Raw genomic sequence first — 72,089 nt, 5'->3', positions numbered from 1 at the left:
TGTGGTTAGCACTGTTGCTTCACAGCTCCAGGGTCCCAGGTTCGATTACCGGCTTGGGTCGCTGTCTGTGCGGAGTCTGCACGCTCTCCCTGTGGCTGCGTGGGTTTCCTCTGGTTTCCTCCCACAAGATCCGAAAGTCGTGCTTGTTAGGTGGATTGGACATTCTGCATTCTCCCTCAGTGTACTCAAACAGGCGGCGGAGTGTGGCGATTAGGGGCAACTTCATTGCAGCGTTAATGTAAGCCTACTTGGGACAATAATAACGATTATTATTATTATTATTCTTATTAATGAGGGGTTCAGGAGTTATGAAAAATGAAATGAAATGAAAATGATAATCGCTTATTGTCACAAGTAAGCTTCAAATGAAATTACTGTGAAAAGCTCCCAGTCGCCACATTCCGACGCCTGTTCGGGGAGGCTGGTACGGGTTATGGGGAGAATGGGGATGAGAAAAATATCAGCCATGATTGAATGGCGGAGCAGACTCGATGGGCCGAGTGGCCTAATTTTGCCCCCATACGTTATGGTCTTATGGTCTAAATCTCCTCTCAGTCTTCTCCACTCCACAGAGAACAACCCCAGCTTCTCCAATCCATCATCTTAACTGATCTCCACCCAGCCCTGGAACCATTGCCGTAAAACCTTTCCGCACCCTCTCGCCAGCTTCCACACCCTTCCTGAAGAATTGGAAACAACACTGCAGCTATGGCCTAACCAGTGTTCCACCGTTTTATAAAGCTTCACTCTAACTTCCTCATTCTTGCACCCTATGCCTCTATTCATAAAACACAGGGGCCCACATGTCTTATTAACCAGTTCCCTTTTGTTGGAGATGGTCATTACCTGGCAGTTGTATGGCGCGAGTGTTACTTGCCGCTTATCAACCCAATCATGTTGTCTTTTTGCATTTGGGGACAGACTGCTTCAGCATCTGAGGAATTGTGAATGGTGATCAACATTGCTCAGTGATTCTCAAACATCCCCACTTCTGACCTTATGATGGAGGGAAAGTATTTATTCATTCAACCAACTTAACTATGTCCTCTCGAAGTCTATCACTATCCTTCTCCCAGTTCACAATAATCCCAAGTTTTGTGTCATCTACAAATTTTGAAATTGTGTTATGTGATAGATGTACCACGCGGTTTTAGGAGCACTTTGCGATTATTAGAACTTAGTAGAAATTTAAGTTCAAACTTCTCAGTTGCAAATAAGAATTGTTTTATTTGTCTTCTATTGATTACAATTGAAAGTCATTTAAAAGTCTCATTCTTTAATAAGTCCAGTTATCATCGGACTCACAGAGAGGCAATCTGTAGACAATTGAAACTTTCAAACAATCACAGAAATGATTTTCTTTCTTAGGCAAACAGCTCACAATAACTTCAAAAGTCAAAGTCAGAAAGTGAAATATGAAAGACAGCGAATAGTTAAGTCAAAATATAGATTGATTCCGGATCATTCTACACTCTCTCTGGATCATTCTCTCTCATTCACAGAATACAATCCATTTATCATCTCCGCCCATTTGATGGAGTACAAATTCTGACGATCATGTTCGGCACTCGTGTAATTTCAACTCTTAGAAGAGAGGTAGTTATTGCCCTTGGAAATGATTTGCAAAATTTAGAAGCTGGTTGGTTAGCAGTCAAGAATTGGCTATTAAAATTTCGCCCCCCGAGGACTGATTGGTCTAAGATCACATCTTGCATTCAAAATATAATGAAGATATTCAGGATTTCGAGGAAAGATTTTTACATACTTGGATGGAATATTCAGGAATGACACTCGAACAGGAAACTGACACGTGGGACGTTTAGTAGAAGAAGAGCTACTACAGAACCCAGATTTAATCCTATTCACTGATGGTTCCTCTTTTATTGACAAGGGGATCAGAAAAGCTGGGTGGGCAGTCACAAGCCCTTACGAAGTATTAGCTGAAGGAAGTTTGCCCCCCAGGTACACCAGCTCAGCAGGCCGAATTAAAGGCACTAACAGAAGTATGTCATGTGGCAAGAGATAGAGCTGCTAACATCTATACTGACTCCAGATATGGTTTTGGAGTAGCACATGATTTTGGCCATCTGTGGAGAAAAAGAGGATTTTTCACAACAGCAGGTGCACACCTATCCGAAATGGAAAGGAAGTACAAGATCTTCTAGAAGCTATAGCCTTGCCAAAAGAAGTATCAGTTCTAAAATGTAAAGCCCATACTCATGGGGACTCTATGGAAGCACGAGGAAATGCTCTTGCGGACCAAGCAGCAAGGGAAGCTGCCTCCCTTTGTGCCTCTCAGTGGCATCAGGAATCCAGTCACATTTACAAATTGGGAGTAACAACCTTCTTACATGATTTACGTGAAATGCAGAATAAGTGTACAAAGGAAGAAAAATGGACACGGTTAGAATCAGGTATTCAACCGTCTGATGATGACATTTGGAGAGAAGTTCAAATTTGTAAACCAGTCGCATCACAATCACTAATGCCCTTTTTAGCTCAACAAATTCATTCATGGGGACACATATCACCTCAACAAATGATGGATCGATTCCATAGACGTTGGTGTGGTAAAGGATTCAAAAAACATGCACAATTGGTAGCAAACCGTTGTGTAACCTGTCAAAAGAATAACTTGGGTCCTATAACATCAATGCCTCATTTAAGAGCTCGTGCTCCCGCAGATCCATTCCAGGATATACAGGTAGATTACATCACCCTTCCTAAATGTCAACAATACAATGACGTCTTGTAATAGTGGATAAATTCTCCAGATGGGTGGAGGCTGCTCCAGCTAGAAGAGGGACAGCTTTTTGTTTTAAAAAAAAAACAACTTTATTCATAAAATCTATACTAAACATTACAGAACATTTTGAATTGTCTTGACTGTACATTTCCATCAGAGTTACACATTCCCTTGACTTTCTTCCATTCAATTTTGATAATATTACACACATATCGCTCTTTATGTTACAATTCCTTCTTAAACATTTACATTGTCATATTTCTTTTATACATTGGCGTGTTAATGACCCAGACCGAGGGGGGTTTACACTGTTACCCGCCCCTCGGTGTACATTTGCTGGTAAGACCTTACACACAGTGGTCTTTCCCCATTGCGCCTTGGCGGCAGCTGCCCCAAGCTTGAGTTTGCACTGAGTGCTGAATTTGGTGCATTTTGAGTGCTATAGTAGGAGTTTGGTGACCGAGGGAGTGCTTAATTTGGTGCATTTTGAGTGCTATAGTAAGAGTTTGGTGACTGAGGGAGTTAGGTGAGGAGGGAGTAAGGTGCTCCTTTCATTTTGTTTCCGACATTTCCGCAAAGAGTGAGAAGAGAGCCAGGAGTTTACAGAAAGTGTAGTTGACTGGGAGCAGAGTCGGAGGGCGGAGATCTAGTTAGTCCACAGGGCAGCTATATTCTGTAAGGTAAGAGGGGATGGAGGCTAGGCCAGTTGCATGCTCCTCCTGTAGGATGTGGGTGGTGAGGGATACCACCGGTGTCCCCGCTGACTATACCTGCGGGAAGTGCACCCAACTTCAGCTCCTCAAAGACCGTGTTAGGGAACTGGAGCTGAAGATGGATGAACTTCGGATCATCTGGGAGGCAGAGGGGGTGATTGAGAAGAGTTACAGGGAGGTAACCACACCCAAGGTACAGGACAAGAATAGCTGGGTTACAGTCAGGGGGAAAAAAACAAACAGGCAGACAGTGCAGGGATCCTCGTGGCCGTTCCCCTTCAAAACAAGTATACCGTTTTGGATGCTGTTGGGGGGGATGACCTACCGGGGGAAGGCCCTAGCGGCCAGGTCTCTGGCACTGAGTCTGGCTCTGGGGCTCAGAAGGGAAGGGGGGAGAAGAGAAAAGCAATAGTTGTAGGAGATTCAATGGTTAGGGGAATAGATAGGAGATTCTGTGGTCGCGAGCAAGACTCCCGGAAGGTATGTTGCCTCCCGGGTGCCAGGGTCATCCATCAGGGATGTCTCGGATCGTGTCTTCAGGATCCTTAAGGGGGAGGGTGAGCAGCCAGAAGTTGTGGTGCACATTGGTACCAACGACATAGGTAGGAAAAGGGGTGTGGAGGTAATAAACAAGTTGAGGGAGTTAGGCTGGAAGTTAAAAGCCAGGACAGACAGAGTTGTCATCTCTGGTTTGTTGCCGGTGCCACGTGATAGCGAGGCTAGGAATAGGGAGAGAATGCAGCTGAACACGTGGCTGCAGGAATGGTGTAGGAGGGAGGGCTTCAGGTATTTGGATAATTGGAGCAGATTCTGGGGAAGGTGGGACCTGTACAAGCAGGATGGGTTGCATCTGAACCATAGGGGCACCAATATCCTGGGAGGGAGGTTTTCTAGTACTCTTCGGGAGGGTTTAAACTAATTTGGCAGGGGAATGGGAACCGGATTTGTAGTCCAGCAACTAAGGTAGCCGATATTCAGGACGCCAAAGCGTGTAATGAGGCAGTGGGGAAGGGAACACTGACAAAGGAGAGTACTTGCAGGCACGGAGATGGGTTGAAGTGTGTATTTCAACGCAAGAAGCATCAGGAATAAGGTGGGTGAACTTATGGCATGGATCGGTACTTGAGACTACGATGTGGTGGCCATCACGGAAACTTGGATAGAAGAGGGGCAGAAATGGTTGTTGGAGGTCCCTGGTTATAGATGTTTCAATAAGATTAGGGAGGGTGGTAAAAGAGGTGGGGGGGTGGCATTGTTAATTAGAGATAGTATAACAGCTGCAGAAAGGCAGTTCGAGGAGTATCACCCTAATGAGGTAGTATGGGTTGAAGTCAGAAATAGGAAGGGAGCAGTCACCTTGTTAGGAGTTTTCTATAGGCCCCCCAATAGTAGCAGAGATGTGGAGGAACAGATTGGGAAACCGATTTTGGAAAGGTGCAGAAGTCACAGGGTAGTAGTCATGGGTGACTTTAACTTCCCAAATATTGACTGGAAACTCTTTAGATCAAATAGTTTGGATGGGGTGGTGTTTGTGCAGTGTGTCCAGGAAGCTTTTCTAACACAGTATGCAGATTGCCCGACCAGAGGAGGAGCAATATTGGATTTAGTACTTGGTAATGAACCAGGGCAAGTGATAGATTTGTTAGTGGGGGAGCATTTTGGAGATAGTGACCACAATTCTGTGACTTTCACTTTAGTAATGGAGAGGGATAGGTGCGTGCAACAGGGCAAGGTTTACAATTGGGGGAAGGGTAAATACGATGTTGTCAGACAAGAATTGAAGTGCATAAGTTGGGAACATAGGCTGTCAGGGAAGGACACAAGTGAAATGTGGAACTTGTTCAAGGAACAGGTACTACGTGTCCTTGATATGTATGTCCCTGTCAGGCAGGGAAGAGATGGTCGAGTGAGGGAACCATGGTTGACAAGAGAGGTTGAATGTCTTGTTAAGAGGAAAAAGGAGACTTATGTAAGGCTGAGGAAACAAGGTTCAGACAGGGCATTGGAGGGGTACAAGATAGCCAGGAGGGAACTGAAGAAAGGGATTAGGCGAGCTAAGAGAGGGCATGAAAAATCTTTGGCGGGTAGGATCAAGGAAAACCCCAAGGCCTTTTACACATGTGTGAGAAATATGAGAATGACTAGAGCGAGGGTAGGTCCGATCAAGGGCAGTAGCGGGAGATTGTGTATTGAGTCTGAAGAGATAGGAGAGGTCTTGAACGAATACTTTTCTTCAGTATTTACGAATGAGAGGGGCCATATTGTTGGAGAGGACAGTGTGAAACAGACTGGTAAGCTCGAGGAAATACTTGTTAGGAAGGAAGATGTGTTGGGCATTTTGAAAAACTTGAGGATAGACAAGTCCCCCGGGCCTGACGGGATATATCCAAGGATTCTATGGGAAGCAAGAGATGAAATTGCAGAGCCGTTGGCAATGATCTTTTCGTCCTCACTGTCAACAGGGGTGGTACCAGGGGATTGGAGAGTGGCAAATGTCGTGCCCCTGTTCAAAAAAGGGACTAGGGATAACCCTGGGAATTACAGGCCAGTTAGTCTTACTTCGGTGGTAGGCAAAGTAATGGAAAGGGAACTGAAGGATAGGATTTCTGAGCATCTGGAAAGACACTGCTTGATTAGGGATAGTCAGCACGGATTTGTGAGGGGTAGGTCTTGCCTTGCAAATCTTATTGAATTCTTTGAGGAGGTGACCAAGCATGTGGATGAAGGTAAAGCAGTGGATGTAGTGTACATGGATTTTAGTAAGGCATTTGATAAGGTTCCCCATGGTAGGCTTCTGCAGAAAGTAAGGAGGCATGGGATAGTGGGAAATTTGGCCAGTTGGATAACGAACTGGCTAACCTATAGAAGTCAGAGAGTGGTGGTGGATGGCAAATATTCAGCCTGGATCCCAGTTACCAGGGGCGTACCGCAGGGATCAGTTCTGGGTCCTCTGCTGTTTGTGATTTTCATTAATGACTTGGATGATGGAGTTGAAGGGTGGGTCAGTAAATTTGCAGACGATACGAAGATTGGTGGAGTTGTGGATAGTGAGGAGGGCTGTTGTCGGCTGCAAAGAGACATAGATAGGATGCAGAGCTGGGCTGAGAAGTGGCAGATGGAGTTTAACCCTGAAAAGTGTGAGGTTGTCCATTTTGGAAGGACAAATATGAATGCGGAATACAGGGTTAACGGTAGAGTTCTTGGCAATGTGGAGGAGCAGAGAGATCTTGGGGTCTATGTTCATAGATCTTTGAAAGTTGCCACTCAAGTGGATAGAGCTGTGAAGAAGGCCTATGGTGTGCTCGCATTAATTAACAGAGGGATTGAATTTAAGAGCCGTGAGGTGATGATGCAGCTGTACAAAACTTTGGTAAGGCCACATTTGGAGTACTGTGTACAGTTCTGGTCACCTCATTTAAGGAAGGATGTGGAAGCTTTGGAACAGGTGCAAAGAAGATTTACCAGGATGTTACCTGGAATGGAGAGTAGGTCTTACGAGGAAAGGTTGAGGGTGCTAGGCCTTTTCTCATTAGAACGGAGAAGGATGAGGGGCGACTTGATAGAGGTTTATAAGATGATCAAGGGAATAGATCGAGTAGACAGTCAGAGACTTTTTCCCCGGGTGGAACAAACCATTACAAGGGGACATAAATTTAAGGTGAAAAGTGGAAGATATAGGAGGGATATCAGAGGTATGTTCTTTACCCAGAGAGTTGTGGGGGCATGGAATGCACTGCCTGTGGAAGTAGTTGAGTCGGAAACATTAGGGACCTTCAAGCAGCTATTGGATAGGTACATGGATTACGGTAAAATGATATAGTGTAGATTTATTTGTTCTCAAGGGCAGCACGGTAGCATTGTGGATAGCACAATTGCTTCACATCTCCAGGGTCCCAGGTTCAAATCCGGCTTGGGTCACTGTCTGTGCGGAGTCTGCACGTCCTCCCCGTGTCTGCGTGGGTTTCCTCCGGGTGCTCCGGTTTCCTCCCACAGTCCAAAGATGTGCAGGGTAGGTGGATTGGCCATGATAAATTGCCCTTAGTGTCCAAAATTGCCCTTGGTGTGGGTGGAGGTGTTGAGTTTGGGTAGGGTGCTCTTTCCAAGAGCAGGTGCAGACTCAGGGAGCCAAATGGCCTCCTTCTGCACTGTAAATTCAATGATAGTCTATGATTAATCTAGGACAAAGGTTCGGCACAACATCGTGGGCCGAAGGGCCTGTTCTGTGCTGTATTTTCTATGTTCTATGTTCTATGAGTGTGTCCCTCAGCACGTAGTCCTGGACCTTGGAATGTGCAAGTCTGCAACACTCGGTCGAGGACAGCTCTTTGCACTGGAAGATCAGCAAGTTCCGGGCAGACCAAAGAGCGTCTTTCACCGAGTTGATGACCTTCCAGCAGCAGTTGATGTTTGTCTCGGTGTGTGTCCCTGGAAACAGTCTGTAGAGCACAGAGTCCTGTGTCACAGAGCTGCTCGGGATGAACCTTGACAAATACCACTGCATCTCTCGCCAGACCTTCTTTGCAAAGGCACATTCCACAAGGAGGTGGGTGACCGTCTCAGTTCACCCACAGCCACTCCGAGGGCATCGTGCAACGGCGCTGAGCCTTCGGGTGTACATGAAGACTCTGACGGGGAGGGCCCTTCTCACCACCAGCCAAGCTGTTTGCTGCCCATACAGCCAAAGTGCTATGCAAAAACTTTATCCCCAGATGGGGAGTACCAGCTAGCATTGACTCAGACAATGGATCACATTTTACAGGTGCTGTTTGTAAGGAAGTCTGTAAACTACTAAACATTAACTGGAATTTACACTGTCCTTATCATCCACAATCCTCCGGACAAGTGGAACGTATGAATCGAACTTTGAAAGAAAGACTGTCTAAATACAGCCAGGAATGCATGAATTGGGTCCAAGCTTTGCCAATAGTATTATGCAGTATTAGAGCTACACCAAACAGAACAACAGGCCTGAGTCCATTTGAAATCATCACAGGCAGACCAATGTCTCTGCCAGGAACTATTGACTAGCGGAAAGCAGACTGTCATTTAATGAGTGTTGCCTTGCTGACTTACTGTCAAAATCTAACAAATGCTGTTAGCTCTGCCTCTCAACAGGTGTTAGCTGTGTGGGAGATCCTCCAGAAGGTGGGCACGACATGGTGCCTGGTGAAGACGTGTACGTCAAAAAGCTGCAAAAGGAACCCTTAGAATCGAAGTGGGAAGGCCCTTTCGTAATCCTTCTCACCACCCAATCCGCTGTAAAGTTAAAAGGAAAGAAAAGTTGGATTCACGCATCGCACGTGAAGCGTGCGCCCAAGTAAAATGTTTATCCCAATTTTAATTTTCATTTAATTTATTTGATTGGCTTTGTGAATGTTGTACAGAACTGAATAAGAACACATTCCTTTCCAAATCTAAGATATATGCTAAAAACTTTAATATTTCCAATTGTTGGGTATGCATTGCAACCCCTACTAACTCAGGGGAGGGTATTCCCTTTCTAACTATTACCTATAATGCTTCAGAAACAGCAGAATGGTACATCTATCAAAGCATCCCTCGCTCTGTGGTGATCCATTCTGGAGCATATTCATGTGAAAAAGGAAGGTACCAGATCCACATCCAAAAATATATTAACTTGTGGAAATCTGCAGGTTATCCACTAAATACCTTTTCAGTATGGCACCAACTTAAACATAACCCTAACCAAAAACCTCAACATCTTAACCTCCCAACTAATATTAAACAAAAAGGATCAATTTGCCTCATCAGTAAGAACCCTAAAGAGATACAAATTTGTACTAATTATGTAGATGTTAACACAGCTTATAAATGTACAAAAAATTACTTACAAAGAGTTCAAGGGTCCTCGAGAATAACAGGCATACCTAACCTCAAAAATAATAAAACATTCTCAGACCAATGGTTCTTAGAAGATATTTACATATATTCTGCTTATAATGGAACTTACTTTATTTGTGATGATAGAGCATATCTCTGACTCCCAAGATCCTGGTCAGGATCTTGCTATTTAGGATATGATCAGGTTTAAAGCTGCAGACATTATGTACACACAAAGGAAACAGGGGTCCTAATACCAACTGCTGAGAAACGGCATTTTGTACCTTTCTCCAGTCCAAAAAGTAACTATTCACAACCACCCTCCTGTCATTCAGCTAACTTCGCACCCACGTTGTTGACGTCCCTTTTCTTCCACGGGGTTCAACGTTGCTGGCAAAGGCGATCATGTGACACGTTATCGGACACTTTTTGGAAGTCTAGCTACACCACATCAACCGCATTACCCTCATCAGCCCGGTCCGTTGCCTCGTCAAAAATAAAATTCACTCAGGCTAATTACTTTAAATCACAGCGTACAAAATGATTCAATTTTCCAGTGGAAGAGGATGTGCAGCTGAAGCGAGATGAAGTGTGATTCGATGTAACTTACCGTGTGGTGGAATTAGACAGACGTTGCTCCACTCCGGCTACGTTAGACCAGGTCACCCTCCACTCCCAGGCCTAGTTGGCCTTTTCGGACAAATGAAAACAAGCACTTTCACAGCCAGGATAACCCAGTGATTAAGTTCCCAACCAGAAAATATTAATTTCCACCCCTTTGCCCTCCTGACTCCATGCTGGCAAGAAGCGATACTCATCCTTCTGTCGTTGAATAGTTAGATCTCTGTTTCAAATAGAGGTCATATCTTACGGGCATGTAAAAATGTCACAACAAGTTATGTGCGAAGAAACCAATTTTGTGAATAGTTCCTGTTGCTTGGATCATCATGAGTGAATGACACTCTCCCTGCGGCTATTGCGGAGAAAGCTGTTCAGTGCCCTAATCGCCTGATGAATATTTATCCTCAAATCAACATCACTAAATCAGGCTGCGAAAGCAAAAACCTGTGGACGCAGAAGATTGGAAATAAAAACGGAAAATGCTACAAGTACTCGGCCAGAGAAACAAAGATAAAGGGTTGTGGGTGGGCTAAACAAGGGCACAGTGGGACGTCTGCTTCCCACTGGGGAGGAGATCCCACCCCGGGAAAGGCCAGCCAATCGGATTGGCCGACAGCCCCATCAGTCCCAGCAGGGCCATGAGCGCGTTAGCGCCCTCTGTTGGGATTGGAAGCGGAGTATGGGGAGACGGGCCTCAGGCAATGTCCTGAGACTGTCGATACGTGGCGCGGTGTACTCTTAGACTACCCTGCTTTGGAGGGGGCCGGAGCATCGCAAAAGCAGTGCCGCCCCTGATTTGGTCGGAAACTTGGATTCGCCGGCCGTTCGCCAAACCCGATTTCGCAGTGTCTTGGGCAACGAGGGCTTGGGTGAGTCAGATAGTTGCCTTCAGATCAGTATTCAATTCTCTTTTGAATGCCTCCATTGAATCTGCCTCCACCTCACTCTCAGGCAATGCATTCCAGACCCTCATTTCACCCTTGCTTTATTTTTGCCAATCACCCTGTGTCCTCCAGTTCCCAACCCTTCTGCCAATGGGAATTATTATCCCCAGGCCCTCATGACTTTGAACACCTCTATCATATCTCCTCTCAATCTTCTCTTCTGTAAGGAGAACTGATTGATTGATTCATTCATTATCACATGGACCGGAGTACAGTGAAAGTATTTTTCTGCAGCCAAGGGAACCTACACAGTACGTACTCAGTAGACAAAAAGAATAATTGACAAAGTACATCGAAAATAATGATTGGTTACAGTGTGGAACAAGGGCCAAACAAAGCAAATACGGAACAGATTTATGTTCACTGATCAATCCATATATAATGGTTCCTCATCCCTGGAACCTTTTAACCAGAGCCAGAGAAAGGGGACATGGGGGGCCAAGATCAATAATTGTATATGGTGGAGGAATAATACAACAGCTTGTGCTTTACCTTCAACAAGTGTATTCTTCTTACAGTTCAGTAGAGTTACAAATTCCTTATGATCCACCCCCCCCCAACTGTTCCAACTGTGTCCATTTATACTCTGCTACCGGTTGAGTCAATGACCATCATCTGTCTTTAACAATGCAATTGGCTCAACAATGGAATTGGCAAAGGATGTGCCTGTTGAGACATTGACGGCGGGGGAGGGGAAGAAAGAACGGAAGAGGGTGTCTGAGATGGGGTGGTTAAATAAGTGAATGATGGTGCAAGACAACAAAAGGTGGATATGGGAAAAGTGAAAGATTGATCTGGTTGGGATGTGAATGGGAAATCCAAATGATCACCAATAGACAGAAATGGGAACACAAGTTATGATGTGTAATTATTGAACTCAGTGTTGCGTCTGGAAGCTATAAAATGGCTATGATAGGTGAAGTGCTTTCCTCCAGCTCCCATTGAGCATTGGAACAGTGCAAGGGGCCAAGGATAGAAAGGACACCGTGCGTATGAGACAAATAATTCAAATGACGGGTGACCAAAAGCTAATCATCAGGCTTGAGGAGTGAATGCAAGAGAGCTGTAAGGATCCAGAAACTGAACTGGGTCAGTCGTATAAATACTGTGGCTACCAGAGCACATCAGAGGCTGGGAATTCTGTGGCGAATTACTCACCTCCTGACCCCCCCCCAAAGCCTGTCCACCACCGACAAGGCACAAGTCAGCATCACTTGCCTGGATGAGTGCATCTCCAACAACACTCAAGAAGCTCGACACCATCCAGGACAAATCAGCCCACGTGATTGCAACCTCATCCGCCATCATAAACATTCATCCGCTCCACCACCAACCTCCAGTGGTTTCAAGGCTCTTTCGATAGCATTTTCCAAATCCACGACCATCTGGAAGAACGCCATAGTGGGGTCTCGCTCACCTGAGGGGGAGATGGGGCTTGTACCGGTGATTGTGGGGGGGTGGGGGCTGGTGTCGGCGAGAAGGGGGGGCTGGGGCCTGAAGGGAGATCCAATGGAGCGACCCGATGCCAGCGATCCTCTAGGGAGGGGGGGCTGGTTTAGCATGCTGGGCTAAACCGCTGGCTTTGAAAGCGGACCAAGGCAGGCCAGCAGCACGGTTCAATTCCCGTTCCAGCCTCCCCGAACAGGTGCCGGAATGTGGCGACTAGGGGCTTTTCACAGTAACTTCATTTGAAGCCTACTTGTGACAATAAGCGATTTTCATTTCATTTCATTTCATTTTCATTTCAAGAGAGGGGGTTGATGCTGGCAAAGGTGGCACTGAAGCTCCGATGCCGGCGATGTTGGAGGGGGAAGACCTTGACTGTCACTTAGAGATCAGGGTGCCCTATAAAAAAGGCACTCCGATCTCTGTGAAGCTGGATTTGCCGGCGTGTTTAAGTTCCACCCCTCCCACTGCCGATGCTCCGACCGGTGAGGGGCGAGCAGCCGTGCCACGTAAAACGCACGGCCTTCCCGATATAAACGGCTGGGGAATTGCTGGGTCCATGGCCGTGCATGGCGACGATCTGCAGCGGTCGCGCCGTCCAGCACGCGGACCCGACCTGCCTGATAGTGCCGCCCTGAACCCCCACTCACCACCCCCCCCCCCCCCCCCCCCCAGGCCACCCCCCACCAGTCCCCCAGCTCTCGCCAAAGCCCCCTCGTCTGCAGCCGCCATGTCGGGTTCATGAAAACTGAGACCACACATGCTCCGCACGGTCGGGAACTCGGCCCATCGGGGGCGGAGCATCAGGGGAGGGCCTTCAGGTGACCGTCCCAACGGCGTGCGGCATACTCCTCAATGACGCCATTTTGGAGAGGGCGGAGCATTCAATTTGGTCGTAAACAGGGATTCTCCACCCAATCGCCGATTACGATTTTGATATCGGGTAACGGAGAATCCAGCCCCAGATTTAGAAATCATTTGGGAGAATCATGCCCAAGATTTCTAAGTCTGGAAGGGTAAAACCTTTTCTTCGATTCATGTTGGACAACTATGTGTGGGGATTGGTTAAGTTCCAACTGTGTTTCTGTTGTGCTTAGAGAGGACTACGGTGTGGTGAATAAATAAAAGGCATAAGCATGTGGTTGTGGCTTAGCAACAGGAGCCTTGTAAAGTAGAGAAGCTTTGAAGTTTTAGTTTAGCTAATTTGATTGCATTTTGAGATAGGACCTTGGAGAGCGAACATCTCTCAACTCTGCCAGAATCAAGACTGGACAAGATGGGAGCTGCAAAGAGGCAGGCTTCCTAAAGAACCAGTTGCAGTACAAATAACCAGGGAATTGGGATAGAAAGAACGGGCGGGATATACCGAGTAACCCGCCAGATGTTTTTCAGAGGCGGGAAGAGGCCCACCATTGGCTGGCGGCGGTATCTTCTGGTTTTGAATGCACCCCTCATTGTTGTCGGCATGACCAGAAAATCCAACTGGCGTAGACAGCTGGAAAATCTCACCAAATGTTTAAGGTGACTGGAGTTAAGTGAACAGAGACCAAGGTATTGGTCAGAAGAATTCAAGGGAGAGTAAACAAAGTTAAAGAGACAATTGTAGTAACCAGATTTAAAGTGAGGCAGCAGCCTTCAAAGTTATATCAAGCACCTGATGCTATTTTAGTACAGTTTGGGAAAGGAGAGTTCAAGCAATTGTGGCCAGTTTGCACAGCAGTCAAGACAAGGAAATCCTAAATGGGTTGATGTATAATCCTGGATTGGATTCGCTGCTAAAAATGGAGCGGAAACCTTGTTTAAAAGTGTCATTTGGAAAACCTGATCTGGATTTCAGAATGCAAACAGCAAGAGTAAAGTATAATTTAAAAGAAGGTTTGAAAGTGTGACTTTTGAAAGAAGGATTTGAAATCATTTATGTGGAAGTCCGAGTTCAGTGAGGCAAGGTGGCTCAAGGTATAAGAATCATCTGGAGGAATTTTTGAGGAGAAATCCACAGACATTCACTTGGGTCCAGAGAGGAGTGTGTCTTACCACAGTCATCTTGCGTGCTTAGAAGGGACTTTGTGTGCTAATGAGATCATTGTAGTTTAAGGTGTACTTTGTAATCCATGTTAATCCTAAACCTGTGTGCAATTGTTAAGATAAGGGGGGAGTAAAGGAGTATTGCAATATAACCCAATTTTCTCATGTTTTATAAATGTATTTTTTCTTGTTGTTAAAACTAACTAGCGGGCCTGCGACTCTGTTCCTTCATGTGTTATATAAAAATTAAAGACATTTTGAGCCAGGGTTCCATTCTGGGATCTTCTTGTCCAGTTATAACATCAACTGGGATTGTGACATCAGTCTACCCTGTCTAGGCTCCTCATCATTTTGCACACCTCCATTAGCTCACCCCTTAGCCTCCTCTGTTCTAAGGAAAACAACCTCAGCCCATCCAATCACTCCTCGTAGCTGCAGTTTTCAAGCCTTGGCAACATTCTTGTAAATCTCCTCTGTACCCCCTCCGGAGCTATTGTGTCCTTCCTGTAATGTGGCGGCCAGAACCATACAGAATGGGTTGCGGAAGAGCACACATTAGGCTCCTCCAACTATAAAGACTCATCACTATGAGTGTGGGGATTTGGGGAGATTAGATTATGTCGATGCACCAGGTACGGGGGAATTGTGGCATGGTGGTACTGTCCCTGAATTTGTCTGGCTCTGGGGCCATGGGTTCAAATCCTATCACATCGGCTGGTTGGATTTTAATTTAATCGATCGTGGTGGAAGGGAACATGGAATATAATGACAACTATCATTGATTGCTGTAAGAACCCAACTGGTTCTCTAGGGCGGGAATTGCTGACCACCCTGCCGCTGTTGTCAACGGAACAGCCGGTAAATCCTGGCCCTAATATCCTTTAGGGAAGGAAATGTGTCATCCTGGCCTCGCCTACCTTTGACTTCAGATCCACAGCAATGTGGGTGACTCTTACCTGCCCTCGAGGGGGATTAGGAATGAACAATAAATGCAGATTGCCAAATCCCATGACAGAATAAAGGAAAAGCTTACATTTGCAAGTGAGTTGTGCAACTCAATGTACTATCAGTGAAGGGTTCGTAGTGATGGGTCAGGCCTATTCATCCTGTCCACTTTGGGAAGGGTATTTTGGCCTTGGAGTCAAAGTGCAGGTTCACCAGAATGACACTGGAGCTAGAAAGGTTAAATAGACTAGATCTGTGTTCCCTGGAATGATCTGGATATGATCTGATCAAAGTGTTTCAAATGTCTTTTTTAAATTTAGAGTACCCAATTGTTTTGTTTTCCAATTAAGGGGCAATTTAGCGTGGCCAATTCACCTACCCTGCACATCTTTGGGTTGTGGGGGTGAGACCCACGCAGACACAGGGAGAATGTGCAAACACCCCACGGACAGTGACCCGGGGCCGGGATCGAACCTGGGACCTCGGCGCCGTGAGGCAACAGTGCTAACCACTGCGCCACCATGCCGCCCCCCCCCCCCCAAAGAAAGTGTTTCAAAAGTTAAAAGCATTTGTCGATCAAGAAAAAGTATTTCTCCTGGTGAAGGGATTCTGAAGAAAGGACACAAACTTAAAATGAATGGTCAGAAGCCCGGGCGCTCAGAGCTAAGTTCTGTGAATCCAGCTATAAATGCAATGAGTTAGAGAACAACAAATGATGTTCCAGCTGTGAGTTTTTAAAAAAATGGACCATTTATGTGTTTTCACAATTACTGCGGTCAAGTGGCATCTGTGTCAACAAATCTGCCGTATTGGATGCTAAACATGGTGGCAGAACTCAGTAGAAGGTCCCGCAACATCGCACCGGCCTTCGCTTATATTCTGCTCACTTGCTGTCCAATTTGGATCCATTCTGTGGAATGTCGACCGTCACTCTGAGCAAAAGGTTCAATCCAACACTGATTCAAAGTCAAACAGACGGAATGGGCGGAGAGGAATAGAGGGAAAGAGTGTGGCAAGTAATTTAAAGCGAGGGACTCAGATAAAAGTTAGGTGCTTGTCCTCAGGAACCTTGTATTTTCCTTTATGCTCTTCGAAGAGTTTGGTCAGTTCCTCAGTGTATTTCTGGTGCAATTCGTCAATTTCCTCTTGCGAGGGATTTTCGTTTTTCTCCACCTCGATTGGTTTGCCAACTAGAATTGAAAGGAAGCGGGGGTCATTGACCTGTTATCTGCTTGGCAAACTGAAGCAAAGATCTTTGCAAATTGAATCATAAGAATTATCGAATAATACAGCACAGAAGGAGACTATTTGGCCCAGTAATAATAATAATAATAATGGATCTTTGACAGTGATATTCAATGCCTCCTATCTCTGACATCTCCTAATCATTTCCTGTAACCTTGTAATGACTCCTCTTCAAATCTAATTCCCTTTGGAAAGTTCCTAAGGAATCTGCTTTTGATCTGGTGTCCTTTCAGGCAGTTTATGCTCAATTATAAAAACTCGCTGCATCAAAACAAATATTGTCTCACATCCCCTCTGGTTCTTTGTTTAATTTTCTTAAACCTGTGTTACCAACCCTCCCACCAGCGGAAATAATTTCTCTTCATTTACGCTATCATTGAATCAGTGCAGAAGGAGGCCATTTGGCCCCTCGAGTCTGCACCGGCCCTCTGAAAGCGCACCCTACCCAGGCCCACGCCCCCACCCTATGCCGTCACCCCATCTAATCGTTTAGACGCCGAGGGGCAACTCGGCATAGCCGATCCACCTAACCTGCACAGCTTTGGATTGTGGGAGGAAACCGGAGCACCCGGAGGAAACCCACGCAGACACGGGGAGAACGTGCGGACTCCGCACAGACAGTGACCCGAGGCCAAAATGCAACCCAGGTCCCCGGTGCTGTGAGGCAGCAGTGCTAACCACGGTGCCATGTGCCGCCCTTATTTATTTTGAATCTCTAACAAATATTCCCTTAATCTTCTCTGCTTGAAGGAAAACAATCACAGCTTCTCTAGTCTCTCCACATGACTTAAGTCCTTCATCACCAGTATAATTCTAGTACAAACACTGTTCTGTGGTTCGCTTGCCAGGTTAGGGCATCAATATGTAATGTGCCATAGCATTGGACTGCAGATTCAATGGGCGGGATTCATAGTTACCGACGCCGTGGCGGCGCTGCTGGCCGAGGGGTCTTCCGCGAGGGCTGGGGGGATACTGGTGGGTGGGGGCCAGGAGGTGGCCACTGGGGCACTATTTGTCAGATCAGGCCCGCGCCCGGTCGGCGCCATGTTGTACGGTGCGACCGCTGCAGGATGTCGCCGCGCTTGGCCACGGACCCGGCCATTCTCCAGCCTTTCATATCATGGGAGCCGGGAATGTTACCCGGTGTGATTGCTAGCCCCTCACCGTTTGCGGTAAGGGTTTGCCGCCGATTTTGGCGTTGTAAAACGCCACAGTTCCCACGCCGGCATCGGCACTTGGCCTCAAAAATGGAGAATCCAGCCCAACGAATCCTTCCTACAGTTGAGTTTCCAACTTTTAACGATGCTAGTTTAGAAGGTGTGAAGCACAAATCCTCCCCTGCTCATGAGTAAAGGAAATCTTGGGTGGTGGGGCAGTCCATTGCGTTGGCTCTTGTGTGCCCCCTGTTGGCTGGGTTGGAAGCAGCTTCTGTGAGCAATCACCTCACACAACTCCCAACACTGGACTTATGGAGTTGTAGGATGTCGGTCAGACCCTGAGGCCCATAAGTTGGCTCACGCTGAAAACTCTTTGAAACAGCCAGGCCAGAGGGATATTCCTGATATTCGTACATTGATATAAATCCGAATAGGCTTTTGGTGGAGCGTGTTCTGGATTGCCACCAGGCTTTCTACGAGGAAGTGCTTGCTGACGTCACCCCTGAATGGCCTGGCTCTCATTTAACAATTATCCCCCTGGGTTAGGGCGCCTCCACTGGAGGAAATAGGCTCTCTCTCTCTCTCTCTAAATACTTACTCAGATCCTTTATTAATCATCTTAAACATCCCAATCAGATCACCCCTCAATCTTCTCAATGCAGATGTGTACATAAGAACATAAGAACTAGGAGCAGGAGTAGGCCATCTGGCCCCTCGAGCCTGCTCCGCCATTCAATGAGATCATGGCTGATTTTTTGAGGACTCAGCTCCACTTTCCGGTCCAAACACCATAACCCTTAATCCCTTTATTCTTCAAAAAACTATCTATCTTCATCTTGAAAACATTTAATGAAGGAGCCTCAACTGCTTCACCGGGCAAGGAATTCCATAGATTCACAACCCCTTTGGGTGAAGAAGTTCCTCCTAAACTCAGTCTTAAATCTACTTCCCCTTATTTTGAGGCTATGCCCCCTATTCTGCTTTCACCCGCCAGTGGAAACAACCTGCCCGCATCTATCCTATCTATTCCCTTCATAATCTTATATGTTTCTGTAAGATCCCCCCGCATCCTTCTAAATTCCAACGACTACAGTCCAGTCGACTCAACCTCTCCTCGTAATCCAACCCCTTCAGATCTGGGATTAACCTAGTGAATCTCCTCTGCACACCCTCCAGTGCCAGTACGTCCTTTCTCAGGTAAGGAGAGTAGACTGTGCAACCCATCCTCATAATTGAACCTTTCTATCTCTGGTGAGTTTTCACTGAACCTGCTTCAAGGACCCTGTATCCTCCCTGAGGTGCGCTGAACACAATTACCCCAGATCAGTATCTGACTAGAAGTACATACAACAAGGGCATAACTTCTACCAAGGAGGTCTTGTGGCACAGCGCAGTGGGTAGCATTCCTGCCCCTGATCCAGAAGTTCTGGGTTCGAGTCCCATCCAAGGACTTGATACCCAAGGAAGGTGTGCTCATTACGCGGTCAAACAGGTTGTGTGTGTCAACCTGTAATTCCTTCCAAATATGCCATTGGTTGGCGGTAAGATCGGGAGAGACTCCTGGTCAGCCACGCTCGATGTGGAAGTGGTGCCTTCAAGCTATAAGCCTCTGGTGACAGACTGACCACCTGTTCTGGGAATTATTAGCTCTGGAAATGGACAAAAGTCTGCCTTAGTGCATCATTAGGTGTGGGAAGAGAATTGGAATAACCTCTACCCCTCTGTATTCCTGCCTCTTGAAATGAATGTTGCATTTGCCATTCTGATTGCTTATTGTGCTCATCTCTAGTTACCAATTATTAAGACCCAGGAAGCTGAGCGATAAGGTGGACATCAATTTATTTATGGTCACGGAGAGTCAGCGAAGATTGCAACATGCGGTTAGATGCAGTGGTTTCACTCACCCACAGTGTGAATGGGCTTCCTGTACGGCATGAGGCCAAAGCTATACTGGAATATGCCACGGGCGTGGAAAAGGGGGAGCGATATTCCCATCATCTTCTGCAAACGTTCCTGGATCTTTCTTAAGAATGATCCCTTGGGATTTTTCACCTGATCAAACACCTCATTCTCACCAAAGGAAAACACCGGAACCAGGGGTGTCCTGAGGGGGAAAAAGATACAGCTGTTTAATTCTCACAGGGATCACTCAGTCAGATATTTTAATTTATGACTAATAATTAATCCAGAAGTAATTTTAAAAGTTGGTTGGGCAGGCACTTGAGGATTACATGTGAAAAGCGGAGATGTGGCGCTCCTCCAAAGGGCCAATGTAGGCACGATGGGCTGAATGGTTGCAAGTTTCAATAATTCTGTGCATAACCAATCAGATATTGGTGCAAGTGTTTCCTGGCAGGGAATTGGAGGAAGACAAGCGATATTCCAGTTATTGGAACTCATCAAACAAGGTGAAGTGACGCCGAGATGGACAAAGAGAAGGTCCTGCACCAGTTCATTCTGTCCAGATCATCGGCCTTTGCTCATGGGGCCAAGGGAAAGATGGCCAGACTTGGAGGGAGAGGCCCTGGCAAACCTACACATCTCTCAGGCCACCATGGGCAATCTGGTCCTGAAGCTGATCGACTGGTGAGCCAAGGGTTATGGGTGACTGGGGGGCGGGAATGGGGGCTACGGAGTGTGCGAGGGGGGCGAGGTCAGCAGGCAGGCAGGAAAGTGGAGTTGAGGCCACAACCAGATCTTATTGAATGGTGGAGCAGGCTCGAAGGGTCGAATGGCCTACTCCAGCTCCTGGGGCGAAATTCGCCCCAAACGGCGCGATGTCCGCCGACTGGCGCCCAAAACGGCGCCAATCAGACGGGCATCGCGTCACCCCAAAGGTGCGGAATGCTCCGCATCTTTGGGGGCCGAGCCCCAACATTGAGGGGCTAGGCCGGCGCCGGAGGGATTTCCGCCCCGCCAGCTGGCGGAAACGGCGTTTGTTGCCCCGCCAGCTGGCGCGGAAATGACATATCGGGGCGGCGCATGCGCGGGAGCGTCAGCGGCCGCTGACAGTTTCCCGTGCATGCGCAGTGGAGGGAGTCGCTTCCGCCTCCGCCATGGTGGAGACCGTGGCGGAGGCGGAAGGGAAAGAGTGCCCCCGCGGCACAGGCCCGCCCGCGGGCCAGGCCACCGTGGGGGCACCCCCCGGGGCCAGATCGGCCCGCGCCCCCCCCCGGACCCCGGAGCCCGCCCAAGCCGCCTTGTCCCGCCGGTAAGAAAGGTACTTTAATTTACGCCGGCGGGACAGGCAATTTATCGGCGGGACTTCGGCCCATGCGGGCCGGAGAATCGAGCGGGGGGGCCCGCCAATCGGCGTGGCCCGATTCCCGCCCCTGCCGAATATCCGGTACCGGAGACTTCGGCAACCGGCGGGGGCGGGATTCACGGCAGCCCCCAGCGATTCTCCGACCCGGCGGGGGGTCGGAGAAGACGCCTCTGATCCTTGTGTTGCTGTGGTAAGGAGCAGTTCAAAGTCATCAACATTACCAACGGCTCAAACCAGTTAATGTAAGTCACTAAAATTACAAAGAAAAAAAAAACCTGCATTTACATATCCCCTTTCACAACTTCAGGGTGTCCCAGAGCACTTTGCAGCTACACTTCATAATGTAGGAAACGCAGCAGCCAATTTGCACACAGCAAGCGCCCAAAAGTCACTCATGTGGGAGTCAAAAGGTTGTGACTTAAAGTCCAACTCCACCACCTGAAGTTAAAGATCGAGAGCCGGATTCTCCGGCCCCCCAGCCCGGTGTTTCTCGGCGGCGCGCCGTTCACTGTTGGCGGAATTCTCTATTCCCACCGTTGGTCAATGGGATTTCCCATTGAAGCCTCCCTGTGCTGCCGGGAAACCAGTGGGCCGGGATGCACTGCCCAGAGGAACAGAGAGTGCCAACAAACAGGAAATGCTGGAACCAGTCAGCAGATCAGGCGGCGAGGAGAATTGCTGGGTCCATCGCCGCGCATGCGCATGGCGGCGACCTGCAGCGGTCGCGGCGTACAACATGGCGCCGGCCATGTGCATACCTGATCTGCCAGATAGTGCCCCCCTGGGCACCCCTCGCCACCGCCTAGGCCACCCCCCACCAGTCCCCCCAGTCCTCGCCGAAGCCCCCCCCCCCCCGCCAGCAGCACGGCTCCCACGCGACTGTGGCGCCGCTGGACACGGTCCGCAGCCGCCACGCCGGGTTCCCGCACGGCTGGGACCACGCGTCCCCCAACGCCGTCGTGAACTCGGCCTATCGGGGGCGGAGGGCCTTCAGGTGACGTCCTGAGGCCGTCCCAAAGGCGTGCGGCGCGTGAAACGGAGAATTGTGACTATTAATTCACTCTCTCTCGCGTGGAGATGTCATTATTTAATCAATTTCCTGCCATTCAGCTGGAGTTATAAAATATCTTTAAAAAATATAAGATGGTGGGAGGCACACCAGAATCATCAGCGTGGACCAGCATCGGTGTGCATGCACAGGTGGCCACATAGATTTGGTAAGAGACACGCAAGCTAATTAAACCAGCCAATTAAGAGGAACATCTTCAGCAGTGATTCAGACCCGGCAGTGGTGAAGTTATGGTCGCTGCGGAGGCACATCGCTTACCCAAACTGGAGAGCAAGTTTGACGAATCCCTTCCTGTTCTTCAGCAGCAGTGTTAACGCGCCAGGCCTGGCGTCGAGAGCTTCAGGAGCTCCTCCAATGGCAATCACAGCAACATTGCCGCCTTCTGCTCTGCTCAGCAGATACTTTGCACTCTCCCTGGCTGATGGCACCAAACCTGCAACGGGGTAAACGCACATCGGCTCCCTTAGAGACTGCCGACTGAGGGGAAGCAGAGAGACTTCAGAACAAACTTGCATTTACATCGTGCCTTTTTCAACCCCGGGACGTCCCAAAGCATTTTACGGGCAATTAAGAACTTGAAGTGTAATCGCTGTTGCAATGTAGGAAATGCAGCTGCCAATTTGTGCACAGCAAGATGCCAGAACAGCAATGTGCTAACATTTGGACAATCTGATCTTCTAGCGATGCAGGTTGATAGCAAGGTATTGCACAGGGCACCGGGAAGAACTCTCCTGCTCTTCTTTGAGTACTGTCAGTCATGTGATCTCTTACATTAACCTGAGAGGGTACTTTGGGCCTTGGTTTTGCTTGTCCTCTGGGAGATGGTACCACCCACAGTGCAGGGCTCCGTCAGTACAGCATTGAAGAGCCAGGCTCAATACTGAGCTCAGGGATGGGATTCTCCGGGTCTCCGTGCCGAAATCGCGTTTGGCGCGGGGGCGGAGAATGGGGCGTCAGGCCTGCGATTGGGTACGACGCATTCCCGCGGACCGGAGAATCACCTCCAGTCGCGCGTGCGGCCAACGTGGTGCCGGTCGGGGCCCATTCAAAGAGCCCCCCCCCCCTGGTGATCCACCGGCTGAGTTCCCGCCCGCGCAGGAAAGTCCAGAATGATTCGCGCCCCTTGTCTCGCGGGCGTGGGGACAAAGCCCCATCAACAGAGAATTCCGCCCCCGGTCTCTGGAGTGGGTGAAAGTTCTGCTAACTCGTCCTCCTGCTAACACATAGTGACTTATTTTGTAACATATCACACTCACCATGAAATGATCTTGAACTCGATCTCATCCAAACTACTGGTGCCCAATCCTTATCCCACACCAAGATCCATTCTTCCCTCATTGACCCACACTGGCTCCTGGTCCAGCAATTCACATCTTTGCCTTTGAATCCCTCCACGGCCTTGCTCTCCCTATGTCTGTAAGCACTTGTGCACACATAGAGTGATAGAGCTTCATAACACAGAAAGAGGCCCTTCGGCCCATCGTGTCTGTGGTGGCCATCAAGCTCCTATCCTAATCCCATTTTCCAGCACTTTGGCCGTAGCCTTGTGTGCAATGGCATCTCATCTAAATGTTTCTTAAATGTTGTGAGGGTCTCTGCCTCCACCACCCTTTCAGCGAGTTCCAGACTCCCACCCCCCTCTGGGTGAAAAGGTTTCTCCTCACATCCCCTCTAAACCTCCCGCCCCTGCCATTAAATCTATGCTCCCTGGTTATTGACCCCTTTACCATCTACCCGATGTATGTCCTTCAGAATTTTGTACACCTCGATTTAGTCCCCCCTTCAGCTTTCTCTGCCCTTAGGAAAACCACCCCAGCCTATCCAGTCTCTTGACAGCTGAAACTCACCAGCCCAGGCAACATCCTGGGGAATCTCCTCCGCACCCTCTCTGGTGCAATCACGTCCTTCCTATTGTGTGGTGACCAGAACTGCACACAGTCATCTGCAAATGCCACCTGCCATCAAATGCACCATGGGGGCAGGACACAAGATTCTGCCTCGGAACTGATTTCTGTTTGATCATTGCTCGCATGATGCACCTTGCCAGGACTTGCTGCTACATCAATGGCGATACTTGCTTTTTTTTAAATTGAGAGTACCCAATTCATTTTTCCCAATTAAGGGGCAATTTAATGTGGCCAATTCACCTACCCTGCACATCTTTGGGTTGTGGGGGCAAAACCCACGCAGACACTGGGAGAATGTGCAAACTCCACACGGACAGTGACCCAGAGCCGGGATCGAACCTGGGACCTCGGCGCCGTGAAGCAGCAGTGCTAACCACTGCACCACCGTGCTGCCCATCACTGGCGATACTTAAATGCAAATTGCTGTTGTCAAAGCCCATTGTGTACATGGCCTGAACATGACTTACCTCCGCTCATGATATAGTCCCTGAAGAATGGGACTCTGAACCAGAGAGGCAGCATCAGCAGATGTGGCTTCAACCCAGGGAACTTTTCCCTGAACCCGGTCATCTCGGTGCAGAAGTTCCCAAAGGCTCCAGCGACCAGTATTCCGTGCGGGTGGAAACCAAAGATGTAATTCTTCTTTGGATCTATGTCTGTCGTCTTGACGAGCTGGAAGAGAAGGTCACCATTGAAAGAAAGGTCACACTCCAGCTGCAGAGATGTGCACGTGGCGAGATTGAATCTCAGAAGTGGATCAATGGGCCACAGGATGGTGCAGCGGAGAAGGGGGTCTCTCAGCCCACCATGCCTATCCTGGCTCATTCGCAGACCCAACAATTCATCCCAATTCCCTACTCTTTCCTCACAAGGCTGCAAAAAGCTATTTTTCGACTTTATGGGCAGTTCCTTTCTGTAAGCCATTGAATTTCAACTATCATTTCAGGTCCTGCATTTCGGATCATAACTCTGAGTAATTTCTTTACCCACATTTTACTAATGCTGTATCTGCCAATTACCTTAATTCAGTGCCCCTTGCTTTCCATTCTAATTGGGGGCTGCTTGAGCACACAGGGCTGAATCGCTGGCTTTGAAAGCAGACTAAGGTAGGCCAGCTTCAATTCCTGTGCCAGCCTCCCCGAACAGGCGCCGGAATGTGGCGACTAGGGGCTTTTCACAGTGACTTCATTTGAAGCCTACTTGTGACAATAAACAATATTCATTCATTCAAGAGATGTGAGAATCACCAGCAAGGCCAGAATTTATTTCCCATCCTTAGGTGCCGCTGGCAACAGTTGCCGTGCGGCATGTTGACGCCGTCGTGAAACGCGATGGCGTTTACAACGGCGTCAACACTTAGCCTCAGGATCAGAGAATCCCGCCCTGTATGTTTGTACGTAATAAATACCGCTTATTTATTACGTACAAACAAACAGGGCGGGATTCTCTGATCCTGAGGCTAAGTGTTGACGCCGTTGTAAACGCCATCGCGTTTCACGACGGCGTCAACATGCCGCACGGCAATGGAGCGACCCACGCCCCTCCAGCTGCCGATGTCAAATGGGCGCCGGGGGTCTGCGCATGCGTACTGCGACCGGCCGCAATGCGCGCATGCGCAGTGTGACCGCCGCCAATTCGCGTATGCGCAGTGGCTCCCTTCTCCACGCCGGCCCCGCGCAACATGGCGAAGGGCTACTGGGGCCGGCGCGGAGCAAAAGAGGCCCCCAGCCCGAGAAGCCGGCCCGCCGATCAGTAGGCCCCGATCGCGGGCCAGGCCACAGCGGAGGCCCCCTCCGGGGTTGGAGCCCCTCACCCCCCACCAGGCCGCCCCCGGATGCATGCACGCCGAGGTCCCGCCGGGTAAGACCACACGTGGACGGCGCCGGCGGGACTCGGATTTTTTGTGCAGCCGCTCGGCCCATCCCGGGCGGAGAATCACCGGGAGGGGGGGGGGGCGTAGAGCGACCCCTGACCCGCACCAACCGCGCCGATTCTCCGCTCTCCGGAGAATTGGCGGACCGGCGTCGGGGCGGCGTTGCGCGATTCGCGCCCGACCCGACGATCCTCCGGCCTGGCCTGGGCTGAGAGAATCCCGCTCATGAATTAGGAGCAGGAATCGGCCACTCGGCCCCTCAAGCTTTTTCCGCCTTTCAATAGGATCGTGGAGGATCTTCTATCAAAACCCCCCATGATTTTGAACTCCTCTATGAAATCTCCGCTTAACCTTCCCTTCCCTCAGCAGAACAGTCCTCAGCCTCTCATTCTCGCCACGGAACTGAAGTCCTTCCATCTCTGGAACCCATTTTAATAAATCTCTGGACTCTCTCCAACTCCCAGAATTGCCGCAGTTCTCCAGCTGGGGCCTAACGAATGTTCTTAAAGGTTTATGAGAACTGAACGATCTTGTACATCTGAGGAAATCAGTTTGGCTCTGTCATTGATTCGATACAAAGCGTGTCACCCATTGATCCCAGGGTAGGGAAAGGAATGAAAGGGAAGAATAAAAGGGAATGTGTGTCTAGGGTGGAAGACAGGAATAACCAGATGAAAGAAGGAATGATAATTGAGGCAACATCTTTTCGTTTTTTTTCGACAGGAGTATTATAAGATCATAATAATAAATAGGAGGATTAGGCTAGTCAGCCCATCGCAGAATCACATGTTACAACACAGAAGGAGGCCATTCAGCCCATCGTTTCTATACCGGCTCTCCAATTGGGCAAAGTCATTCCCCTTGCCTTCCCCCGGCAGCCCTGCACATTCTTTCTAATGACGTAATTATCCAATGCCTCGGTTGATCCTGCCTCTACCACGGTCTCAGGCAGTGCATTCCAGATCCTAACCACTCACTGAAAAGGGTTTCCCTCACATCTCCATTGCGTTTTGAGCCAATTACCTTAAATCTGTGCCCTCTTGTTCTTGATCCTTCCACCAATGGGAACAGTTTCTCCCTCGCTACCCAGTTTAGACAACTCATGAATTCGAATACCTCTATTAAATTGGAAATATCGGTGAGGACTCTTCAAAATAGTGCCGTAGATCTTTGATGTCCACCCAAGAGGACATTCAGAGCCTGAGTTTAGCCTTTTTCTGGGTGACAGCATCACAGACAGTGCAGTGCTCCCTCAGTATTGCACGGGATTGGGACTTGAACTCACAACCGTTTGACTCAGGGTTTGAGCGCTACCCTTTGAACCATTGCTGACACGGTACCTCCTCAAACCCGCTCTGCCAGTCAATATGATTATTGCTGATCAGATTGTTTAAAAAAAATGTATTTCCGGGATGTGGACCTCGCTGGTTAGGCCGGCATTTATTGCCCATCCCTAGTTGCCCTTCAGAAGATGATGGTGAGTTGTCTTCTTGAACCGCTGCAGTTCCTGAGATGTAGGTACACCCACAGTGCTGTTAGGGAGGGAGTTCCAGCATTTTGTCCCAGCGACAGTGAAGGAACGGCCGATATATTTCCAAGTCAGGGTGGTGAGTGACTTGGAGGGGAACCTCCAGGTGATGGGGTTCCCAGGTATCTGCTGCTCTTGTCCTTCTAGATGGCAGTGCTGTGGGTTTGGAAGGTGCTGTCTAAGGAACCTTGGTGAGTTACTGCAGTGCTTCTTGTAGAATATACACACGGCTGCCACTGTTCGTCGGTGGTGGAGGGTTTGAATATTTGTGGAACGAGGAGCAATCAAGCGGGGCTGCTTTGTCCTGGATGGTGTTGAGTTTCTTGAGTGTTGTTGGAGCTGCACTCACCCAGGCAAGTGGAGAGTATTCCATCACACTCTTGACTTAGATATAGAATTTACAGTGCAGAAGGAGGCCATTCGGCCCATCGAGTCTGCACCGGCCCTTGGAAAGAGCACCTCACTTGACAGGATTTGGTGGGGGTCAGGAGGTGAATTACTCATCGTAGGATTTCCAGCCTTTGACCTGCCCTGGTAGCCACAGTATTAATATGGCTGAGTCCAGTTCAGTTTCTGATCAATGGTAACCCCCAGGATGTTGATTGTAGAGGATTAAGCAATGTTAATTCCACTGAATGGCAAGGTGCGATGGTTAGATCCTCTCTTGTAAGAGATGGTCATTGCCTGGCACTTGTGTGGCACGAATGTTACTTGCCACTTGCAGCCCTGAATATTGTCCAGGTATTGCTGCATCTGGACATGGACTGCTTCATTATCTGAGGAGTCGCGAATGGTGCTGAACATTGTGCAGTTATCTGCAAACATCCCCACTTCTGACCTTATGATGGAAGGCAGGTCATTGATGAAGCAGCTGAAGATTGTTGGGCCTAGGACACTACCCTGAGGAACTCCTGCAGTGATGTCCTGGGGCCGAGATGATTGATCTCCAACAATCACAACCATCTTCCTTTGTGCCGGGTATGACTCCAACCAGCGGAGAGTTTTCCCTGATTCCCATTGACTCCAGGTTAGCTCGGGCTCCTTGATGTCATAACTTGGTCAAATGCTGCCTTGATGTCAAAGGGCAGTCACTCTCACCTCACCTCTGGCATTCAGCTCTTTTGTCCATGTTTGAATCAAGGTTGTAATGAGGTCAGGAGCTGAGTGACCCTGGTGGAACCGAAACTGATCGTCCGTGATCAGGTTATTGCTGAGTAAGCGCTACTTGATAGCGCTGTTGATGACTCCTTCCATCACTTTACTGATGATGAAGAGTCGATGGCGGGGCAGTACGGTAGCACAAGTGGATAGCACTGTGGCTTCACAGAGCCAGGGTCCCAGGTTCGATTCCCGGCTTGGGTCACTGTCTGGGCGGAGTCTGCACGTTCTCCCCGTGTCTGCGTGGGTTTCCTCCGAGAGCTCCGGTTTTCTCCCACAATCCAAAGATGCGCAGGTTAGGTGGATTGGCCATGGTAAATTACCCTTAGTGTCCAAAAGCTTAGGAGGGGTTATTGGGTTACGGGGATAGGGTGGAAGTGAGAGCTTAAGTGGGTCGGTGCAGACTCGATGGGCCGAATGGCCTCCTTCTGCACCGTTTGTTCTATGTTGTCTATGTTACTATGTTAGACCGCTAGGGTTGGATTTGTCCTGTTTTTTGTGTACAGGGCACACCTGGGCAATTTTCCAAATTGCCGGGTAGATGCCAGTGTTGTAGCTGTACTGGAACAGCTTGGCTGGGGGTGCGGCAAGTTCTGGAGCACAAGTCTTCAGTACCATTGCCAGAGTATTGTCTAGGCCCATAGCCTTTGCAGGATCCAATGCCTTTAGCCATTCCTTGATATCACGTGGAGTGAATCGTATTGGCTGAAGACTGACATCTGTGATGCTGGGGACCTCTGGAGGAGATCGAGATGGATCATCCACTCGGCACTCCTGGCTGAAGATTGTTGCGAATGCTTCAGCCTTGTCTTTTGCACAGATGTGCTGGGCTCCTCCATTGTGGCCGCATTCCTCCCTGTGCCCCATAACCCTTGTTGATGTAAAATCTGTCTAACTCAGCCTTGTGGGAGAGAATGCCAAACACTAATGAACCTCTCTGAGAGAAGAAATTCCCCCTGATCTCCATCTCAAATGGGAGACCCCTTATTTCCAAAATGTCTCCTCGTTCTAAATTACCTCCACGAGGGAAAAAATCAAGCCCCCCTCAGAATCTTGTATGTTTCAATAAGATCAGGCTATTGTACCACCTCTCAATTGCTTCCAATGCAAGTCACTTGCGAAAACCAAGGTGAATAGGTCAAGTTGAATGCCAGAAGAGGTATAAGGGGCTTCTTCTGTTAACATGTAAAAGTTGCTTCATAAATGAGAGACTTCCTTCTTTCTTCATTCACTGCTGCCTCTGGGATCTCACCCTAAATGGAGGATTTCCAAAAATGTTTTTGATCATGTCGATCTCGCACAGCGATAATTTCCAAAGATCTCTTTGTTTATTAAAAATAAGTATCACATTAGGGAAGTGATTTGACAAGTGAGGGACATGTTAACAGTGACCTTGTACATCGAGTGCTCTGCTACAACTTTAAAAACCACAAATTAATCATTAGCAGAATAATTGTTCACTAAACAAATAAACACAGTTGGAGCGGTGCAGGAGGGGGGCGGGGGAGCGGAATACAGAATGAACTGGGTTTTGATTGTGCATTTTGCATCCTCCATTTGCTCAATTCTTTTTTTGGACATCTCACATGGAGATGGTTCTTCTGGTGTAATGAAATCGGAAGCCCCTCATGGAGGAGGTCGGAATGCTGGTCCAGACAGATTCGAGTCCAGAGACAAGTATAGGGTGAGGTGGCTGGCTGGAGATCGAGAGAGCGGCAACAATGTGGGAAGGGGCCCTAAGGAGAAGGTCCCAGAGCATAAATCCCACACCAAGACTTCAAAAACAAGGGGCGAGATTCTCCGACCCCCCTGCCGGGTCGGAGAATCGCCGGGGGCTGGCGTGAATCCCGCCCCCGCCGGTTGACGAATTCTCCGGCACCGGATATTCGGCGGGGGCGGGAATCGCGCCGCACCGGTTGGCCGAAGTCCCGCTGCTAAAATGCCTGTCCCGCCGGCGTAAATTAAACCACCTACCTTACCGGCGGGACAAGGCGGAGCGGGCGGGCTCCGGGATCCTGGGGGGGGGCGCGGGGCGATCTGGCCCCGGGGGGTGCTCCCACAGTGGCCTGGCCCGCGATCGGGGCCCACCGATCCGCGGGCGGGCCTGTGCCGTGGGGGCACTCTTTCCCTTCTGCCTCCGCCACGGTCTCCACCATGGCGGAGGCAGAAGAGACTCTCTCCACTGCGCATGCGTGGGAATGCCGTCAGCGGCCGCTGACGCTCCCGCGCATGCGCCGCCCGGAGATGTCATTTCCGCGCCAGCTGGCGGGGCACCAAAGGCCTTTTCCGCCAGCTGGTGGGGCGGTAATTCGTCTGGCGCCGACCTAGCCCCTCAAGGTTGGGGCTCGGCCCCCAAAGATGCGGAGCATTCCGCACCTTTGGGGCGGCGCGATGCCCATCTGATTTGCGCTGTTTTGGGCGCCAGTCGGCGGACATCGCGCCGTTTCCGGAGAATTTCGCCCAAGATTCTAACTGTCGTCAGCTAAATTTTAAGCGAATGAAAAAGGGTCAAGTAAAACAAGAGGGAAAGTCAGGTGTCGTGTTAGAGGGTTGGTGAGATTAATGACAAAGGCATGTCTTTGGATAAAAGGCCAAGAGGCATGGGCACTAAATCGCTCAAGAGTCAGAAGATGAGAATGTCGCTGGCGAGACTTTCCCTGACCTTTGTGGGAACCTCATTTAAATAAACCTCCTAGTCGCCACACTCTGGCGCCTGTTCAGGTACACAGAGGGCGAATTCAGAATGTCCAATTCACCTAACACGCATGTCTCTCGGGACTTGTGGGAGGAAACCGGAGCACCCGGAGGAAAGGGGAGAACGTGCAGACTCCGCACAGACAGTGACCTGAACGGGAATTGAGTCTGGGACCCTGGCGCTGTAAAGCATCAGTGATAACTACTGTGCTACTGTGCCGCCTGCTTTTAATGTTTAATGTTCCATTGAACGGGCACTGGAGAGTCAACCTGAGCCTACCTCTGGAGTGGGACTTGAACTGACAGCTTTCTAGCTCAGGTGAATGTGATACTTACACAGCTACAGCTGCCTCTAACTGTGGTCCTATTCAGTATATCTCATCTCAAATTCTTGGCTACTGTAAATTCTGCTCCCTGTGAACTAACTGAATTGTTTAAGATAAATAAAGGATTGGATAGAGTGGAACTATTTCCTCTGATGGTTGGGGGAGGCAGGGGAGGGTGCAGGGAGGGGAGAGGGTCGTGGGGGTGTGGGGCGAGTTTGGTGGTGTGGGGTGTCCAGACAATGGGATTAGATTTCTGAGATTAGAGTTAGGACATTCAGGGTTGATGTCAGGAAGCACTTTGCACAACGGACAAGTTAAACCCAGAATTCACTCCCTTGAAGAAGCTGTTGACGTTGGGTTTCAATCGGAGCTTTCAAGGCAAGGAGCGTGATTTAATGGAAAAGAGAATCCCGCGCTGGGCACCTTTAGCCAGGTGTTTCCCTGCGCTGGCAGAGCCGAGAACGACCCCCCAATCAAGCAGGACTCTGCTTCATTTATGGGCCTTAGCAAGGAACGGTATGCCGAGGCTTCACTTAGTCCATTTCTAAATGATGCCCCGATCTCAAGGTTCCCCCACCACGGCTTCTAAACCCCCCCAACCGCCCCAAATGAGGGGGTCCGCCAGCCCCCTGCACTCCACCTCATAAGGGCAGAGCACCCCAGGCACAATCCTCAACATGGGTAAGATGCCACCCGGGCATCTTGGCACTGCCAGCCTGGCACCCTGTCTGGCTCACTAATATCCCTTCAGGGAAGTAAATCTGCCACCTTTACCTGGTCAGGCCGAAATGTGGCATTTAATGCCCGTCACTAGTTGCCGCAAGAAGGTGGTAATACAACCGATAGCTTGTCAGGCCATGTCAGAGGGCAGTTAGGAGCCATTCGGCTCATCGAGTCCGCACCAACCCTCCGAAAGAGCACCCTACCCAGGTCCACTCTGTTGCCCAACCCGCCCTATCTCCGTAAACTAACCTGCATATCCTTGGACACTAAGGGTAATTTAGCATGGCTAATCCACCTAACCTGCACATCTTTGGACTGTGGGAGGAAACCGGAGCTCCCGGAGGAAACCCGTGCAGGCACGGGGAGAACGTGCGGACTCCGCACAGTCGCCCAAGACTGGAATTGAACCGGCTCCCTGGAGCTGTGAGGCAGCCGTGCAGACCACTCTGCCACCGTGATGTCCTCCCTTAAGGATACTCCTCCTTCAAGGACACCCCTTCCACATCGGGCAATGCTCCCTCCCAGGTCTGCTCCCGACGACTGTGCACTCCCTCCCAGCAGCTCCACCAAGAGCCCCATCCCCCTCTCTATGCCCCTCAGCCCCCCACAACCCCACAACCTCAGGCCCCACTTCCATAAGCCCATAAGGTGTAGGAGCAGAAATAGGCCATTTGGCCCATCAAGGCTGCTCTGCCATTCAATGAGATCATAACTGGCCTGATATGATAATCCTCAACTCCACCTTCCCAACTTATCCCCGTAACCCTCGAGTCTCCGCTGTGAGACCCCCCCCCCCCCGCCCCCACCCCTCTCCCCTCCTGCTTCTGGAGTCTGTGACGTAGCATCTGGGACCTGCTTGCAGTCCCAGTCCTGGCCGCTGCCTCCACTGGCAATGCTGGGAATTACAGAGCTGCCAGCCAATCAGATAAGCTTGAATTTCTCCGAGACGAGAGTACGGCCTCCAGCCAATTAAATGGCTGTGATTTAAATCGACAGTCAGCGATGTGTGTTTCCCACCGACTCTTCGGGTGACAAATCAGGACGCTCCTGCCCCAAGAGTGGTCCAAGTTTCCGGACAGGTTTAACATGAATTCTCTGATGTTTAAACTAATTTAATATTAACCCGGGTGTCTGGAAAGCCCAGCCAAGCCACATAATTCTGCCGCTGCTGCAATGCCTCAGTACCATTGCAATAGCTACTTATATTTATATCCATTGCACAAATAAATAAGCTTGGGAACCTAAAAGCCAACATTTGAGTTAATAATTGTCTCTTGTCCTTTATTGTGGCAACCCTCTGCTTACCAAAGCTCGTCAGTCCCACTGTGTCAAGAACCGTTTCGTTCTTGTTTGGTTAGGTGAAATGTTTGGTGGAAAGTTACCCATGTGCACCATATGACTGTTAACCTTTTACAGTACACATGCAGATCTCATCGGGGTGTGGTAAGTATGGGAGACAGAAGGGAAAGAGCGTCTTTCGTATAATTTAATTTACTGTTCATAAGTGAAATGAGTGCTTGAGCCTTGTTTTCTCCCTTTCCTCTTTCCGGTTTTTCCTCCTATCCTCCGCTTCCTCTCTATCTTTTTCCCTCCTTCTTCCAATTCATCCATCCTCCTCCCCTCCCATTCTTTCCTCTCCCATCGCTTTTCCCTCCTTCTCTCCTTGATCTTTGTGCCTTCTTTGGCTTTTCCCCAGGGTAGAGGGGTCAATTACTAGGGGGCACAGGTTTAAGGTGAGAGGGGCAAGGTTTAGAGTAGATGTACGAGGCAAGTTTTTTACGCAGAGGGCAGTGGGTACCTGGAACTCGCTACCGGAGGAGGTGGTGGAAGCAAGGACGATAGGGACATTTAAGGGGCATCTTGACAAATACATGAATAGGATGGGAATAGAAGGATACGGACCCAGGAAGTGTAGAAGATTGTAGTTTAGTCGGGCAGCACGGGCTTGGAGGGCCGAAGGGCCTGTTCCTGTGCTGTGCATTTCTTTGTTCTTTGTTCTTCCTACCAGAAGGATGTGGAGGCTTTGGAGAGGGTGCAGAGGAGGTTTACCAGGATGTTGCCTGGTCTGGAAGGTGTTAGCTATGTGAAGAGGCTGAGTAGACTTGGACTGTTTTCAGTAGAATGATGGAGGTTGAGTGGTGACCTGGGGCGAAATTCTCTGGTATCGGCGCGATGTCCGGCGACTGGCGCCCAAAATGGCGCAAATCAGTCGGGCATCGCGCCGCCCCAAAGGTGCGGAATGCTCCGCATCTTTGGGGGCCGAGCCCCAACCTTAAGGGGCTAGGCCCGCGCCGGAGGAATTTCCGCCCCGCCAGCTGGCGGAAAAGGCCTTTGGTGCCCCGCCAGCTGGCGCGGAAATGACATCTTCGGGCGGCGCATGCGCGGGAGCGTCAGCGGCCGCTCACGGCATTCCTGCGTATGTGCAGTGGAGGGAGTCTCTTCCGCCTCCGCCATGGTGGAGACCGTGGCAAAGGCAGAAGGGAAAGAGTGCCCCCACGGCACAGGCCCGCCCGCGGATCGGTGGGCCCCGACCGCGGGCCAGGCCACCGTGGGGGCACCCCCCGGGGCCAGGTCGCCCCCCAGGACCCCGGAGCCCGCCCGCACCGCCTTGTCCCGCCGGTAAGGTAGGTGGTTTAATTTACGCCGGCGGGACAGGCATTTTAGCGGCGGGACTTCGGCCCATCCGGGCCGGAGAATCGCGGGGGGGGGGGGGGGGGGGGGGAGGGGGGGGAGGGGGGGCCCGCCAACCGGCGCGGCGCAATTCCCGCCCCCGCCGAATATCCGGTGGTGGAGAATTCGGCAACCGGCGGGGGCGGGATTCACGCCAGCCCCCGGTGATTCTCCGACCCGGCGAGGAGTCGGAGAATCTCGCCCCTGAGGTCTACAAGATTGTGAGGGGCATGGATAGAGTGGATGGGCAGGCACTCTTTCCCAGGGTGGAGGGGTCAGTCACCAGGGGGCATAGGTTTAAGGTCCTTGGGACAAGGTTTAGAGGAGATGTGCGAGACAGGTTTTATACGCAGAGGGTGGTGAGTGCCTGGAACGCGTTGCCAGGGGAGGTTGTGGAAGCAGATATATCAACGGCGTTCAAAAGGCATCTCGACAAACACATGGATAAGATGGGTATAGAGGGATACGGCACAAGGAAGTGCTGAGGGATTTGGCAAAGGGTGGTAGCATGACCGGTACAGGCTTGGAGGGCCGAAGGGCCTGTTCCTGTGCTGTATTTTTCTTTGTTCTTCTTTGTTTCTAATTGCTTTTGTGAAGATGTACTCTTTAGGCTTCTTGCGTTGAACATACAGACCTTATTTCCAAGGTTGCGTCAAGCTAGTCCACAGTACACCCTTCTCTGACTAGGAAAGCTCCTCCCCTTAGAGAGATTCCCCACGCTAGGTGTTGATTGGTTGTTCAGACCATGTGACACTTACTCAATAAGGCTGATCTGAAAGTGATAATCACCGGTACACTGCCCTCTCCTTTTGTTTTGACTGAAGTAGGGATGGGAGAATCAGTGGCAGAAGTCAGCTGACTCGATCAGTGGGTGGTCAGATATGTTTCCTCTCACCATGCTTGCAATTTCAGGGTTGTCTTGTCTACAGAACTATTCCAACATGCTCTTGGGCAATCACCTTCAATCCTTCATTAACCTCAACTCAGTCAACACTCTGCTGCCCGTGCACACCAGCTACCATTCATCCATCCCAACTGTGCTCCATTGGCAATGCCTAGATTTTTAAATTCCCATCTTTATGTTCTTATCATGCAATGATTATTGCCCTGAATATTCATGCAACTCCCTTCAACCACACAATCCTCCGAAAGCTCTATATTCCTCCAACTGAGAACATAGAACATAGAACATAGAAAAATACAGCACAGAACAGACCCTTCGGCCCACGATGTTGTGCCGAACCTTTGTCCTTTATTAAGAACAAATTAATCTACACCCCCTCATTCTACCGTAATCCGTGTACCTATCCAATAGCCGCTTGAAGGTCCCAAATGTTTCCGACTCAACTACCTCCACAGGCAGTGCATTCCATGCCCCCACTACTCTCTGGGTAAAGAACCTACATCTGACATCCCCCCTATATCTTCCATCATTCACCTTACATTTATGTCCCCTTGTAATGGTTTGTTCCTCCCGAGGAAAAGGTCTCTGACTGTCTACTTTATCTATTCCCCTGATCATCTTATAAACCTCTATCAAGTCGCCCCTCACCCTTCTCCGTTCTAATGAGAAAAGGCCTAGCACCCTCAACCGTTCCTCATAAGACCTACTCTCCATTCCAGGCAACATCCTGGTAAATCTCCTTTGCACCTTTTCCAAAGCTTCCACATCCTTCTTAAAATGAGGTGACCAGAACTGCACACAGTACTCCAGATGTGGCCTTACCAAGGTTTTGTACAGCTGCATCATCACCGCACAGCTCTTAAATTCAATCCCTCTGTCAATGAACGCTAGCACACTATAGGCCTTCTTCACAGCTCTATGCACTTGAGTGGCAACTTTCAAAGATCTATGAACATAGACCCCAAGATCTCTCTGCTCCTCCACATTGCCAAGAACTCTACCGTTAACCCTGTATTCCGCATTCATATTTGTCTTTCCAAAATGGACAACCTCACACTTTTCAGGGTTAAACTCCATCTGCCACTTCTCAGCCCATCTCTGCATCCTATCTATGTCTCTTTGCAGCCGACAACAGCCCTCCTCACTATCCACAACTCCATCAATCTTCATATCGTCTGCAAATTTATTGACCCACCCTTCAACTCCCTCATCCAAGTCATTAATGAAAATCACAAACAGCAGAGGACACAGAACTGATCCCTGCAGTACGCCACTGATAACTGGGATCCAGGCTGAATATTTGCCATCCACCACCACTCTCTGACTTCCATAGGTTAGCCAGTTCGTTATCCAACTGGCCAAATTTCCCACTATCCCATGGCTCCTTACTTTCTGCATAAGCCTACCATGGGGAACCTTATCAAATGCCTTACTAAATCCATGTACACTACATCCCTGCTTTACCTTCATCCACGAGCTTGGTCACCTCCTCAAAGAATTCAATAAGACTTGTGACACAAGACCTACCCCTCACAAATCCGTGCTGACTATCCCTAATCAAGCAGTGTCTTTCCAGATGCTCAGAAATCCTATCCCTCAGTACATTTTCCATTACTTTGCCTACCACCGAAGTAAGACTAACTGGCCTGTAATTCCCAGGGTTATCTCTATTCCCTTTTTTGAACAGGGGCACGACATTCGCCACTCTCCAATCCCCTTGTACCATCCCTGTTGACAGTGAGGACGAAAATATCATTGCCAATGGCTCTGCAATTTCATCTCTTGCTTCCCATAGAACCCTTGGATATATCCCGTTAGGCCCGGGGGACTTGTCTATCCTCAAGTTTTTCAAAATGCCCAACACATCTTCCTTCCTAACAAGTATCTCCTTGAGCTTACCAGTCTGTTTCACACTGTCCTCTCCAACAATATCGCCCCTCTCATTCGTAAATACTGAAGAAAAGTATTCGTTCAAGACCTCTCCTATCTCTTCAGACTCAATACACAATCTCCCGCTACTGTCCTTGAATCGGACCTACCCTCGCTCTAGTCATTCTCATATTTCTCACATGTGTAAAAGGCCTTGGGGGTTTCCTTCGTCCTACTCGCCAAAGATTTTCCATGCCCTCTCTTAGCTCTCCTAATCCTTTTCTTCAGTTCCCTCCTGGCTATCTTGTATCCCTCCAATGCCTTGTCTGAACCATTATATAAGTATCCTTCTTCCGCTTAACAAGACATTCAACCTCTCTTGTCAACCATGGTTCCCTCACTCAACCATCTCTTCCCTGCCTGACAGGGACATACATATCAAGGACACGTAGTAACAATTCCTTGACCAAGTTCCACATTTCAATTGTGTCCTTTCCTGACAGCCTATGTTCCCAACCTATGCAATTCAATTCTTTTCTGACAACATCGTATTTACCCTTCCCCCAATTGTAAACCTTGCCCTGTTGCACGCACCTCTCCATTACTAAAGTGAAAGTCACAGAATTGTGGTCACTATCTCCAAAATGCTCCCCCACTAACAAATCTATCACTTGCCCTGGTTCATTACCAAGTACCAAATCCAATATGGCCTCCCCTCTGGTCGGACAATCTACATACTGTGTTCGAAAAGCTTCCTGGCCACACTGCACAAACACCACCCCATCCAAATTATTTGATCGAAAGAGTTTCCACTCAGTGTTTGGGAAGTTGAAGTCACCCATGACTACTACCCTGTGATTTCTGCACCTTTCCAAAATCTGTTTCCCAATCTGTTCCTCCACATCTCTGCTACTATTGGGGGGCCTATAAAAAACCCCTAACAAGGTGACTGCTCCTTTCCTATTTCTGACTTCAACCCACACTACCCCAGTAGGCAGATCCTCCTCGAACTGCCTTTCTGCAGCTGTTATACTATCTCTAGTTAACAATGCAACCCCCCACCTCTTTTACCACCCTCCCTAATCTTATTGAAACATCTATAACCAGGAACCTCCAACAACCATTTCGGCCCCTCTTCTATCCAAGTTTCCGTGATGGCCACCACATCGTAGTCCCAAGTACCGATCCATGCCTTAAGTTCACCCATCTTATTCCTGATGCTTCTTGCGTTGAAGTATACACACCTCAACCCACCTCCATGCCTGCAAGTACTCTCCTTTGTCAGTGTTCCCTTCCCCACTGCCTCACTACATGCTTTGGCGTACTGAACATCGGCTACCTTAGTTGCTGGACTACAAATCCGGTTCCCATTCCCCTGCCAAATTAGTTTAAACCCTCCCGAAGAGCACTAGAAAACCTCCCTCCCAGGATATTGGTGCCCCTCTGGTTCAGATGCAATCCGTCCTGCTTGTACAGGTCCCACCTTCCCCAGAATGTGCTCCAATTATCCAAATACCTGAAGCCCTCCCTCCTACACCATTCCTGCAACCCCTCACAATTCTGTACACCTCTATCACGTCACCCCTCAGCCTTCTCTGGTCCGAGGTAAACAACCCCAATTTCTCCAATCTCTCCGTGTAGCTACTATTCTCCAGCCCTGGCAACATTCTTGTAAACCTCTCTTGCACGCTCTCCAGATCAATTACATCCTTCCTGTAATGTGGTGACCAAAACTGCACACAATACTCCAGTTGTGGGCTCACCAGTGTCTTATACAGTTCCAACATTACATCTCTACTTTTATATTCTATAGCTCTGCCAATGAAGGAGAGCCTTCCATATGCCTTCTTTACAACCTCGCCTACTTGAACTGCTGTCTTTAGGAACCTGGGTACTTGCGCACCAAGATCTCTCACTCCATCTACCCCTCTCAGAATATTCCATTTATTGTGTATCCCCTTTTACTGTTTGACCTCCCTAAATGCATGACCACTTAGCAGAGTTGAACTCCATCTGCCGCTTTCTTGTCCACCCCCACCAAAACAAATATATAATTTTGGAGCTTACAGCTTGGGGGCAGCACGGTAGCACAGTGGGTAGCACTGTTGCTTCACAGCTCCAGGGTCCCAGGTTCGATTCCCGGCTTGGGTCACTGTCTGTGCGAAGTCTGCACGATCTCCCCGTGCCTGCGTGGGTTTCCTCCGGTTTCCTCCCACAAGTCCAGAAAGATGTGCTGTTAGGCAATTTGGACATTCTGAATTCTCGCTCTGTGTACCTGAACAGGTGCTGGAATGTGGCGACTAGGGGCTTTTCACAGTAATTTCATTGCAGTATTAATGTAAGCCTACTTGTGCCAATAAAGATTATTAATTTATTAATTAAGCTATCCTCTACACTATCCTCGACACGGCCAATTTTTGTGTCTTGAATACACTCAATGACGAAGAATTAAAAAGACCTCAGGGTCAGAGAATTCCTAAGATAGACAATCCTCCGAGTGCAGGTACAACGCTCCTGATCTCAGATTTAAATTGCCAACCTCAGACCACAATGTCTAGTTCCACGCTCCACAGCCTGGAGGCGAAACAACCTGTCAACATTTACCCAGTCAAACCCTTGAAGAATTGTAGCCATTTCAATGAGATCAGCTCATACTCTTCTAAACCCCCCCCCCCCCCCCCGCCCCCCCACCCCGGCAAGCCCCGATTAAACAGTTTGGGTTTATATTCGCTGGAGTTTAGAAAGATTAGAGGGGATCTGATCGAGGCATATAAAATACTAAAAGGGATTGATAAAATAAACATAGACCAAATGTTCCCCATTGTGGGGCAATCTAGAACGAGAGGTCACGGATATAGTTTGAGAGGCGGTAGATTTAGAACTGAGACGAGGAGGAACTACTTCTCGCAGAGGGTGGTGAGTTTGTGGAACTCGCTGCCCCATACTGCGGTGGAGTCTGAGTGATTAAATGTTTTCAAGAAGGAGATAGATATATTTCTGATTTTAAAGTGGGTTAAAGGGATATTGGGAACCAGTAGGGAGATGGATTTGAGACCAGGAAGAGATTAACCAAGATCTGATTGAATGGCGGAGGCTCAAGGGGCTGAATTGCTGACATCTGCTCCTAATTCCTATGTTCCTATGTCCCTCCTAACCCTGCACTCCCCCCTCACCTGCGTAGGGCACACCCCAACCTGATATCTTTGTTATATCACTGCTATTCCCTGTGCAATTTATAGTTTATATTGACCATGATTTGAGTGTTAATTTATGGTTAATTTAATTTGATTCTGAATGGGGTTAAAGTAAAAGTTACAAAAAGTGAATTTTTTTCTGGTAATTTCTTTATTAAGGAGTTGTTCTCTAAATTAGTTTTTTTTTTTGGTTTACAGGTTCATAACCGTTACCTATCCTAATATCTCTATGCTTTGTTTGGCATCAAATTCAGTCGATTAATATGGGAAGTTTTACTTTGTTAAAGATGCTATATTAATGCAAATTCTTCTTTTTCTCTTTTTCAGCTCCAATGAATAATGTAGGCCCAACTCACATTGCGCTAAGATCAATCCACGGAGACATCATTAGATGCATTATTTGGTGTCACACAATAAAATAAAAGAAGATTTTGCATTTCTATAGCACCTTCCACTTACTCAGGTTACCCCACTGTTCTTTCAAGCTACTTTCTTGAAGTGCATTCTGTTAATTGGATATCAATTGTGTTTACTTTATGCATATGGAGGTCATTGTGCATGACGGCACAGTGGTTAGCACCGCTGCCTCCCAGCGCCAGGGACCCGGGTTCGATTCTCATCTTGGGTGACTGTCTGTGCGGAGTTTGTACTTTCTCCCCGTGTCTGCGTGGGGGTGCACCAGGTGCTCAGGTTTCCTCCCACAGTCCAAAGATGTGCAGGTTGGGTGGATTGGCCTTGATCAGTGCACGGGGTCACAGGGATAGGGCAGGCAGTGGGTCTAGGTAAAGTGCTCTTTCAGAGGGTTGGTGCAGACTTGATGGATGAATGGCCTCCTTTTGCAATGTTGGGATTCTATGGAATTCACCTGGGGCTTTAATTGTGCGTGTGTAAGAGATGCGGTTGCGTTAGGAGGTGTATGCTTGTAATGTCCAGCTTTGTAAGTAAATGTAAAGACTTTGCTTTGACAAAGAGACATCAGACTCGAAACATTAACTCTTTTCTCTCCCTACAGATGCTGCCAGACCTGCTGAGATTTTCCAGCATTTTCTCTTTCGTGTCAGATTCCAGCATCCGCAGTAATTTGCTTTTATTAAATAAATATAAAACTGGCTCAATTTCTACCCTTCACCAACCAGCATTTTGGAATATAGCACAAGGCTGGGATTTATGGTCGCAAATCATCTGGGTCCCCCCCCACCACCACACACACACACACACAACGTGAGTATAAAATGCAGCACAGTGACATCTGGTCGGCAATGTGATGTCATCACTCCAGCCTCGGATATTACAGAAGGAGAATGGGCGCCAAAATGGGGAGCGCGTCCACCATTTTGAAAAAACAATTTGAAGGTTATTGGTTACTGAGCTGATTACAGAGCCAATTGTAGGCAAATCTTTGTTGCCTGCTGCATTTTCCAGGCACAGACAGAAGATGGGAGTTTTGGGGTGTTGTGGTGGGATACGAGGAGGTGACACAATGACAATAATAATCTTTCTGTGTGTCACATGTAGGCTTACATTAACACTGCAATGAAGTTACCGTGAAAATCTCCTAGTTGCCACATTCCGGCGCCTGTTTGGGTACACAGAGGGCGAATTCAGAATGTCCAATTCACCTGAGAAGCACGTCTTTCGGGACTTGTGGGAGGAAACCGGAGCACCCGGAGGAAACCCACGCAGACACGGGGAGAACATAGAACATACAGTGCAGAAGGAGGCCATTCGGCCCATCGAGTCTGCACCGACCCACTTAAGCCCTCACTTCCACCCTATCCCCGCAACCCAATAACCCCACCTAACCTTTTTGGACACTAGGGGCAATTTATCATGGCCAATCCACCTAACCTGCACGTTGGACTGTGGGAGGAAACCGGAGCACCCGGAGGAAACCCACGCAGACGCGCGGAGAACGTGCAGACTCCACACAGACAGCGACCCAGCGGGGATTTAAACCCGGGTCCCTGGTGCTGTGAAGCAACTGTACTAACCACTGTGCTACCGTGCCGCCCAAGGTGGAAGAAAATACCTGCCAACGGGACCATGGATGAATGCAGCAGTCTGCTGGGAAGGTGGTGGCATCTCTATGTTTCTGGACTTCGTTTAGAACTCTTTTGAGTCTGCCATAAGAGCGATTGAGAGGGCAGGAAGCCTTTAAACTTCCTGTTCATGGCATAACCTCCCTGTTGCATGATGCCCCCGGCCTAAAACCCCGATTGGGCGCAGAGCCCCCGTTCGCACTGCCAATTGGCTGCCTTTCTGCTGAGCGCTTGTCTTGATTCGCCGAGCTGAGGCGGTGGGGGCGGGAGCGAGTGGAGCTCTCACTTCCCCTTCCACCTCCCTCACCCTTTCGAGAAGCGTAGGCTCCAGCCCATAGTCAGTTGGTGGGTGTGGGGAATCAGAGCTATTAATTAGCACACAGCAGAGTTCCCAAATGGCAGTGGCCAGTTCACCGGTTTTACTGATCATGTCGTGCTCAAGCTGCCCTTCATTACAATAGTGCGATGGGATCTTTTGCACACGGATCGAGCCTCAGTTTAATGTCTCACTTGAAAGACAGCACCTCTGACCATGCAGCCCTCCCTCAGTGCAGCAACGGGAATGTCAGCCTGGATCACACATTTGAGGGGAGTGGAACTCGAACCTAAAACATTCTGACATAGAAGTAGGAGTCCTCCCCAAGCCAATGTCTATAAAGCCATGGGGAGAATCATTGGCAATTTTAGTGCCTCCTGATCGAAATACTAAGTAGCAAAGCAGGGTTAATCCCTGCAGACCTGGTTACAATTCCCAAACATCGGAAACTCTTTACAATGTGCTGATGCAATATCTATATTTGCTGGACTCTCTCCAATACTTTTTCGGGCTGTTTGCATTGTGCAACTGGATGTACTTTTAGGATTGGCACACAATGTGTAGTAACTCTGTTTGAAGTGGCTACCTACCCATGGCCTTTTGTTTAGTTTGTACCTCCCTCGTTGCTTTATTTTGTTTTTGCTGTTTGCTGGTGAGCAGAGAGATCACTCAATGCCTTCTCCCCGGCAGATTCAGCCGAACCGACAGGCTCTGAATAAACAAGCTGAGCCGAGCCCGCGAGAGGCAAGGTCATTTCATGTATATCGATGGACGGTGAGGAAGTAGAAGTTAACATTGCCCTTTTCTTTTGACCCCTTTGCCCCCGGTCACTTTTCTTCCCTCCATACCTGAATATGCTGACAAGAATCAGCTGCTCGGGTCGCTCTCTCGCCGGTTGGGGTGGCATTGTGGTAATATCGCTGACTAGTAATCCAGAGGCTTGGTTGCTGCTCTGGGGGCATGGATTCAAATTGCGCCAGCTGGTGGAACTCAGATTCAATTAATAAATCTGGAATGTCACCATGAAAACTATCATCAACTGTTGTAAACACCCATCTGGTTCACTAATGTCCTTTAGGGAAGGAAATCTGCCAACCTTACCCGGCCTGGCCTACATGTGACTCCAGCCCCACAGCAATGAGGTTGACTCTTAACAACCCCTCTGAAATGTTCAGTTCAATGGGTAATTTAATAATCTTTATTAATAATCTTTATTGTCACAAGTAGGCTTACATTGCAATGAAGTTACTGTGAAATGTTTCACCATAGAAAGCATCCTATCGGGCTGCATCACAGCCTGGTATGGCAACTGCTCGGCCCAGGACCGCAAGAAACTTCAGAGAGTCGTGAACACCGCCCAGTCCATCACACGAACCTGCCTCCCATCCATTGACTACATCTACACCTCCCGCTGCCTGGGGAAAGCGGGCAGCATAATCAAAGATCCCTCCCACCCGGCTTACTCTCTCTTCCAACTTCTTCCATCGGGCAGGAGATACAGAAGTCTGAGAACTCGCACGAACAGACTCAAAAACAGCTTCTTCCCCGCTGTTACCAGACTCCTAAATGACCCTCTTATGGACTGACCGCATTAACACTACACCCTGTATGCTTCATCCGATGCCAGTGCTTATGTAGTTACATTGTATATGTTGTATTGCCCTATTATGTATTTTCTTTTATTCCCTTTTCTTCTCATGTACTTAATGATCTGTTGAGCTGCTCGCAGAAAAATACTTTTCACTGTACCTCGGTACACGTGACAATAAACAAATCCAATCCAAATGTCCAGAGTCGCCACACTCCGGCGCCTGTTCGGGTACACTGAGGGAGAATTCAGAATGTCCAATTCACCTAATAGCACGTCTTTCGGGACTTGTAGGAGGAAACCGGAGCACCCGTAGGAAACCCACGCAGACATGGGGAGAACTCTGCACAGACAGTGACCCAAGCCGGGAATCGAACCTGGGACCCTGCCGCTGTGAAGCAACAGTGCTAACCACTGTGCCACCCACAGGGTAATTAGCGATGCCCACTTCCCATGAAAGAACCAATAAAATGTGAGTTTGAGGATTCAGGTACCAATCCAGATGGATGGATTTCGCAACGGTGCAGTGGTATTGTCACAGGACTAGTAATCCAGAGACCCAGGGAAATGTCCTGGGGTCCAGGGTTCGAAACCTGCCTCGGAAAATGGTGAAATTTGAATTCAATGAAAACCTGTAATTAAATGAACATGAGAACATGTAGGAAAAGAAACCCATCTGGTTCACTAATGTCCTTTAAGGAACGGAATTTGCCGTCCTTACCCGTTCTGACCTACATGTGACTCCAGACCTACACCAATGAGGTTGACTCTTAAATGCCCTCGGAAATGGCTGGGCAAGCCACTCAGTTCAAGGGCAATTAGAGATGGGCAACAAATTGTGGCTCAGCCAGCGACACCCAGATCCTCTGAACAAGTATTTAAAAAATTCACTGAGGTCCCGATCTCAGGAGGAATAATGCCAGTGTTGTATATTCACCAGCTTGTATAAATCTCAGAGCTATGCACAGATGGCACTAGCTTCTAGGGGTGCAACAGATTCATTTATAAGGTTTTAAAAATATCTCTACAATCACAAAGTGTCTGTATCTGTTCTCATGCTTCCGGTAACTTCTGTAGTGTCTGTTTACTTTGCTCTGAGTCCACACCCAGGCTTGACCAATCAAACACAGTGAGCCTAGATCAGTTGCAAGACTCACATAATCAAGCACAGAACAATTGAACACTTCAGCCAGCATGCATGGGGGGTGGGGGGGTGGGGGTGGGGGTGGGGGGGGGGGGGTGATGGGACAATTAAGAGGCTACTGCCTGGCATGCCCACCCCAGGAATTAAAGGGCCAATCAGAGAGTCAGCAACTCAACAGTGCCATCAGATGGGGTGGCCAGTATGGAGGCAGGCAGGACAAAAGACATCATACAATCAAAGAGCCAAACGCTGGAGTGGAGTTCCCGGTGGGGACAGTTTTGGTGCTGCGGAGGCAGCCTTCCCTGCCCATGTGACCTGGCGCAGTATCATCCTTCAAAAGATGTTCTAACATAGAACATAGAACATAGAACAATACAGCGCAGTACAGGCCCTTCGGCCCACGATGTTGCACCGAAACAAAAGCCATCTAACCTACACTATGCCATTATCATCCATATGTTTATCCAATAAACTTTTAAATGCCCCCAATGTTGGCGAGTTCACTACTGTAGCAGGTAGGGCATTCCACGGCCTCACTACTCTTTGCGTAAAGAACCTACCTCTGACCTCTGTCCTATATCTATTACCCCTCAGTTTAAAGTTATGTCCCCTCGTGCCAGCCATATCCATCCGCGGGAGAAGGCTCTCACTGTCCACCCTATCCAACCCCCTGATCATTTTGTATGCCTCTATTAAGTCTCCTCTTACCCTTCTTCTCTCCAACGAAAACAACCTCAAGTCCGTCAGCCTTTCCTCATAAGATTTTCCCTCCATACCAGGCAACATCCTGGTAAATCTCCTCTGCACCTGCTCCAAAGCCTCCACGTCCTTCCTATAATGCGGTGACCAGAACTGTACACAATACTCCAAATGCGGCCGTACCAGAGTTCTGTACAGCTGCAACATGACCTCCCGACTCCGGAACTCAATCCCTCTACCAATAAAGGCCAACACTCCATAGGCCTTCTTCACAACCCTATCAACCTGGGTGGCAACTTTCAGGGATCTATGTACATGGACACCTAGATCCCTCTGCTCAGCCACACTTTCAAGAACTTTACCATTAGCCAAATATTCCGCATTCCTGTTATTCCTTCCAAAGTGAATCACCTCACACTTCTCTACATTAAACTCCATTTGCCACCTCACAGCCCAGCTCTGCAGCTTATCTATATCCCTCTGTAACCTGCTACATCCTTCCACACTATCGACAACACCACCGACTTTAGTATCGTCTGCAAATTTACTCACCCACCCTTCTGCGCCTTCCTCTAGGTCATTGATAAAAATGACAAACAGCAACGGCCCCAGAACAGATCCTTGTGGTACTCCACTTGTGACTGTACTCCATTCTGAACATTTCCCATCAACCACCACCCTCTGTCTTCTTTCAGCTAGCCAATTTCTGATCCACATCTCTAAATCACCCTCAATCCCCAGCCTCCGTATTTTTTTCCCAATTCTGTGGGATTTTTTATTCATGCAAGGGATGTGGGCGTCATTGACGAGGCCAGCATTTATTGACCATCCCTCGTTGCCCTTGAGAAGGTGGTGGTGAGCTGTCTTCTTGAACCGCTGCTGTCCCTGAGGTGTAGGTACACTCACAGTGCTGTTAGGGAGGGTGTTCCAGGATTTTTATCAAGCATTAGTGAAGGAACGGTGATATATTTCCAAGTCAGGGTGGTGAGTGGCTTGGAGGGGAACTTTCAGGTGGTGATGTTCCCATGTGTCTGCTGCCCTTGTCCCTCTAGATTGTAGCAGTCACGGGTATGGAAGGTGGTGACGAAGGAGGTTTCATGAGTTGCTGTTACAGATAACCTGGTAGATGACACAATGCAGTCACTGTGCGCCAGTGCATCTTGTAGATGGTACACATGGCTGCTACTGTGCGTCGGTGGTGGAGGGAGTGAATGTTTGTGGAAGGAGGAGCAATCAAGCGGGGCTGCTTTGTTCTGGATGGTATTGACCTTCTTAAGCGTTGTTCGCCATCTGCCATTTTTCCAATTGATGCTGCGCCACGATTCTATCCCATGTCTTTAGTCAGGGCTCTGTTGAGTTTGATACCCTGTTGGCATGCTCATCTGGGGAAGAACTGGGGCGGGATTCTTCGGAAACCGGCGGGGCGGGCAACTCCGGCACGAAGGAATGGCGTGAACCACTCTGGTGTCGGGCCGCCCCGAAGGTGCAGAAGTTGGCGCATGCATGGGAGTGCCAGCGTGTGCTGGCGTCATCCCAGCACATGTGCAAGGGGGGTTTCATCTCCCCGCCGGCCATCGCGGATCGGTACACCAGCCGGCGGATTGGTGGGCTCCGATCGTGGGCCAGGCCACTGTGGGGGCACCCCCGGGGCCAGATCCCCCCCCCGCCCAGGATCCTGGAGGCCGCTCGCAGAGCCAGGTCCCGCCAGTAAGTACCTGTCGTAACATACGCCGGCGGGACCCCCCGAAAACGGGCAGCCATTCGGCCCATCGCAGGTCGGAGAATCGGCGGGGAGACCGCTGCCAGCGGCCGCCGATCTTTCCCACCCCCGCCTAATCCCCGCCGCCGGAGAATTCAGCAGCCGGCGGGGGCGGGATTTACGCGGCCCCCCGCCGATTCTCCGCCCCGGTGGGGGGCGGAGAATCCCTGATCTCTCTCCACTCTCTGTGCAACCTTTCCTGCAAAATTCCCCCAGAAAGGATAAAAGGGACCAAAACCGATGCCTCCCGGTAGGTTGTGTGTGAGCACTCACTCCATGGCTGCCACCGGAACTCAGAAAGTCCCAGAGTTATTTATAGATTGGTTACGGCACGGAACGAGGCCATTCAGCCCATCATGTATGCACCAAACTCCGAATAATCAATTCACTTATTTTCATTCTTCCACGTACTCCACATAACCCTGCACTTTCTTCTTTTTCGGATAACATTCCAGCTCCCCCATCACCCCTGTGTCCGTGACCTACATTGGCTCCTGGTTAAGCAACTTCATGATTTTTAAATTCTGATCCTTATTTTCAAACCCATCCATGGCCTTGCCCTTTCCCCCCGCCCGATCTCTTTAAGTTCCTCCAGATCCACATGACGGAGTTGGCCCCCACCTTCTGGGTACTTTCAATGAAGCGTTAGAGAATGGGGAACTGCCGGCTACACTGGCACAGGAGTCAATTTCGCTGATCCCAAAAAAGGGGAAGGATTCACTGGAGTGGGGGTCCAATAGGCCCATTTCACTGATGCACCCAACCTCTTCCTACGTAAGGATGAGTCTTACACATATTAAGGTGGTGTATAGAATCATGTACAAAGAGAGCAAAGAAGAAAGAAAAGTACAGCACAGGAACAGGCTCTTCAGCCCTCCAAGTCTGCGCCGATCACAATGCCCTCACTAAAACAACACCTTCTGCGCTTACTTGGTTTGTATCCCTCCATTTCTTCCTTATTCATTTTATTTTATTTATTGTCACGTGTACCGAGGTACAATGAAACATATTTTTCTGCGAGCAGCTCAACAGATCATTAAGTGCATGAAAATCAAAGGAAATAAAAGAAAATACATAATAGGGCAACACAAGGTACACAATGTAACTACCTAAGCACCGGCATCGGATGAAGCATACAGGGTGTAATGTCAATGAGGTCAGTCCATAAGAGGGTCATTTAGGAGTCTGGTAACAGCGGGGAAGAAGCTGTTTTTGAGTCTGTTCGTGCGTGTTCTCAGACTTTTGTATCTCCTGCCCGATGGAAGAAGTTGGAAGAGTGAGTAAGCCGGGTGGTAGAGGTCTTTTATTATCCTGCCCGCTTTCCCCAGGCAGCGGGAGGTGTCGACAGAGTCAATGGATGGGAGGCGGGTTTGTGTGATGGACTGGGCTATGTTCACGACTCTCTGAAGTTTCTTGCGGTCTTGGGCTGAGGAGTTGCCATACCAGGCTGTGATGCAGCCAGGAAGGTTGCTTTCTATGGTGCATCTGTAAAAATTGGTAAGATTTAATGTGGACATGCCGAATTTCCTTAGTTTCCTGAGGAAGTTTAGGCGCTGTTGTGGTAGCGCGACGTGGGTGGACCAGGACAGATTTTTGGAGATGTGCACCCCTAGGAATTTGAAACTGCTAACCATCTCCACCTCGGCCCCGTTGATGCTGACAGGGGTATGTACAGTACTTTGCTTCCTGACGTCAATGACCATTGAGGGATAGATTGTTGTCGCTGCACCCCTCCAATAGGTTCTCTATCTCCCTCCTGTATTCTGACTCGTCGTTATTCAAGATCCGGCCCACTATGGTTGTATCGTCAGCAAACTTGTAGATGGAGTTGGAACCAAATTTTGACACGCAGTTGTGTGTGTGCAGGGAGTAGAGTAGAGGGCTAAGTACGCAGCCTTGCGGGGCCCCGGTATTGAGGACTATTGTGGAGGAGGTGTTGTTGTTCATGTATTCATGTACTTATCCAGATACCTCTTAAATGTTGCTAATGTTCCTGCTTCCACCACATCCTCTGGCAGCGCGTTCCAGGCACCCACCATTCTCTGCGTGAAAAACTTACCCCACACATCTCTCTTAAACTTTCCCCCTCTCACCTTGAACCTCTGCCCCCTTGTAATTGGCATTTCCACCCTGTCTATGCCTCTCACAGGGTCCACATGACTCAGAGATGGATCAGTGGGCTTTTCCCTCAGGTAGTCGACGGATGCGAGAAGTGTGGGATAGGGCCGGCAAACTATATGTTCTTGGAGTGTGTGGAGTTGGAGAGCTTTTGGGAGGCAGTGTTCGGGAACTAATCGGTTCCCCATGGTCGGCTCATGAAGAAAGTAAGGAGGTGTGGGATAGAGGGAAATTTAGCCAATTGGATAAGTAACTGGCTATCACATAGAAACAGAGGGTGGTGGTGGATGGAAAATTTTCAGACTGGAGACCAGTTACCAGCGGTGTACCACAGGGATCAGTGCTGGGTCCTCTGCTATTTGTGATTTTTATCAATGACTTGGAGAAGGGGGCTGAAGAGTGGGTCAGTGGGTGTGGGGTGTGGGTGTGGGGGGGGGGGGGGTTGTGAGTGGGGGGGTTGGGGGTGTGTGTGGGTGGGGGGTGGGGGGGGTTGGGGTGTGGGGGGATAGGTGTGGGGGGAGGGGATTTGAAACCTGCCTCCTTGCTGTGGGTTGGACTGTCATAGTCTCATAGAATCCCTGCAGTGCAGGGCCCATCCGGCCCATCGAGTCTGCATCGACCCTCTGAAAGAGCACCCCGCCCAGGCCCAATCCCCTACCCTATACCCGTAACCCACCTAGGGGCAATTTATCATGGCCAATCCATCTAGCCTGCACGTCTTTGGACTGTGGGAGGAAACCGGAGCACCCGGAGGAAACCCACGCAGACACAGGGAGGACGTTCAGACTCCGCAGACAGTGACCCAGGCGGGAATCGAACCTGGGACCCTGGCGCTGTGCGGCAGCAGCACTGACCACTATCCCACCGTATCCCACCATGGCAACTGTTCATGATAATTCAGTTAATACATCTGGAATATCGGTGGCCATGAAACTACCTTCGATCGTTGTAAAAACTCACCTGGTTCACTAATGTCCTTTAGGGGAGTAAATCTGCCGCCCTTACCCAGTCTGGTCTACATGGGACTGCACAGCAATCTAACCGACCCTCGCAAGCCACTCAGTTCAAGGGCAAATAGGGATTTGGCAACAACTGTTGGTTTTTCCAGTGATATCCACATCCCGTGAAAGAATAAAGGAAAAATGTGGGAAGTGACGTTCCGCAAGGGTTTGATGCTGGGTCCATGGTCGTCCATCATTTATAAAAACAAATGTTGAATCAAATTCATTTAACAGCTCTCGATATCGATTTCCCTCTGGATCCTTTGCTGCATCCCTTTTCCTTTTCTGAATTGCTTGATTACTTTCGTTCCCCTCATCTTACCCAGCCCGGCAAACCTTTCCTTTTCAGATATTTCTCAATTTGGAAAGTTACAATTGAATCTGGTTCCCGCTGAGACAGCCTGTTTCCGATCACAGCAACCTGCCGGGGAAGTATTGTTCTTCTGAGCTCTCCCTCTGTTACTTTGGTCAATTATTTTAAAACGGTGTCCTCTGGCTACTGGTGCCCCGCCCCCGCCCGTGCCAGTGGAAACAGTTTCTCCTCCAGCGCCCAATGGAGAGCTTTCATAATTTTGAACACCTCTATTAAATCTCGCTGAAAAGAGAGACAAGCGGCTGAAGTTTTTCATCTTGCACTCATCGGGGCAAACACAAGAACACCAAATTTCAAACCACCACCGCAAGTTATACTACAGGAAAAAATGGTGGTGATTGGCTGGCAAGTCAGCTCTGATTGGCCAAGGTGTTGCCATGGAGACAGCAATGAGGAACGACAGGCTCCCCAAGCTCCTGGGTAATTCGAAAAAAGACGTCAGGCTTGAACATATTCCTTTCATTTGCAAAGAATGGGTCCCTGTGTATGAGTGTACGTCACTTCTACCAAGTGTAAATGAGCCCCTTTACAAACTCGCCTGATTATCTATCTGGTTACAACCTCCTTTAACTCTTCACTTGAACTTTCTTTGCAAGTTTGCAAGAAACAATCCCAGCATCTCCAGCCCCGCCTCTGGTACCATTCCAGTAAATCACCTCTGCCCCCTCTCCAAAGATTCCCTAAAGTGTGGGACCCAGAACTGAACACGATTCTATGGCTGAGCCCCAACCGTTTGATCACGTTTTCACATAACTTCTGAGTAGGAGAAAACTACTCGAATAAATAGAAAGCCTCTCCCAGCCACGAGAGATGGAACAAAAAGAACAACTGCAATCCCACACGACGGTGCTCCAGTGCCCCGGAGTTGTGAGTGAGGGGGCATTTGATACTCACATCAATGGGAAAGTAGTCCCGGAAGTAGGTCCACATTCTCAAACCCTGGATGATGCGGGAGCTGCGGCCTCCTCGGTATGGCGTATTGCGGTCCCATAACCACCATGTCGCGTACAGCACGGGCACAAACCAGAAGCGTGTGAAGAGAAGGGTGATGAAGAGTGCAATGCAGCACTGAGCTGTGGAATAAAGAGAGAAACCTGATAGGCGAACGTCGACAAAACACGCCCTGAAATTAATCCCATTTAATTGAAATTGCTGATGGTGCAGGCCAGTAATGAGTGATACGCCTTGCATGGGATTGATGGTGACAGCATTGGGAGTGGACCTTCAGAACCATGAAGGTCTTGTTGCTCAGTAGGACGTTCCTCTGCTTCTGAGCCAACAGCTCTGGGTTCAGACTACACTCAAGGACCTCTTGGCCATGGGAAGGGCGTTCATGATGCAATTCAAAGCTCAGTAATCAGCCTGCTCGTCCTTCCAATCCCAGCATACGTCTAAAGCTAACATACTGGTGCAGCAAGCAAATAGGAAGACAAATTGCATGTTGGCCTTTATGCAAAGAATTTGAGTGCAGGATTGTTTGGAGCCTTGGTGAGGGCACACCTGGAGTATTGTCTTCAGTTTTGCCTCCGCAGGGTGGCACGGTGGCACAGTGATCAGCGCTGCTGCCTCACAGCGCCAGGAACCCAGGCTCGATTCTGGCCTTGGGTCACTGGCTGTGTGGAGTTTGCACGTTCTCCCCGTGTCTGCGTGGGTTTCCTCCGGTTTCCTCCCACAGTCCAGAGATGTGCAGGTTAGATGGATTGGCCATGCTAAACTGCCCCTTAGTGCCCAGGGATGTGCAGGTCAGATTACGGGATTATGGCTCTAGGGTGGAGTGGATCAGTGCCAGTTCAATGGGCTAAATGGCCTCCTTCTGTACTGTCGGAATGCAGAGAATTTGCAGTGCAGAAGGAGGCCATTTGGCCCATCGAGTCTGCACCGGCCCTTGGAAAGAGCACCCTACTTAATCCCACGCATCCACCCAATCCCCATAACCCAGTAACCCCACCTATCCTTTTTGGACATTAAGGGGCAATTTAGCATGGCCAATCCACCTAACCTGCACATCTTTGGACTGTGGGAGGAAACCGGAGCACCCGGAGGAAACCCACGTACACAAGGGGAGAATGTGCAGACGCCACACAGACAGTCACCCGAGGCTGGAATTGAATCCGGGACCCTGGCATTATGAGGCAGCAGTGCTAACCACTGTGCCACCATAATTCTGTGATTACCTAAAGAAGGTTATACTTGCCATCAAGGGACCGCAACGAAGGTTCACCAGAATAATCACCAGAATGATCCCTGAAATGTTTAGCACAGTGGGTTAAGACAGCTGGCTTGTAATGCAGAAGAAGGCCAGCAGCACAGGTTCAATTCCTGTACCGGCCTCCCCGAACAGGTGCTGGAATGTGGCAACTAGGGGCTTTTCACAGTAACTTCATTGACAATAAGTGATTATTTTTATGGATTGTCATGTGAGAAAAGGTCGAGGAAACCATGTTTCAAAGAAGAGGTGATCTAATTGAAGCTTACAAATTCCTACAGGGCTTGACAAGGTAATTTACCCTGGCTGGTGGGTCTAGAACTGGGGACACATTTAGGACTGAGATGAGGAGAAATGTTTTCACTCAGAGGGCGGGGTATCTTTGGAATTCAATACCCTGGGGGCTGTGAAGGTTCAGTCAATGAGCATATTCAAGACTGAGGTCAATATAGATTTCTAAATATTAAAGATATCAAGGGACAAGAGGATAGTGCAGGAAAATGGCGCCGAGGTAGAAGATTAACCATAATCTCATTGAATAACGGGGAGGTTAGATGGGCTGAATGGCCTACTCCTTTACCGATGTTGCTCCACTTCGCTAATGTTTCCCAAAGGAGGATAAAAACATGTGTCAAAATATCGAACAAGCAAACCATCAGAAACTTGCTCATCATTGCTACCTGTAAGAAGGTGCGAGAGAATGTGTGTATGCATGTGCACTCACTGCTGTTATTTTCAACAGATGATCTGAATGGACAGTTAATTTCTGTTTGCGTGCTTTAGGGAAGGATGGGTCAGAAGCCCAGGAGAATCCTTATAGTATTGTTGAATCTTTAACATTCACTTCAATGGGGAGAAGGGACCTCGGTTTAGCACCACATCCAAAAGGTGACATCTCCGTCAATGCAACACCTCCTTAATATAGCACCGAAGCATCAACCTGGATGATGTGCTCAACGCCCAGACTGGGACTTGAACCCCCCAGCCTGCAAACCGAGCCAAGAGGTGTACAAACAAGTCAATAATTATGGCAATACCAGATATTGCGGGACCTGAGAGGTGGATGACCATTGGCTAGACCCAGGAGTCTACCATTGGCTGATGTACATAGCTCCGCCCTGAGAGGCGGAGTATAAGAACCGATGCCGTCCCAGCAGCCTTCTCTTTCTGTATCGAAGCTGCTGGAGAACAGTTCTAGCAGATTAAAGCCTATTAGTTATGACTCACCTTGTCTCGAGAGTAATTGATTGCGCATCAATAATTCAGAACAGTGCTGAGTGGTTACAGATTTTAGCCTGAAGATAAATGAGACTCACCTTGCAAAGTCACCCCCAAACTATCAGAACACGACATTGAGCGAAAATCTGTGTTTAAATTAATAACCTCATCACTTAGATTTAGGTTTAAATTTAGCCATGTTCTGAGGCTGAGCAAGATAGTTTTCAACCTTGGAATGATATTTGTCCCTGAGCTGTACTGCCGACCACACTCTCTGTAACCTCGTCCGGCCCAGCCCTACCTGAGCTCATCCGCTGCTGAATCCCTCTCCCATGCCTTTGTTAGTTCTAGACTTGCCCATTCCAATACACTCCTGGCCAGGCTCCCATCTTCCACCCTCCACAGCGTCCAGCTCATCCCAAACTCTGCTGCCTGTACCTTCGCTCATCCCAAAGTCCCATTCACGCTTCACGTCCCTGGGCTCACTGACCGACATTGGCTCCCAGTCAACACCACCTCAGTTATAAAATCCTTATTCTTTTTTTAAAATCTGGCCTCGGCCCTCCCTATCTCTGTAATCGCCTCCAGCCTGACAACCCTTTGAGATTTGGGTGCTCCTCCAGTTCTGGCCTACAGAGTATCCCCGAATTCCATCACTCCACAATGGGCGGTTATGCCTCCAGTTGTCTGGGCCCTGTGGTGAAACTATATAGTAACCATTCACCACTGTACTACATTGTATCATGCTGTTGCCCATGTGGGCTCCACCTATGGACCTTGTACTGTACTACACAATTGTATCATGTTGGTGCCCTTGTGGGTTCCGCCCCTGGCTCCGCCCCCTTGAGGGGAGGTATAAGAGCAGCTGCCCTGTAGACGGCCCTCATAGCAGAGCAGTCGCAGGCAGGACTGTTCTAGTTGATTAAAGCCTCTGTTCACTTCTATTCTCCGTCTCGAGTGAATTGATGGTCGCATCAGGCCCTAAGCCCTAAACTCTGGAATTAAACCTCATCAATTTTTCATCTATCTTTCCTCTTTTACTATGCTTCTTAAAGCACAACTCTTTGACCAGAAATTGAGCTATCTTCCCTAAAACCTCCCAATGTGACTCGACGTCAAAATTGGTTTGATAACCGGACATATAAATTATCTTGGGACTCTTTTGTAGGTGCTATCTAAATGCAAGTTGTTGTCTGCTGGATCAAACTGCATTTTGGGAGATGGAGCTAACTAAGATGGGTAAATGAACTTAAGGTGCAAACTCCTGACTCCCCTTTGTTGTTCTGCATGAACCCCACAGCAAACGCATGCCCCTAATATATTGTGGCTTTCACACATTGCAGTCCGTGGGAACTCACTGTGCACCAATTAGTTGTCATGTCTTTGCATCGCAACACTGACTATGCATCAATAAGGGATTTAATCGGCTGCTTTAGAACTCCACTAAGGCTGTGAAAAGTGTTATATAAGTGCACAGTGGTTAGCACCGTTGCTTCACAGCTCCAGGGTCTCAGTTTCAATTCCCGGCTTGGGTCACTGTCTGTGCGGAGTCTGCACGTTCTCCCCGTGTCTGCATGGGTTTCCTCCGGGTGCTCCGGTTTCCCTCCACAAATCCCGAATGACGTGCTGTTAGGTGAATTGGACATTCTGAATTCTCCCTCAGTGTATCCGAACAGGCGCCGGAGTGTGGAGACGAGGGGCTTTTCACAGTACCTTCATTTCAGTGTTAATATAAGCCTACTTGTGACAATAATAAAGATTGTTATTATTCATAACAAGATGAATATGTGTGTGTGCAGATGAATATGTGTGTATGACTGCATGTGTGGATGAATATTTGTGTCTGCATGTTGTGTATGTGAGTGAATATATGTGTAGCAGCACGGTAGCACAGTGGTTAGCACTGTTGCTTCACAGCACCAGGGCCCCAGGTTCGATTCCTGGCTTGGGTCACTATCTGTGCGGAACTGCACATTCTCCCCGTGTCTGCGTGGGTTTCCTCCGGGTGCTCCGGTTTCCTCCCACAGTCCAAAGATGTGCAGGTTAGGTGGATTGGCCATGCTAAATTTCCCTTAGTGTCCAAAAATGTTAGGTGGGTTTATGGGGATAGGGTGGAGGGGTGGACTTAAGTGGGGTGCTCTTCCCAAGTGCCAGTGCAGACTCGATGGGCCGAATGGTCCCCTTCTGCACTGTGAATTCTATGATCTGTCTCTTTCTTTACTCAATTTATTGATAATTAACAACAGGTTACATGAATACAATTTTGTACAATATTGGTCAAACCAGGGAGTGACTCATCAGGTGGGATTTTATGGTCAGTTGTAGGGAAGTGATTGAAGTGCGTTATCATTAAGGTTTGGCAGTTTAGGAAACCTCGGCTGACTTTGGCATGTTTTCAAACCGCACGAATGCCATACTTAAGGTTGGAGACGCACGGCCAGTTGACTGCGGATCCGGAGCAGGTTTTATGTTTTTTTGAGTTTACACACGAGATTCGGAAGATCACCAAATAAGTTTGAGCTGGTAGACAAGAGGTTCCGTACACCGAGTGTGAAGCTAACCCCGGGCTTAAGGGGCGAGGCAAGATGGGATGTGCAGAAGTTAAGAGTCGCTTACCCAGAGCGAGGAAGGAGAAGACCCACTGTAGAACAGCTAATGTCTGCACACGACGATGCAATGGTATCCTTAATGGGGCAAAATCGATGTTCATCTTGACACGTCAAGGGGTTTATTTCAATGCACAGGATCCAAGAAAAGAATCTGTGAGACTGAGTCAGGTACAAAGTCTTCTTGAAAATAGTGTACTTTAAACAAGGCTTGTTACATGTTGCAAAAGAGCCACAGTAGATAGCGCGTTTTTATTGTTATGTGGAGGGGGCGGGGTGGTGCCAAAGGTTAACAGAGTTTGCCTTACCTTCAGAGGTCAAATGTCACTTGACAGTGTAGCCATCTGGGATGGCCATTTACAAAGAAACATGGACATTTGCAAAGACACAAGGGAAATATGGGCAATACAAGATTCAGGCAAACTCAAAGCCTGAATGTATATTTGCTGACAGAGAACGAGACAGTATCGAAACCCGATTTGCATTCTAATGACCCATTTCCCCAGGACAAAGGACTGGTACTCAGGTATCAGGTACAATTCCAGACACATCGGCGCCACTCCCTTCACTCAGGAAGCCCAAACAGCCACGGTCAATGACCGCTCAGGACCCGCCCAGCCATCAAGGCACCCGCCCCTTTATTGGCTCAAATCGAAGGCAGTGATCGAAGCCTGCCAAATTATTGGGTCCAAAACGAAGGACCGCCCAAAAGAGCGCGAAACCCCAAAGGATAAAGAGAGACACGGCCATGTGTTCGATCTCTTTTGGCCCTGGCACACCAGCACTCTTCAGCCCGGCCTATACCTGAAGCCAACTGCAGCACCGCGACCAGAAGCAAGTTCAAGATCAACGATCGCTACCAGATGGATGAGCCCAGCAGAACCGAAGTTACTTCTCCAGACCCAGCCACTCGAGACCCGAACAAAGGCCTTGTTCCTCTGCCAAAGCCGGGTGCTTGAAAGTTAAGCACAGGTTGTTGTAGTGTTAGGTGTAGTGTAGCCGGTAGTGTTTTTATGTTGCATGTGTGAGTTAATCTTGTGTGTAAATAAACCATTATTGAACTTGAACTAACTGACTGATTGTTGGGTCTTTGATCAATATCCGGTTGAACCTTGTGGTGGTATCATTTGATACCTGGCGACTCTGAAAAGCAATAGTATTCAATATTAAGAAGGGCAACATTATTGGCATCTCGGTTGCAGAATTGGCAACAGTTATTAGTGACGCTAGTGGGATAGTATTCCACTCATCAAAATCGGCAACAACAGCCCATGGAAAGGTTTATGGTAATTCTGATGGGTGCATTTAAACAAAATATTATTCACTCTTAGGATGTGGATGTTGCTGGCTAGGGCAGCATTTATTGCCTTTCCTTAAATGCCCCATGAGAAGGTGGTGGTGAGCAGCCTTCCTGAACCGCTGCAGTCCATGTGATGTAGGTACACCCACTGTGCTGTTAGGGAGGGAGTTCCAGGATTTTAACCCAGCGACTGTGAAGGAATGGCCGATATAATTCCGAGTCAGGATGGTTTGTGGCTTGGAGGGGAATGTGTAGGTGGTGATGTTCCCGTGTATCTCATAGGCTTTACAGTGCAGAAGGAGGCCATTCGGCCCATCGGGTCTGCACCGGCTCTTGGAAAGAGCACCCTACCCAAGGTCCACACCTCCACCCTATCCCCATAACCCAGTAACCCCACCCAACACTAAGGGCAACTTTGGACACTAAGGGCAATTTATCATGGCCAATCCACCTAACCTGCACATCTTTGGACTGTGGGAGGAAACCGGAGCACCCGGAGGAAACCCACGCACACACGGGGAGGATGTGCAGACTCCGCACAGACAGTGACCCAAGCCGGAATCGAACCTGGGACCCTGGAGCTGTGAAGCAATTGTGCTATCCACAATGCTACCGTGCTGCCCTTATCTGCTGCCCTTGTCCTCCTAGATGGTGGAGGTTGCGTACTTAAAATGTATTGTCAGAGAAGTCTTGGTGAGTTGTTGCAGTGCATCTTGTAGAGGGTACTCGCTGCTACTGTACTTTGGTGGTGGAGGGAGTGGATATTTAAGGTGGTGGATGGGGTGCTGGAATCCAAGGGTAAGAGATTGATTAAAACAGAAAATATTAACAAAGCATTTAGGGATTTTCATGCTGAATCATATAAGACGGCCCAGTCTAGGGATGAACATAGAACATAGAAAATACAACACAGAACAGGCCCTTCGGCCCACGATGTTGTGCCGAACCTTTGTCCTAGATTAATCATAGATTATCATTGAATTTACAGTGCAGAAGGAGGCCATTCGGCCCTTTGAGTCTGCACCAGCTCTTGGAAAGAGCACCCTACCCAAACTCAACACCTCCACCCAACACCAAGGGCAATTTGGACATTAAGGGCAATTTATCATTAGCCAATTCACCTAACCCGCACATCTTTGGACTGTGGGAGGAAACCGGAGCACCCGGAGGAAACCCACGCAGACACGGGGAGGACGTGCAGACTCCGCACAGACAATGACCCAAGCCGGAATCGAACCTGGGACCATGGATCTGTGAAGCAATTGTGCTATCCACAATGCTACCGTGCTGCCCTTAAGAACAAATAAATCTACACTATATCATTTTCCCGTAATCCATGTACCTATCCAACAGCTGCTTGAAGGTCCCTAATGTTTCCGACTCAACTACTTCCACAGGCAGTGCATTCCATGCCCCCACTACTCTCTGGGTAAAGAACCTACCTCTGATATCCCTCCTATATCTTCCACCTTTCACCTTAAATTTATGTCCCCTTGTAATGGTGTGTTCCACCTGGGGAAAAAGTCTCTGACTGTCTACTCTATCTATTCCCCTGATCATCTTATAAACCTCTATCAAGTCGCCCATCATCCTTCTCCGCTCTAATGAGAAAAGGCCTAGCACCCTCAACCTTTCCTCGTAAGACCTACTCTCCATTCCAGGCAACATCCTGGTAAATCTTCTTTGCACCTTTTCCAGAGCTTCCACATCCTTCCTAAAATGAGGCGACCAGAACTGTACACAGTACTCCAAATGTGGCCTTACCAAAGTTTTGTACAGCTGCATCATCACCTCACGGCTCTTAAATTCAATCCCTCTGTTAATGAACGCGAGCACACCATAGGCCTTCTTCACAGCTCTATCCACTTGAGTGGCAACTTTCAAAGATGTATGAACATAGACCCCAAGGTCTCTCTGCTCCTCCACAATGCCAAGAACTCTACCGTTAACCCTGTATTCCGCATTCATATTTGTCCTTCCAAAATGGACAACCTCACACTTTTCAGGGTTAAACTCCATCTGCCACTTCTCAGCCCAGCTCTGCATCGTATCTATGTCTCTTTGCAGCCGACAACAGCCCTCCTTACTATCCACAACTCCACCAATCTTCGTATCGTCTGCAAATTTACTGACCCACCCTTCAACTCCCTCATCCAAGTCATTAATGAAAATCACAAACAGCAGAGGACCCAGAACTGATCCCTGCGGTACACCACTGGTAACTGGGATCCAGGCTGAATATTTGCCATCCACCACCACTCTCTGACTTCTATCGGTTAGCCAGTTCGTTATCCAACTGGCCAAATTTCCCACTATCCCATGCCTCCTTACTTTGTGCAGAAGCCTACCATGGGGAACCTTATCAAATGCCTTACTAAAATCCATGTACACTACATCCACTGCTTTACCTTCATCCACATGCTTGGTCACCTCCTCAAAGAATTCAATAAGATTTGTAAGGCAAGACCTACCCCTCACAAATCCGTGCTGACTATCCCTAATCAAGCAGTGTCTTTCCAGATGCTCAGAAATCCTATCCTTCAGTACCCTTTCCATTACTTTGCCTACCACCGAAGTAAGACTAACTGGCCTGTAATTCCCAGGGTTATCCCTAGTTCCTTTTTTGAACAGGGGCACGACATTCGCCACTCTCCAATCCCCTGGTACCACCCCTGTTGACAGTGAGGACGAAAAGATAATTGCCAACGGCTCTGCAATTTCATCTCTTGCTTCCCATAGAATCCTTGGATATATCCCGTCAGGCCCGGGGGACTTGTCTATCCTCAAGTTTTTCAAAATGCCCAACACATCTTCCTTCCTAACAAGTATTTCCTCGAGCTTACCAATCTGTTTCACACTGTCCTCTCCAACAATATCGCCCCTCTCATTTGTAAATACAGAAGAAAAGTACTCATTCAAGACCTCTCCTATCTCTTCAGACTCAATACACAATCTCCCGCTACTGTCCTTGATCGGACCTACCCTCGCTCTAGTCATTCTCATATTTCTCACATATGTGTAAAAGGCCTTGGGGTTTTCCTTGATCCTACCTGCCAAAGATTGTTCATGCCCTCTCTTAGCTCTCCTAATCCCTCTCTTCAGTTCCCTCCTGGCTATCTTGTATCCCTCCAATGCCCTGTCTGAACCTTGTTTCCTCAGCCTTACATAAGTCACCTTTTTCCTCTTAACAAGACATTCAACCTCTCTTGTCAACCATGGTTCCCTCACTCGACCATCTCTTCCCTGCCTGACAGGGACATACATATCAAGGACACGTAGCACCTGTTCCTTGAACAAGTTCCACATTTCACTTGTGTCCTTCCCTGCCAGCCTATGTTCCCAACTTATGCACTTCAATTCTTGTCTGACAACATCGTATTTACCCTTCCCCCAATTGTAAACCTTGCCCTGTTGCACGTACCTATCCCTCTCCATTACTAAAGTGAAAGTCACAGAATTGTGGTCACTATCTCCAAAATGCTCCCCCACTAACAAATCTACCACTTGCCCTGGTTCATTACCCAGTACTAAATCCAATATTGCCCCTCCTCTGGTCGGACAATCTACATACTGTGTTAGAAAAACTTCCTGGACACACTGCACAAACACCACCCCATCCAAACTATTTGATCTAAAGAGTTTCCACTCAATATTTGGGAAGTTAAAGTCGCCCATGACTACTACCCTATGACTTCTGCACCTTTCCAAAATCTGTTTCCCAATCTGTTCCTCCACATCTCTGCTACTATTGGGGGGCCTATAGAAAACTCCTAACAAGGTGACTGCTCCTTTCCTATTTCTGACTTCAACCCATACTACCTCAATAGGGTGATACTCCTCGAACTGCCTTTCTGCAGCTGTTATACTATCTCTAATTAATAATGCCACCCTCCCACCTCTTTTACCACCCTCCCTAATCTTATTGAAACATCTATAACCAGGGACCTCCAACAACCATTTCTGCCCCTCTTCTATCCACGTTTCCGTGATGGCCACCACATCGTAGTCCCAAGTACCGATCCATGCCTTAAGTTCATCCACCTTATTCCTGATGCTTCTTGCGTTGAAGTATACACACTTCAACCCATCTCCGTGCCTGCAAATACTCTCCTTTGTCAGTGTTCCCTTCCCCACTGCCTCATTACATGCTTTGGCGTCCTGAATATCGGCTACCTTAGTTGCTGGACTACAAATCCGGTTCCCATTCCCCAGCCAAATTAGTTTAAACCTTCCCGAAGAGTACTAGAAAACCTCCCTCCCAGGATATTGGTGCCCCTCTGGTTCAGATGCAACCCGTCCTGCTTGTACAGGTCCCACCTTCCCCAGAATGCGCTCCAATTATCCAAATACCTGAAGCCCTCCCTCCTACACCATTCCTGCAGCCACGTGTTCAACTGCACTCTCTCCCTATTCCTAGCCTCGCTATCACGTGGCACCGGCAACAAACCAGAGATGACAACTCTGTCTGTCCTGGCTTTCAACTTCCAGCCTAACTCCCTAAACTTCTTTATTACCTCCACACCCCTTTTCCTACCTATGTCGTTGGTACCAATGTGCACCACGACTTCTGGCTGCTCCCCCTCCCCCTTTAGGATCCTGAAGACACGATCCGAGACATCCCTGGCCCTGGCACCCGGGAGGCAACATACCTTCTGGGAGTCTCGCTCGCGACCACAGAATCTCCTATCTATTCCCCTAACCATTGAATCTCCTACAACTATTGCTTTTCTATTCTCCCCCCTTCCCTTCTGAGCCCCAGAGCCAGACTCAGTGCCAGAGACCTGGCCGCTAGGGCCTTCCCCCGGTAGGTCATCCCCCCCAACAGCATCCAAAATGGTATACTTCTTTTGAAGGGGAACGGCCACGAGGGATCCCTGCACTGTCTGCCTGTTTGTTTTTTTCCCCCTGACTGTAACCCAGCTATTCTTGTCCTGTACCTTGGGTGTGGTTACCTCCCTGTAACTCTTCTCAATCACCCCCTCTGCCTTCCGGATGATCCGAAGTTCATCCAGCTTCAGCTCCAGTTCCCTAACACGGTCTTTGAGGAGCTGAAGTTGGGTGCACTTCCCGCAGGTATAGTTAGTGGGGACACCGGTGGTATCCCTCACCACCCACATCCTACAGGAGGAGCATGTAACTGGCCTAGCCTCCATCCCCTCTTACCTTACAGAATATAGCTGCTGTGTGGACTAACTAGATCTCCGCCCTCCGACTCTGCTCCCAGTCAGCTACACTTCCTGTAAACTCCTGTCTCTCTTTGCACTCTTTGCGGAAATGTCGGAAACAAAATGAAAGGAGCAACTTACTCCCTCCTCACCTAACTCCCTCGGTCACCAAACTCTCACTATCGCACTCAAAAAGCACCAAATTCAGCACTCAGTGCATTCTGTGGAGATTCTGCATTGAATGTTTCTTCCCTTCCCTTAAACTTCCCACCAAACGTTGTCCTAAATGCTCCTACCTCTAAAGAGGAGGTGGCTGTGGCATTTAGGGAGCCCTAACCTGGCAAGGCCCCTGGGCCAGATGGTTTTGGGTGTGGGTTTTACGTGGAATTTAAGGACTTGCTAATAGAGCCGTTGACTGAAAGTATAATCATTCATTTGAGGCAGGTGTGCTGATGCTCCGAGGTGCAAATAGCTCTTTAATTTTGAAGGCTGGCAAGAATCCAGAGGAGGTTTCATCCTATTGGCCAATCTCGCTTTCCAATATCAATTTGAAACTGTCGTCTAAAGTCTTGACTCGGCGCTTGGAGGGAATTCTCCTATTGATCATCACCCTAGAGAGACCTGGGTGTGCTAGTGCATGAGTCGCAAAAAGTTGGTTTACAGGTGCAACAGGTGATTAAGAGGCAAATGGAATTTTGTCCTTCATTGCTAGAGGGATGGAGTTTAAGACTAGGGAGGTTCTGCTGCAATTGTATAAGATGTTAGTGAGGCCACACCTGGAGTATTGTGTTCAGTTTTGGTCTCCTTACTTGAGAAAGGACGTACTGGCACTGGAGGGTGTGCAGAGGAGATTCACTAGGTTAATCCCAGAGCTGAAGGGGTTGGATTACGAGGAGAGGTTGAGTAGACTGGGACTGTACTCGTTGGAATTTAGAAGGATGAGGGGGGGATCTTATAGAAACTTATAAGATTATGAAGGGAATAGACAGGATAGATGCGGGCAGGTTGTTTCCACTGGCGGGTGAAAGCAGAACTAGGGGGCATAGCCTCAAAATAAGGGGAAGTTGATTTAGGACTGAGTTTAGGAGAAACTTCTTCACCCAAAGGGTTGTGAATCTATGGAATTCCTTGCCCAGTGAAGCAGTAGAGGCTCCTTCATTAAATGTTTTTAAGATAAAGATAGATAGTTTTTTGAAGAATAAAGGGATTAAGGTGTTCGGGCGGGAAAGTGGAGCTGTGTCCACAAAAGATCAGCCATGATCTCATTGAATGGTGGAGCAGGCTCGAGGGGCCAGTTGGCCTACTCCTGCTCCTAGTTCCTATGTTCTTATGTTCTTATCCCTGTTGATCAGACTGGGTTTATAAATGGCCGGTACATTTATAACAATGTTCGATTACCAAATGTTATTCAGGTCTTTCAAAAATGGATTGGTTAGCGATTTCCTTGGACGTGGAGAAAGCTTTTGACTGGGCGAATGAAATTACTTGTTTCATTCGCTGCGGAGATTTGGGTTGGGAGGGGAGTGTGTTTGGTGGATACAGGGGCTGTATCAGAGTCCCCTGACAGCAGTGCTCACGAATGGTTATAGATCTGAGAATTTTAGTCTCCAGTGAGGGATTAAGCAGGGGAGCTCCTTCCCCCCCTTCATTGTCCGGAATAGACATTGAGTGCCTGGCGGAGACAATTAGACAGGATCCTTCGATTTGTAGGTTACACAATGGCGGGGGGGGGGGGAGACAGCACAAGATCATGCTTTACGCGGACGATGTGCTGCTGTTTGTATCTAAACCGGATGTCTCGGTTCCCACTATTGTTGTTGTGGCGGAGAGAATTAGCATTTTCTCCTGTTACAAAATTAATTTTACAAAGCCAGTGGGTGGGTTGAGAGGAAGACCACCCTCGTTTTGCTATCTTCCGATTTAGAGGTCCCCCTCGGGGTTCACCTGCCTGGCTGTTAGAATTACCCCCTTCTTTAAGCAATTGCATGGAGTTAATTTCCCCCAGTTGATTGCGTCTATTCGGTGGGACCTGACTGATTGGTCCTCCCTGATGATATCATGGCTGGGCAAGATCGTGTTGATTAAGGTGAATGTGTTGCCTCAGTTACTCTATCCTTTGCAGTTGCTGCCAATCTTGTTCTCTGTCAGGGTCCTAAAAAAGATTAGCGGGATGATTAGTTTGTTTATATGGGAGAAAAAGAAACCTCGCTTGAGGTTGGCTAAATTGCAGTTCCCAGGCTCCAAATGGGGACTGGAGGTGTCGAACATTAAAATGGGCCAATTAGGCTCTCATCTGAGGTTTATAAGAGGCTGGGTCAGAGAGGCCTCTCCTCCAATTGGCTCGATATTGAAGCGGGTCATTGGTGTATCCTTTACAGACCTGTTCTACAGGGACTGGGTCTGCTAAGTGTGAGATTCCTGTAATTATCAACACTCTTAGAGCATTGAGGATGGGCGGTCAGTTAGAAGGGAGATTTACATTAACTTCCGCTCTCTCTCCCATTCAGGGCAACCTGGAGTTCCCATCAGGTGTTATCGACAATGCATTTCATACTTGGAGAGATAGAGACATTTGTAAGCTGGGAGATATGTTCAGTGGTGCCTACTTGTCATCCTTTGAGCAGCTATGCCAACAAGTTGATACCCCAAGACACTTTTTTTTAACCATCTGTAACTTAGAGACTTTGGGCGTCATTCTCCGACCCCCCGCCGGGTTGGAGAATCGCCGGGGGCTGCCGTGAATCCCGCCCCCGCCGGTTGCCGAAGTCTCCGGTACCGGATATTCGGCGGGGCGGGAATCGGGCCGCGCCGGTTGGCGGGCCACCCCGCTGGATTCTCCGGCCCGGATGGGCCGAAGTCCCGCCGGCGTGGATTAAACCACCTTTTGAACGGCGGGACAAGGCGGCGTGGGCGGGCTCTGGGGTCCTGGGGGGGGGGGGGGCGTGGGGTGATCTGGCCCCGGGGGGTGCCCCCATGGCGGCCTGGCCCATGATCGGGGCCCACCAATCCGCGGGCGGGCCTGTGCCGTGGGGGCACTCTTTCCCTTCCGCCTCCGCCACGGTCTCCATCATGGCGGAGGAGGAAGAGACTCCCTCCACTGCGCATGCTCGGGAATGCCGTCAGCGGCCGCTGACGCTCCCGCGCATGCGCCGCCCCGAGATGTCATTTCCGCGCCAGCTGGCGGGGCAACAAAGGCCGTTTCGGTCAGCTGGCGGGGCGGAAATTCCTCCGGCGTCGGCCTAGCCCCTCAATGTTGGGGCTCGGCCCCCAAAGATGCGTTTTGGGCGCCAGCCGGCGGATATCGCGCCGTTTCGGGAGAATTTCGCCCAAGATCCTTATTAAGACAACCATACATCCTGCCTTCTGTGGAACTGAAACAGTTAATTAGCAAGTTTTATGACACTTTGTATTCTAGAGCCTGGCGGTCTTGGGAAAGAGAACTGGCAGTTAACATTGGTGAGGAGACATGGGGTAGTATATGGGAATATGCCAATAGAATTTCGGATGTAATAGAATGAAGGAGACTCAGTTCAAAATATTGCATTGTTTGCATATTACACTGAGCTTTTCACACAGGTTTGATCCAGCTATATTCGTGGTGTGTCGAAACTGCTTGGCAGTCGAGGGTGACTACATACACCGCGTATGGTCCTCCGTCAAAATTCAATCCGATTGGCCCTAGAATTTGATCCTTTATTCCTATTTCTTAGTTTTCCAGACAGAAGGATTACTGATGTTAATGAAAAAAAGGCTTTATAATAACCTAACTTTTGCAGCACGAAAAAATGTCCTTTACTCTTGGATTCGGGACATGTTTCCTCAATTCAAAATTGCCACAAAAAAATTATGGAGTGTATTCTATGGAATTCTTGACTTCTTTACTCAGTTCTAAATCTGATACATTCCGAAAAGTGTGGGACTCCACCCAATGCCTCACTCAACATGAATTACGACAAGTGGTTGAACCTGTGACCTTCTTAGTCTCTGGACGGAACCTTACCAGAATTTGGCAAAGTGTCAGGCTCAGACTGAAAAACGGGCGTGTAGCTCTCCAGTTGCACAGACTGGTTTGCTCTCCAGATCTTGAGCCTCTTTAACTTGGGTGGGGTGGAGCCTAATCGAACCAGCACCCAGCTCCAGAGAGACCGGGGCACCATCTTTCAAGAGTGCCCCAATCAGAACTGAAACTGAACAGCCCCCAGTGCCCACCACAGATATATTGGAGCCCCCCCCACCCCCCCAATGTCCCCAGACAATCATCGGTGATGATTATCCCCCACACCACTATGAAATTATCCCCCCCCCACTCCGAGCCCACTCCCCCCCCCCCAATGCCTGCAAGTTCCCCCCTCACAGCTCGCTCTCCCCCCCAGACCACACAACCTGGCACTGCCAACCTGTGCCAGGGGGCAGTGCCGAGGGCAGTTCACAGGCATGTTACCCCCCCCCCGGGGGACTAAACTTACCTATGTGCTCCTGGAGGCAATCCTCAATTGTTTCTCGTTTTACCAAATCGATGTGTCAGCGAGGGATGAATATTTAGGGAGGAGGCTCGTTAATCAGATTAGAATTTATTAAAATGTATTTAGGTGAGGTTTCTGCTCTTTGTGGGTGTGAACCTCATGACATCGCTGGTTTAGCTCACTGGGCTAAATCGCTGGCTTTTAAAGCAGACCAAGGCAGGCCAGCAGCACGGTTCCATTCCCGTACCAGCCTCCCCAAACAGGCGCCGGAATGTGGCGACTAGGGGCTTTTCACAGTAACTTCATTGAAGCCTACTCGTGACAATAAGCGATTTTCATTTCATGTCATCGCCGGCGAGGGTGGGGGTGAAATCGGATTCTCGCCGAAATTCTCCACCCATGTCGCTATTATCACTGATGCCGATAGCGTGTTCGAAACCACCCCCGCTCACTCTGTTGTGGTTCAGTTGGTCTGGTAACAAGGGGTGCGCTGCAGTGTCCGAGCTGCCGTTTTCAGATAATTCAAGGGTGGACATAAAAGATTCAAGGTCACTATTTTGAGAGTTATCATTCGTGTCCTGCCCGACAATCTAGTTCCCTAAAATACAGAGGACTTGGTTGCGATCTGTGGGGGCTTGCTGTGTGCAAATGAGCCACCACATTTCCGACATATAACACTTCAAACATGTTTCATAGGAACACAAGGAGGAGGCCATTCGGCCCTTTGAGCCTGACATTCGATAAGGTCATGCCTGATCTGATTGTGGTCTCAACTCCACTTTCCTGTCTGTCCCCCGTAACCCTCGATACCCTTGCCCTGACAAAACTCTGTCTAACTCGGCCGTGAATATACTCACTGACCCACAGCCTCCACTGCTCTCTGGGGGGGAGAATTCCAAACACTAACGACCCTCAGAGAGGGGAGGTTCCTCCTCATCTCCGTCTTAAACAGGAAACCCCTTATTTTTCAAGAATGGGCGGGATTTTCCAGCCCTTCCCGCCTGACCGTCCAGTCCCGCCGAAGGCGACTCCCAGCGACGGGTTGTCCGGTGGTGGGATGGGTAAGCCATGCAAAACGGCGTAAACATCGGCCGGAGGGGGAGATTCCATCAGCGGCTGATGCTGAGCCTCCTCCACCGCTGGAAAAGCTGCCGGGGGGGGGGGCCCGGAACATCCTGCCCTATGGGCGGAATTTTTCGGCCGACCACGGCGGTGGGATCTTCCGGTCCTGCCGATGGTGCACCGCGAAACCTATGGCGGGTTGCGCGGAAAATCCGGCCCTAAATGTCTCAGTTGTAGTTTCCCCCACAAGAGCAAACATCCTCGTGGTATCCACTCTGCCAGCTCCCCTCAGGAACACATGGGCGGGATTTACTAATCACCCTGCCCGTGTGTTTTCCGGCAGCAGAGGGGCCCCGCCAGCAGGATCTACCTGTCCCCCCGTTGTCAACGGGATTTTCCGGTGATCGCACCGGGATTTCCCTGCGGGGTGAGCAGGCGGTAAATCCCACCCTAAATATTTCAATAAGATCACCTTTTATTCCTCTAAATCCAGCGGGTACGGGCGCGACCTGTTCATTGGCTGTAAAGTGCTTTGGGATGTCCTGAGCTCGGGAAAAGGAGCTCTCTTTCTTTTCGATTTTGCTGCAACTTCCACCTGGGCCATCGGAGGGAGCTAGTTATTTAATTTCCACATTGGAACATTCCCCTGTGATCAGATGATCTGATCTTGTAAACCTGGCTCATATTTGTGACTGACTCCAGAGCATTTCTATTGGTCAGTGTAAAATTGTTACGGCACTGGAAAATGAAGGAAACTGTGGTTTTATACAGCAGCTTGTTTCTTTTAAGTAGTTCAGGAGAACATCAGACAATGATTCACTTCTACATCGATGAAAAGGGACGGAGGGCGGAATCTTACCATATTTTTCCAAAGTGTCTGTTCCGGTGAGAAAACCGGGAAGAATCCCACCAAAGCCGAGGACGGGAAAGCTCACCGTATGTTCAGCCTCTAACAAAAAATCTTTTTCCATGAGTTTCATGGCGGCTTCCCTCAGATTCACTTCGCCCCAGGAAAACGTCATCTCTGTAACCAGGAGGCAGCACGGTGGCACAGTGGTTAGCACTGCTGCCTCACAGCGCCGAGGACCCGGGTTCGATCCCGGCTCTGGGTCACTGTCCGTGTGGAGTTTGCACATTCTCCCCGTGTTTGCGTGGGTCTCACCCCCACAACCCAAAGATGTGCAGGGTAGGTAGATTGGCCACGCTTAATTGCCCCTTAATTGGTAAGCATGAATTGGGCACTCTAAATATTTTTTTTAAAATCTCTGTCATCAATTCTTTTAAAGGCTCCTTTTAAATGCCTCCCCAGCACTTGCTGACTGGAGGAGGGTGGCTGCCAGGAAAACTGCGCCACGTTTCATGGTGGGAGCCCTCACCAAATCTCTGGATGGGGTCGAGCAGAGACCTGACAGGGAAGGTAGTGCAATGTTCCTCCTGTAGAATGTTTGAGGTGAGGGACGCCGTCAGTGTCCCTGCTGATTTCATCTGTGGGAAGCGCACCCATCTCCAGCTCCTCAGAAACCGCGTTAGGGAACTGGAGCTGGAACTGGATGAACTTCGGATCATTCGGGAGGCAGAGGTGGTTATAGATAGAAGCTTCAGGGATGTAGTTACTCCGAAGAATAAAGATAGATGGGTGACAGTGAGAGGGGCTGGGAGGAAGCAGTCAGTACAGGGATCCCCTGTGGTCATTCCCCTTAGTAACAAGTATACCACTTTGGATACTGTTGGAGGGGGGGACTTACCAGGGGTAAGCCATGGGCTACAGGTCTCTGGCATAGAATCTGTCCCAGTTGCTCAGAAGGGAAGGGGGGAGAGGAGTAGAGCATTAGTCATTGGAGACTGCATAGTTAGGGGGATAGATAGGCGATTCTGTGGGAACGAGAGAGACTCGCGGTTGGTGTGTTGCCTCCCAGGTGCCAGGGTGCGTGATGTCCCGGATCGTGTTTTCGGGATCCTTAAGGGGAGGGGGAGCAGCCCCAAGTCGTGGTCCACATAGGTACCAACGACATAGGTACGAAAAGGGATAGGGTTGTAAGGCAGGAATTCAGGGAGCTAGGGTGGAAACATAGATCTAGGACAAACAGAGTTATTATCTCTGGGTTGTTACCCATGCCATGTGCTAGCGAGATGAGGAATAGGGAGAGACAGGAGTTGAACACGTGGCTA

At 49.1% G+C, this 72,089-nt stretch overlaps 1 protein-coding gene across 1 annotated transcript; it reads right to left on the bottom strand.

The window, feature by feature from the left end:
- Window positions 1-16,008: 16,008 nt before the first annotated feature.
- On the bottom strand, window positions 16,009-58,112 carry mogat2 (monoacylglycerol O-acyltransferase 2). Its single transcript, XM_072477430.1, has 6 exons — window positions 57,941-58,112; window positions 52,795-52,973; window positions 24,392-24,596; window positions 22,276-22,450; window positions 19,588-19,787; window positions 16,009-16,471 (listed from the first exon to the last, which is right to left on the bottom strand). The coding sequence occupies exons 1-6, from the start codon at window positions 58,032-58,034 to the stop codon at window positions 16,317-16,319; spliced, it is 1,008 nt and encodes a 335-aa protein (XP_072333531.1). The 5' UTR covers window positions 58,035-58,112; the 3' UTR covers window positions 16,009-16,316.
- Window positions 58,113-72,089: the final 13,977 nt, after the last annotated feature.

This window comes from Scyliorhinus torazame, chromosome 15, assembly GCF_047496885.1.
Source record: "Scyliorhinus torazame isolate Kashiwa2021f chromosome 15, sScyTor2.1, whole genome shotgun sequence".
Lineage (NCBI taxonomy): Eukaryota > Metazoa > Chordata > Chondrichthyes > Carcharhiniformes > Scyliorhinidae > Scyliorhinus > Scyliorhinus torazame.
This window is presented reverse-complemented; position numbering and strand designations above follow the sequence as displayed.

Bases quoted from the DNA above. Each gene is read 5' to 3' on its own strand.
- mogat2 (XM_072477430.1), bottom strand. From the start codon at position 58,034: ATGAACATCGATTTTGCCCCATTAAGGATACCATTGCATCGTCGTGTG. The intron at 24,597-52,794 runs GTGAGTATCAAA...CTTCTCTTCCAG, and splicing joins GGGACTACTTTCCCATTGAT to CTCGTCAAGACGACAGACAT. The intron at 16,472-19,587 runs GTGAGTGAAACC...TTTCAATTCTAG, and splicing joins GAAGCCCATTCACACTGTGG to TTGGCAAACCAATCGAGGTG.